Source organism: Argopecten irradians, chromosome 2, assembly GCF_041381155.1.
Source record: "Argopecten irradians isolate NY chromosome 2, Ai_NY, whole genome shotgun sequence".
NCBI classification, from domain to species: domain Eukaryota; kingdom Metazoa; phylum Mollusca; class Bivalvia; order Pectinida; family Pectinidae; genus Argopecten; species Argopecten irradians.
In genome coordinates, this window is record NC_091135.1 from 65355532 (window position 1) to 65427620 (window position 72089).

At 36.5% G+C, this 72089-nt stretch overlaps 3 protein-coding genes and 1 pseudogene across 5 annotated transcripts; 2 read left to right on the forward strand and 2 right to left on the reverse strand.

The window, feature by feature from the left end:
- The first annotated feature begins 19431 nt into the window (after positions 1 to 19431).
- LOC138316234 (aquaporin AQPAe.a-like) lies at positions 19432 to 29312 on the forward strand. Its single transcript, XM_069257835.1, has 4 exons — positions 19432 to 20430; positions 22610 to 22690; positions 26772 to 27011; positions 27939 to 29312. The coding sequence occupies exons 1-4, from the start codon at positions 19849 to 19851 to the stop codon at positions 27972 to 27974; spliced, it is 939 nt and encodes a 312-aa protein (XP_069113936.1). The 5' UTR covers positions 19432 to 19848; the 3' UTR covers positions 27975 to 29312.
- Positions 29313 to 31559: 2247 nt separating this feature from the next.
- Positions 31560 to 40722, reverse strand: LOC138317063 (uncharacterized). Its single transcript, XM_069258684.1, has 5 exons — positions 40609 to 40722; positions 33662 to 33776; positions 33323 to 33549; positions 32483 to 32625; positions 31560 to 31700 (listed from the first exon to the last, which is right to left on the reverse strand). The coding sequence occupies exons 1-5, from the start codon at positions 40667 to 40669 to the stop codon at positions 31683 to 31685; spliced, it is 564 nt and encodes a 187-aa protein (XP_069114785.1). The 5' UTR covers positions 40670 to 40722; the 3' UTR covers positions 31560 to 31682.
- Positions 40723 to 50830: 10108 nt separating this feature from the next.
- Positions 50831 to 60296, forward strand: LOC138316795 (aquaporin AQPAe.a-like; annotated as a pseudogene). The gene is made up of 4 exons (XR_011207661.1): positions 50831 to 51410; positions 53583 to 53663; positions 57755 to 57994; positions 58923 to 60296. The product of XR_011207661.1 is annotated as an aquaporin AQPAe.a-like (transcript).
- A 2246-nt stretch (positions 60297 to 62542) lies between these two features.
- On the reverse strand, positions 62543 to 68162 carry LOC138317064 (uncharacterized). Of its 2 annotated transcripts, none has more exons than XM_069258686.1 (5): positions 67930 to 68162; positions 64594 to 64714; positions 64255 to 64481; positions 63415 to 63557; positions 62543 to 62683 (listed from the first exon to the last, which is right to left on the reverse strand). In XM_069258686.1, the coding sequence occupies exons 1-5, from the start codon at positions 67994 to 67996 to the stop codon at positions 62666 to 62668; spliced, it is 576 nt and encodes a 191-aa protein (XP_069114787.1). In that variant the 5' UTR covers positions 67997 to 68162; the 3' UTR covers positions 62543 to 62665. The 2 variants fall into 2 exon arrangements, with proteins under 2 accessions (XP_069114787.1, XP_069114788.1); XM_069258687.1 differs by lacking the exon at positions 67930 to 68162 and adding an exon at positions 66042 to 66183 and having other exon boundaries at positions 63359 to 63557.
- Positions 68163 to 72089: the final 3927 nt, after the last annotated feature.

A 72089-nucleotide genomic window follows, 5' to 3' on the forward strand; every position in this document is an offset into this window, starting at 1 on the left:
ACTTTAGGCAAATAGTAGAGTTAAAATGTCAACTGCTAATACCAGAAATTGGTCGTGGTATCAATATCACCCTGTCGCCAGTAACTCCATGCTTTGGTGTTACCGCCTACATTAACTCTGAACGCATGTAACGGGATCATGGAAAATGGGGTACGACTCGGTAAATGTCACTTTATCTGTTTTATTTTCATTTGCAGCATCAGTAAATTGCTGTGGCGTTGGTCAGTGAATATTATAACATTATATACAAAATAAAATGGGAATGGAAAATAGATAACAAAATTTCCTGCAAGTATAGGGCGTTAGGATTATAAAAGGTGACAAAATTTGAATATTCTTCCTAACGTCTCTTTTGACAAGACTCCTGTTTGGTCATAAAATTAGTGCTCGCCCCTGTGGGTTCTATCTCCTGGTAAAGATACCCCGCACTGCTGGCGGCATACTTCAATGAGATATCACTATTACTATTTATTTACAAGGACAAAATCATTCACACACGCAACGCATTGCATGCAGAAGAGGACGTCCTTAAATGACCTTAACTGGTAATAGGACGTTAAGTGTAGTCAGACAACCAACATACACAATATGACATTTAATCTCCACGTTTCAGTAGATTGATTTGATGATTTCCTAACGTCTTATCAACAGCGTTTTCACATTCAAAACAAGGCCTCCATGGATGAGGGTGAATGCATACATATCAAGTTTGAGAATGTTGCTGTACATGACACCCCGCTCATTATACTGACAATGGTTCTGTTTTTGTGAGAAGAACGGGAAGTCAGGTATGCCTGCCATTGGCCAAAGTCTTCCGAAAAGAGAATACTAAAGCTTTGTGTTCCAGAAGTATTTCGTCTGCTTCAACTACGAAACCAGTTTTAATGCACAATAAAATGTAAAACTAATAGGGTATACTTCTATAGGAACAAACTTTGTTAGGTGGTTCTATAATAGCTACTAATGAGGTATAAGCTAATGTTTAAAAGAATCGAACATTCGTATATTGCAGTGATGCTTTATAGTAGCGTATATGTTGCAAATCAATCTAAGAAATGGATTACTGTTTGTTGTATTAAATGAAATAGCATAACCAAAGACGTTTCATTTAAGGTAAAAGCATATTCGAGTTGGTGTGTAAACGACAGTGCAAACAGATAATACAAAAAAAGTTGAATCCACTTTATGCTGTATGCCGGCAGCGTGGAAAGAGATAGGTTGACTAAACTAATTATGCAAGAATATGTTTTATTGTATATCATGCATCTTGCATCTTCTGTAGTGTCTCCACAAGATAAATATCTGCTTGGTACTTCATTGAGGATACAGGTATATAACAACGCGATGCAGATGATAATTCGTTCTTTATCATATGCATAAATCTGCATCGGTGTGCCATATTACGTAAATCAGCTGTGACGTGCATAAGGACTAGAGACATAGCCTGCCAGCTTGTCTCGGGAGTGCGGGCCTAACAGGCTTAACATAGCATACATACCTGTCATACACGTACCGGTCTGCCCTGTAAACGTAACAATGGAATTTACTCGTAACCATGAAATTTACACGAAGAATAGATTATGGAAGAAAGGTGTTATCTGGTATCTTTCGTTGGCGTCAAAGTAAAAACAGAATTTACGAGAAAAGCAGAAATCTAGGTTGTTATGTTCCGTACTTTTTCAGATGAATTACTGGTAAAATCATTGCTCCCTAAAATAAAAAATATACCATAATTGTAAAACATTATGTCACATCTGAGATAATTGACAGGTTCGTCATGGTGAACGTATTTAAAAGCTGCAGTGGTAAACGATATTCTTGTGATCCTGATAATGACAATCCAAAGCATTGTTTAATAGTATCGACACATTATCCACACGTCAACATTCTTAGCAATGTTTGGTGATGAAGCTAGATTTAAGTAATAAATTTAATAACTTTTTATCAACATGTGTATGCATTTTTATAAACATAAAAATGTTTCTTTTTGTGGAATGTTAGAGTAGAACGACTGTTGTTTTACTCTCGAATCCAAAGTTCAAACAACAGGGTAAAACATAAAACATTTGTATGATGCTTTCATGAAGAAAATATCTTTTGATAATTTTTTTCATTTATAAAATTACAAGTTTTCCTGCATGTGATATTAATTTCATAAATGGATCTTTCTTTTAATGTTTGAGATGAGGAGCCTTCTTCAACGAGGAGAAAAGGTACCCAAAAAGAGAACCAGTTAATAATCATAAAAAAACTGAGAAGTAATTCTTAGAATATCAATAATCTATAGAAAACATTTTATTTTATATGCTGATCTATTTTCATGATTTTGCTATTACGATATCAAACGCAGTCAAGTTTCCTTACGCTACTTTCAATTTAGACACAAGAAACATGACTACATTGATCGCTGTATGATATTTAAGGTGCAATTAACTTATAAAAACAATTTGTCTTCCTTGTATGTCCCTTTTTGCTACCTCATTGGTACTTTGCTGTGAGCGATTGCTGACACAACACCCTGACGCACATGGTCACTGAAATGCTACATAACGCTCCGCAATATAAGGAGAAATACCGACAAGAAAAAATAACAGGTTATATCCGCTCTCATCTGACTCACTCATTATCTAGACTACAACAATTTAGAAATCTTTATATTGGCGAATAAGCATTCACTGGATTTTTGTATTGTTTGTTTCAATAAGAAAAACTTGCTGTTTTAATGACTGCCATGTTACCTGTTTATTCTGGGATAATTTCGTTCAAACGACTTCTGAAACCAGATACTTGTCAAGAGAAAAAACATCAAATCTCATATAGGACAAAGATTAAAGCTTACTTTTTGCACATTAGTAATTTATGGAATTGTAGACAAAGAGGTAAACGTAAAAATAAGACGAAGTTATCAGTTTATATGAGCAAATTTTTGTTATTTAAACTGTCCGTATTAAGAATTAGTTGGTCAATGAAATTCTATGCGTCACTTGACCAACTTTAAAACAGAAACGTTATCGGGGGCGTCGTCACCACTTGTGCTGTACAAGTGTTTCTCCGATACATGCGATCTTCATCTGTAAGTGTGCCACTCGACAATAACACTGATCTAATGCGATCTGAACTAAAATATTTCCTTTCCTCCTTTTAGGTACGTGTCCTCAAATGAAAACAAGTGGATAACACCCGATGCGGGTTACATAATGGCGTTCACTTATAACGAGCCACTACAATCGCACAGGTGTTCGCTTGAGCCGGGTCACAATGATATAGACAGTTATGATGTATCTTTGAGCTCATGGGAACAACGTAAATTATGTCAAATGTGTAGCAAGAATGTTGAATTAAAGCACGTACCATCACCGACCCAGAATGCCGCGCATGTCTGTGACTCAAGTATTCCCGAGAGTCATCCTTATATTGTTCTAATGATGACTTAGCTGTAGATGATGTGAGAAAACACATGTTGTACTTCATCGGTCATTTTGTATAACTATTTACAAGAGTAGCGTCTGAAACCCTCAAGGTCATCGATGTAAATAGTTACATGATATAATGTAAATGACTGTTACTGCTGTTTCACACACTTGTGACACGGTTGTAAAAATCTAATAAAGTCATAAGAATTGTGAAATTGATTTATCCTCTAAAACTAAAGCGCAAAGTTGTGATTCATTCAATCTAGTCTATTAGGGTGCTGCATCTCATCACAGCATATCCCTCATTTACAAAAGCATTGTGTTATTTAGTGATGGCACAAGTTCTAACATTCTTAGTTTCGTTTGATGGTTAAATATTACTCAATATGGTCTAAAATTGAGATGATTTACTGCTGATACTTCTCCACACATGAGTGTTCTACAATAGTTTGGTTGGCGTTATTGGAGGGGGATTTTGCTCATGGTCAGAAGTGATGATATGTTAATCATATCATAGTTCATTTTTATGTTATAAATAAAAATATTATCGTTTGAAAAAACAATTAACTTCATTGATTAAGTTTCATCTTCGCCGTGTGTCTATTTTATAATGAGAATTTAAATCTATAAACTAATGACAACATGACTCGCATCCCTTTCAGTTTATTTGTTTATAAAGTGTTTCTGATATACAACTTTTATAGTATTGCCCTAAGTAAGTTGCTTGCATTGTTCACTAATAGAATTTAAGTAACTTATCTGTGATAGATCAGACATAAAAAGTCTTCCGCATCCTAACGCGATTACCAACAGTCGATAGCAATCACGTTTTTACGACAATACGAAGTTTAGTTTGAATCAAGATGCGCTTGCGCAGAAGAGGTTACCACAGATTAGCGTCTGTGATACCGGGATGAACTAAGCGCCGATATGATCGGGCATGCGTGCCGCGTGGTTTGATATGTAGCCTTCACCGCTTGGACAGATGTCGTCCTTTCACATCTTTATTCCAGCTGGACAAAACTAGTGTAAAATATGGCCTACTTCGGGTTAGATTTTAAAATCATATGTACAGCAATCGGAAACAAATCTTGTAAAAAACGGACCGTTTTTATTTAAAAAGTAAAAGCTATTTCTTCGTGAATTATGATTAAGCTGGTTATGTCGGTATCAATACTATTACACAACGCGGAAGTTGATCAGTTGTGACCTTTAAGCTGTTAATATTTGTTTGTTTGTTTGATTAATTAAAGTGAATAGTCGGGCAAAGAAAACCAGTCTAAATGCGTTCATTGGCCTTCCAAAAGTTCTCACATATTAATACGACGGTCAAGTTCTGCTTAGTTTCCCAGTTCTGACCATTAAAGTAAAGAAAAGTTGAAAGCATTGAAAGCGAGGCTGCGTGGAAATGTAACCACGGACATAGTGAGCCGGGAGGACGTTTTAGAATTTCCATACTTTGAATTAATTTCTTCGTACGCAGACAGATTTTGACGAGAGATTTTATTTTTCCATTTCATAAGAAATTATACTGGATACATTCACACCATTTTTACCGACTTTAGCCATCCTTGCCCGACTGTTCACTTTAACGTCCTATTAACAGCCAAGGTCATGTAAGGACGGCCTCCCATGTATGCGATGTGTTGCGTATATGTGTACGAGGTGCGTGATTTGGGAGACTGTGGTATATTCGTGTTGTGTCTTCTTGTATAGTGGGACTGTTGCCCTTTTGATAGTGCTATATCACGCATGCCGCCGAAGACACCAAGCAACACACCTCACCCGGTCACATTATACTGACAACGGGCGAACCAGTCGTCCCACTCCCGTTATGCTGAGCGCTAAGCAGGAGCAGAAACTACCACTTTTATAGACTTTAGTGTGTCTCGGCCAGGGGACTGAACCCAGAGGCTACCTCACAGAAGACGTTAGGAAAAACAAAGTTAGTTAGGAAGGAGAGAAAAGATAAGATCCTAAATTAAGGCGTCTTTTACGATCATGCAATAGGGGCAACAGGTACAATTTAACGCCCTACAAGCTGTTAATAAGGCGTTTAACCATGAATATAGTAACAAAAGTTTGGGTGTATGTAGTAACCAATGTTTGGGTGTGTTATCATATCGAAATTTCGTAAATTCATTGTTCTTTCACAATTGTTTGTAATTTATATATACCTGTACATGCGTTGAAAGATCTACCATATGTTCTTATATATCGTTTAATTCTTCACGTATCAATCAAAGTGCTTATACAGTCGATATCTACCTGAGGCGATCGTGTCATCCATAGGCTTGGGAAGTTGTCTTGTCAAGTCTTTAATTTGTAATATGAAATTTATCTCACATCCAGATTTACCTGTCAAACTAACAATGATCACTTTTGTCATATAATCGCGTTTTGATATTTTGGAGCCAATTGGATCCCAACGACCAAACAGGCACGACGGTTCACCATCGGACATTCATTATATATTTCAAGATTGGATTTCCAAGTAGAGAACATGTGAAACTGTGGACTTGTTGATGGATAGCCATTTACCAACATATATATATTGTCTATATTGAATTACCAATACCAGTGAACTTAAATTTACTTTCTAACCAATGTGCCACCATTTTGTTTATTTATGATATGAAAACCAATTCAAATTAACAATACAAGAAATGAGAACAAGCCAATCAAACTCTTTGTTTTGTGTCCTGCTAATTGAAACCAATATAAACAGTCCAAAAACAGTCAACCAAACACAGCACAAATATTCGTATGAAAGTATATAGAAGCCAATGTTTGGGTGGTTGCCGTGGTATTCGGACTATTCCCGGGCATTACCGTTAAATATGTAGTCTTTATAAATACAGCAATGGTATAAATGGACCCAGGTGTTAGCGGTTCATGCCATCTGTTACAGCTTGCCGGACGCTGGGTAGAGCCCCACTGTCAGGCCCCTCCACTCCCGAGCTGACAGAAACTGTTTTCAGCACGTGTACGTTGTATCAACATAGATCATACCTTCGCTTCCGCTTGTCGTGGTTGAGCAAAGAACTCCGTGACGTACATCGTATGTCGTTTGTTGAGAGTATATATTATATGGCGTCTCCCTCACCACTCGGCCGTCTGTCCCTCCACGACCCCACGCTTCAGTTCAACGGCCATATGGGCATGTTTGGAACCTGAAATTGATACAAGACTTGACGTACAAGGACCGGCATGTGTGTTCCTGTGATTAGGTTTCAGAATGTTTAAATCATTTGTACAATCATATAAAGTATTTATCTATATTTTATAAATCCATCGTTTGGGTTTAGATTACAGCGATGTCATTTTTGTATAATAAAAGCGAGATATTATCTTGGAATTAATTTTCGGTTATATGTCTCTTTGACAATGCTTCACATATTAGTTTGTGATAAGAGTATTTATGCTGATGTTATCTTACTGAATATCATTATTATGCACCACGGTATGTTTTTTCCGCATGACGATATGAGCATATTTGAAAGTTATCGGAAATCAATGTATGGCTTCATAAAAGAAGTCTGTCTGTATTTCCCTAAACATGGTAGTGAACATTTTATCATATATCATTCAATTCACATCAATACTTTGGTTTATAATATTTAGCCTTTATGACATTTCTCCAACACTTTTACAAAATCATGTGTGTCATATGATATCAACCAAATAAAATTATGAACAATACCAAAAAGCCTAATTCTTCAAAAGGTTTTCATTTCTTTGAGTGTTTCAAGCGTTTAAAATAAAGATTTTTATATTACCGAGTAAAATATTATACATCTGCGAGAGTTGCAGATCAGGACTAACTTCCTCTTGTAGATGAGAGTAATATAACGTTGATCAGTTCTGAGTAAACCAGGAGAAACAGCTATTTTAACCCCGACATAACCTAGCCTCCTTTTTCCTAGCCCTTTGATTTCATTTCATTCTAAAGCACAAGTCAACATAAAACTCATAATAGGGAGTGGTACGACTGGTTTACCCGTATAATGAGACCTGACAGAGTGTGCTGTTCGGTACTTTGGCGGCATGTTTCAGCGAGATAACAATATAAAAAGAACAATAGTCCCACTATTACAAAGAGACAACACAAATATACCGCAGCCTCGTAGAACATACATTCACATAGGCAACATGTTGCATGCAGGAGAGGCCGTCCTAAATGACATTGCACGCAGGAGAGGCCGTCTTAAATGACCTTGCACGCAGGAGAGGCCGTCTTAAATGACCTTGCACGCAGGAGAGGCCGTCTTAAATCACCTTGCACGCAGGAGAGGCCGTCCTAAATGACCTTAAACACAAGAGAGGACGTCCTTAATGACCTTGGCTGTTGATAGGACGTTAACGTAATAAACTAAACCAATGAGAAACAGTACAGAGTACCATGTCCAGGGGCCGTTCCATTGTGTAAGATGCTAATCATTTTTGCCGCAGTTTACAACCTAAACAGAACTATGGTGTTGAGTACCATATAAATCAAACTTCAAAGCTGCAAAATCATTCAAGATTATTGTGGTAAGCCATCAACTCGAACTGCACGAGCTGTTACAATAGACTCTCGGCGAGACATTACGTCATCTAATGCATATCCTCTTGTTTGTTCTTATCATGATGATAAATCAGATTGATGGACTTAACAGGAATGTGTGGATCTGATACTTTAAAACAGATTAAAGAATACACGAAATTTCAGAGAGCGAGAATTAAACGCAATGAGAATCAATACATTAAAGTAGTATTGCCGATATGAATTTTGTTATTTATCTAAATATCGCGGAACTGAAGCATACGACAATGGTTTGCCCTCGTCAGAATTCCCTTTAGATACAGGCTTTGTTTTGCTCATTAGTTGTTACGTCCTACTACCAGGGTCATAAAAGGACGGCCTGCATCGTGTGCAAGGTGTTGTGGTATGTGGATGTCGGTGATTTTCGGTGGCTGCGATATATTCGTTTTGTGTTTTCCTAGCACTATAAAAAGGGCGAAAGTTCCGCCCGTCTCACTGAAGCATGCCACTGAAGACAATCTTAAAAGGCGACTAAATTAGGATATGATCTTTTCTCTTCTTCCTAATTTACTTTCTGTTTCCTAACGTCTCCCTTAACACCACTTGACGTTTGACCTTCTTTTGAGCGCTCGCTCCTGTTAGGTAAGCTCTGGGTTCTGTCCCAGAACACCCTACCTACGAGACACATTATACAGAAACTACGGAAATGTCCCTTTGGTTGGTTGTCTTTCCTTAAATGAGACATCAGCTTCATTGGCTTGAAATTACATGAGCATTCAATATTTCAAGTGTGTGGATGGTTCTGTTTTGCTGTGTAAATAAACAAAATGGTAAACAAAATAAACATTATAAATAAAGATTATCACATCCCTGTATCTTATCCTCAAAATAAATATTGCCATAAACTTTAAAAAATGTCATTTTTCATCTCATTTAACACTGTATAGTGCGATTGTTTCCATGTATTAATGAAAGAATCTAAAAAAACCATGTTGGAAAATCACAACACTGCTATTGTTAAAGCTTATCATTTAACCCACATACGGACGATATCTGTATAATGGGGATATGACAGTTACCCCATTCATTGACAGACAGACAGCCGTGTTAGTTTAGGGGCTTATCCTCTGTTAGAGATCAAGCTTATTAAGTCCTATTTCACATATCATCGAGCAATGTTAGAATACAGTTATTGTAAAAGTCAGGGATGCTCTGAGAGGTCTGGCCGATACATAAATAGAATTGCATCAAATGTCACTGGAGATAGTTATCAATAGTTATCCTGTTTGTTTGAAATGTTAAACGTCAAACTATAGACACATCACCGCCGGGTATAAATTAGATCACGTCATAACTAAATCTCACATAAGTAGGCATACTACACGCCATAGCTTATCGTTTCGAGATCTACAAAATCATAGTTTGATGTTCTAGGTACAACAAAACGGTGATTTACTAAGCGGCACATAGTGATCAAAATAAATCTATTGCACAATACTTAGATAATTCCTCATTATATATCATCTATAAGCATGATAATTCCATTTTCTTCGTCAATATTGTGTTTATATTGATGATGTAGATTCCCAACACTGCCGGGATCATTTAAGGATGACCTCCCCTGTGTATTCGTTTTGTGTCTCCTTGTAATAGGTAGACTCTTACCATTTTGATAGTGCTATCTCACTTAAGTATGCTACCAAAGACAACAAACAGCATACCCCACATGTACACATTATACTGACTGACAACTGGCAAACCAGTCGTCCCACTTCATTATGGTAAGCGCTAATCAGGAATTGAACTACCATTTAAGGTCACATGTGCTAGCGCTCAACTGAAGGCCAAAATAAGGTACTGCCAAGGTGGATTTTATGAAGAAGAAAGTAAGTTAGTGAAAAGAGAAAAGGTCAAAATCCTAATTTAGTCGCCTTTTACAATTAAAATACTATAGTGCAGCCTGTACAATTTTTATGCCCTACCTGCAGAGCAGTAAGGAAGATATATAGCTGAAAAGTAAAACCTCTTGTCCTAAGGTTTCACGTTGCTATATATATATATTGTTTCCAGTGCATGGGATGATAAGAATGAGAAGATGGTGTGACACTGATCCTTTGTATCATTTCTTTATTGAGTTACCCGCACTAATCATACTTGTTTCCCCACAAGTTATACTTCAGTTTAAAACGTTTGTTTCAAATCTTTTAAATAAAACAAAGTCTCTGTAAAATATTTTTTTTCACTAAAGTCTTTTACCTTCCTAGGGGTAGCCATCGCAATAACATAAGTCATTGTTAGGTCACCTGTTCTAATCGCCTTTTGTCCGTCGTCGTTCGTCGTCGTCCGTCGTATGACTGTAAACAATTTACATTTTCGAATTCTCCAAACGTGCGGAAGCAATTGCAATGAAATTTTGCATAAACCTTCTTAGGCATAAGGCCAATAAAAACTGATAATTTTATGATCACCACCCACAGGGGACTGTTGGAGGGGCCAAAAGGGGTAAAATTAACTACGATTTCAAAAATCTTCTCCAGTCACAGATGTGGTAAAATCAAATACTCTTTATTGATAGAAAGGTCTTAAGGTCCTTTACAAAAGTTGTGAATTATATGACCCTGGGGTCTCTCGTATTCCGCCAGGAAGGGGTTCAAGTTTCCTATAGTTTATATAAGGAAAACATATTTTTGAGCATTATTTGGTCATTTACAATAGGAAATGAGTCAAATGTTGTTAGAATTATCAGCACGAGATGACCATTTGATCCTATTAAACTGTCCATGACTGGCCTAATGACCTCAGGGGCGGGGTCAAATAGGCTAAAACTTCAAAAATCTTCTAAAATTCTGGAAATGGTAGAATCAAATACTTTTTATAGATGAAAAGGTCTTAAGGTCCTTTACGAAAATTGTGAATTATATGACCCTGGGGTCTCACGTTTCCCCCTGGGGAGGGGGTCAAGTTTACTTTAGTTAATATAGGAAAAACACAATTATGAACATTATTTGCTCAATGTTCATACTAATATAGACAATGCCTGTTGTTTGATCCTTTTTCGTTATTCGAAATAAAATTTGTTGAAATTGAAAATAGGAATGAGTCAAACTTGATTAGAATTATTACCCTGAGATATAGGATTTTAGCACCCATGCCGGTCCTCGCTTACCTCCTGGGGAACCAGAGGGGCGGGGCCAAACAGGGGCAAAATTACTAAAATTTCAAAATTCATCTTCCGCGGTTTGCTGGAAGCAAATACTCTTCATAGATTAAAAAAGTTAACTTCATAAAATTACTGACCGACTTCAAGGGCCAGTATATAGTGTTTATATGTCTTTGTTTCATTCTATATCCTCATCCGAAGTCAGGTGACCGTTAAGGCCCATGGGTCTCTTGTTTAATATTTTGGTACTACCTTGTCTGTTTGTGTAATAAGATGTTTAAAGCAATACACTTATTGACTATCCGTCTGCGTTTTCCCCTTCCACTGTAAAGTTAGTGTTTCTAGACCTAGTGAAGACAACCTATCATTGAGGTTTAATGATCTTAAATATTTTTTGATCTCTGCGTTTTGTTTGTCTGACGGCTGCTTTCAATCTATTTGCTAGTGTTTTATCACAATCCAATTGTAATTAACTTGGTCCTGCTGGTAGAGCGTTAGAATTGTACCTGCTGCCCCTATTGCATAATCGTAAAAGGCGACTAAATTTAGGATCTTATCTTTTCTCTTCTTCCTAACTGACTTTATCCTTCCTAATGCCTCCCTTGGCACCGCCTCACTTTTGGCTTTGAGTTGAGCTTTCACCCCTGTGAGGAAGGCTCTGGGTTCTCTCCCCTGGCCGAGACACACCCAAGTCTATAAAAGTGGTAGTTTCTGATTCTGCTTAGCGCTCAGCATACAGGGAGTGGGACGACTGGTTCGCTTGTTGTCTTCGGCGGCATGGCTCAGTGATATAGCACTATAAAAAAGAGACACAACACGAACATACCACAGTCTCCCAAAACACGCAATTCGCACAACATACACGCAACACACAGTCTACATGAGAGGCCGTCCTTACATGACCATAGCTATCAATAGGACGTTAATTAATCAAACAAACAAACATAAACTTGGTAAAATTGTTCTTCTCTGTGTCTTGTTCAATGATCCGGTCAGTGATTCAGGTCAGTCACTATCAGTTAATATTTTTGTCATACAAAACATTGCCATGCCATTGTCTTTGTCGAAACGCATACATTGGCGAATCCGTATAGCATACGGCTCGTTCCAAACTTAATCATAAAATAAATGGCTATCATCAGATATGAAACCATGTAATTAACGGAAATCAGTTGACCAGTGGTCATCTGGTAGTTATTACACTCCAGCAGATGGTCAAGTGTGAAAGCTGTGTTGGTCAATGAGCCTGATGACACGGGATTTAATATGACTTTCATTGTTGTCTGATAACGAGGCAGACCAAATCAGTAAACAGAAGCTTGTCTTATAAGTGCAATTAATGTAATAAATAAACCTTTTTATAACCCAGTGAAGCAATTGTTACGAGATTTGTATAATGCAAGTTTGTGGTTTTACCATGGAGAGTACCATTTGTCTTCGACTCTATAATATCTCGAAACTGTTCTGTAGAAACCCGCCACAATAAGGCACCGGAAAAGTTGGTTTACAGTAAATAGAATAGGGACTTATTATTACCCGTATATGAATAGAAGCTCGATGATTGTTCTGGTAGATATAGATTATCATATGCATGAACAAAAATGCAATATATTTTCATAGATTTTTTCTATTTTTTTTTATCATTTATCGAGCTCCCGGTATCCAATGAAGTCTAATCGTTTAGAGCGATTTGATGGAGTATTTCGATATTGGCATATCGTGGTTTATCATATGACATTGAAATCTGGGTTCTTTCCATATGCCTTCCATGCAGTTTATAAACAGGCAGGCGTGTAACGTGTTTAGCAATGTCAGTATGTCAAATCCTGAGAACTGAACATTAACCCTGCCCTATATATAACCAATACCAAATGTGATAAGGAACTATTGGGATTAAGGAAGGAAGATATTGTTTAAATGGCGAGAAAAAAACTAGATACACTTTTAGTCGAATCTTGAAATGAGTGTAGCAACGTTTTATTATTTCTTGGAACATGCTACAAATAATATCAATAACCAATTACTATGATTATAGTATAGATGAATTTCGCTTGGATGGTTTCTAGCATTGCTGGCTTTAATGCAATATTCATTTGTGAAATGGTTTAATTAATTGTATTAAAACATAACGCACTTAATGTTTGTAACTACGATATTTTACGTTAAGTCTCATCCAATTTCTATAACATTCCAAACTATTTTAAGATATATTTGTAATGAGAGATGGTGAGGACCACTCGTCCAGATGTTCAATGTTAAGGGTTTCTGGTCAATCAAAAGGGCCCATCACAAGTGGCCGAATTCCCCTTGGACTACGTCGAATTGGATTGTTTAGAACAGCAAACCGCCATGTCAGCCTTCAACATTATTTATAGTGCAAACACGCCTCTCTTTACTTATATTACTGCGACCCGGAGTTCACACATGTACATTATAAGATATACATAGTATTTATCAGCGCTGATGTAGATATGATAGATATAGAGAAATGTCTATGCCTGTGTGCTGTCACTTCCTCCGCTAATACTTCAGGGTGTGCTTGATTAGGCAAAGCGTCCAGGTAAAACAAACCAGATGTGTAGATAAAAAATAACAAAATAAATCAAATGTTATGGAACACGAGAATCAGACAACTCGACAAAGTTATCAAACATTGTCGTAAAACGCTAGTATGAAGATATAATATGATATTTATTAGATTTTCAAACACTAGAAATACTTGTACTTCACCAAAATGCAGAAGTTATCTAAGCCACGTATGAGCGTTATAAGAAAAGATAAGTTTCAGCAGTTATTCTATTGATTGTTTGTTTGTTTGATTAAATTAACGTCCTGTTAACAACCAGGGTCATGTAAGGACGGCCTCCCATGTATGCGGTGTGTTGTGTGTATGTAGTGTGCGGTGCGTGTTTTTGGAGGCTGCGGTATATTCGTGTTGTATCTTCTTCTAGAACTCCTACCCTTTTTATAATGCTATATCACTGAAGCATGTCTTCGAAGACACTAAGCAACACATTATACTGACAACGGGCGAACCAGTCATCCCACTTCCTTAATGCTTGAACGCTAAACAGGAGCAGAAACAACCACTTTTATAGACTTTGGTGTGTCTCGGCCAGGGGACAGAACCCAGAGCCTACCTCACAGGGGCGAGCGCTCAACAGAAGGCAAAAAACGAGGCGGTGTCAAGGGGAACGTTAGGAAGAATAAAGACAGTTAGGAAGAAAGCAAAGATAATTTCATAAATTAAGTCGCTTTTCGCTTTTTACGATCATGCAATAAGGGCAGCAGATCCAATTCTTACGTCCTACTTGCAGGACCATATTCTAATATTAAGATACTCCGTTCAAACGTAGTGCATTATCTAAAATCTCATACCTTTTGGTAGGTTTTTACTATGTATGAATGATAACTTATGGCAGATTCTCTAGAATTGACGATAGCTGCCATTCCTATACGATGACAAGGTCTGATGAGCATGTTATTGAAATGTTAAGTGTCCTATGAAGTGGTACATTACGCATAATTCTCATGTCGTCAAACTGATTATCTCAGTCCATAAACATGAATACCTTGTACTGCGCTAACTATGTTGCAATTTTTACATTATAACACGCAGCTAATTACCCAATATAGTAATGACAAGGCTATCTGGATAGTACAGAATTGTTACCAGATTTATCTCGTCAATAAATCAGTTGGCGGTGTGAAACAAGTGGTAAAGGATTATGTACGAGCGTGTTTTAAAGATCTAATTCTCTAATGTCACATTCTTAATAGAGGACAAAACAAAAGCTCGACACACATCCTAAAAATAGGTTTGTACATAATGTGTATGTTTAAGAGAAAGAACCGCTAATCAAACTGCAGTATTGACACGAGTCCTCAAATGCTTAGCTTAAGGGAATTGTAAGAGGCAGAAAGTACACTAGTGATAAGTAAATTTCAATAAAGTTCATTTGGCCGTAGAAGGAATTGCGGAAATATATTGGGAGAAGGCTACATGTCATGGAAATGGTTATTCAACACGTGTTTTGGGGATCAAGAGATACGGTTTCTTTCTATCTTGGTGGCAATGCGGTGTACACAGCGTCTCAATCTGGTAACATTATCAAAGCTCATGCTGAACCTAAGGCCACTGTTTTAATTGAAAACATTCTAAGCCTAAAGTGTGGAGAATTTTACTCCCCTCTCTCCCCCTCTGTGCCACACGTGTAAAACCGCTACCACAAACACGACTTATACTACCATATTATGCATTCCACCTTACAAGTGTGCTACCATATGGAGCTCGGCCTGATGTGAACAAATCATACACTGATCGTAATTCATTTCCCAAAATCTTGATAGTTCTCAATACGTATTTAAATAATTTCTTATTTTGTAAATGGCACTTACTATGATCTGCGTTTACGTGATTAAGTATGTGTAGGAGATCGTGAAATCTTTTTAAAACCACATGACCGTACAACCATATAACGCGAAAAACAACTCTTGTTGACTAAAACCGAATAGAAATATGATATAAAATTCATTTAGCATTGAATCTTATAAAGCCATCAAATTTCAGAATTTCATATTTATTTGATACACATGTTCACGAAACAGAGAAGTACATGTTTTACTGATAAAATACATTCAAGATGGTGTATGTCAGTAACGGCGGTCAACACACAATGTCCGATAAAATGCCGGATTCGCCCTTATCATTTGGTTCTGTCCGTTATCTTTGAAAAGCACGTGCAAGTGTTTTCTTTGAAGAGTTCTGAAATCAGAAAAGCGGAAAGAAAGGGCGTGATAGCTTTGCCGACCCCAGGTCATGAAGGTGGGATTCCCGTACTCCTCATATCTTAATCCGCTTCTGCAGTGAAATTTAATTGTAAACAGACAGTGTATACAATGTTCGTGCAATTTGGCACATGCGCATGTGTGAATTCCCATTCATCTGTATAATACTACACAAAATAATTGTTTTTTTTTTGTGATTATGATGCATCTGCCGTCTTAATAACTAGATACCAAATATAAATGTCGGCATTTGATAGATGGTGCCTCAACTTCTATTTGTTTGCAAAATACTAATTATCATTATTTGTATGTAAAGAATAGAAATCATTAATCACTTAAAAGACATTACATTGGAGATTTCGAAAACGTATAGAAAATTATTCCAAGAGTGACTGTCTTTTGCTTAAACAGTGACGTTTGTACCAAATATGGGTAAAATTAGACCTGTAATCTATAAAATTACAGAAAGTAAAATTAGACCTGAAATTACAAAATTACAGAAAGTAAAATTAGACATGTAATCTATAAAATTACAGAAAGTAAAATTAGACCTGTAATCTATAAAATTACAGAAAGTAAAATTAGACCTGAAATTACAAAATTACAGAAAGTAAAATTAGACATGTAATCTATAAAATTACAGAAAGTAAAATTAGACCTGAAATTATAAAATTACAGAAAGTAAAATGAGACATGTAATCTATAAAATTACAGAAAGTAAAATTAGACATGTAATCTATAAAATTACAGACTCAAAAAAAACCTAAAGGGCCCCAAATTGGTTGTATTATCACGTTCAGCATCCATACACATTAGGAAAATAAAAATCATAAACATTTATGATGACTTATGCTTAAACAATTGAAAAAATAGAAACTTGCTCAAAAACTTTAACATGGAAATATGACAAATAAACAGACTCAAAAACCCCCTAAAGGGCCCCAAATTGGTTGTATTATCATGTTCAGCATCCATACACATTAGGAAAATAAAAATCATAAACATTTATGATGACTTAAGCTTAAACAATAGACAAAATAGAAACTTGCTCAAAAACTTTAACATGGAAATATGACAAAATAACAGACTCAAAAAAAACTAAAGGGTCCCAAATTGGTTGTATTATCACGTTCAGCATCCATACACATTAGGAAAATAAAATCATAAACATTTATGATGACTTAAGCTTAAACAATTGACGAAACAGAAACTTGCTCAAAAACTTTAACGTGAAATCGGACGCCGACGCTGACGCCGACGCCGACGCCGGGGTGGCAACATTAGCTCCCCCTATTCTTCGAATAGGCGAGCTAAAAATTAGACCTGTAATCTATAAAATTACAGAAAGTAAAATTAGACATGTAATCTATAAAATTACAGAAAGTAAGACAATCATCAGCAAAATACTGGTGACATCGATGCTGTTCGGTAATCAAACAAAGTGTCATGGATCTGAAATGAAACACTTTGTTTTAGTATCTGCATTATCCATCTTGTTAATTCTAATGTTAAACTTATACATCATCGATACACTAATTTGCTGCACTTTTGAAGTTGTTCATTCGGTTATGAATATTGATAAGAGGAACATCAGCTATCGATGGATAGTTTATGGTGCGCTTCATAATAAATTGGCCAATCGCTAATGAATTATTTTTGTTTCGTCTGTTTTAAGGACAATATTTAAAGGTGAAAAGGAAATCACCTCATCAGAAAAGGGAGATAACCTAACAGTATTTCGCTGCTGTTTTGGTTCTGATGCATATGGCTAAATCAAACCAAAGACAGAATGAACGTAACCTTGATATAAAGAGAACAGATGTAAATACGGATACACGGATACAGAACTGTCAAAAAACCTAGAAATGTGTAACCTATATAATTTGGAGGTGTCGTTTGGCCAGGGGATAAACAATGATATGTTGATGACCCCTTTAGAATGATACACCTCTGTATTATCGTTGCAATGAGGGCTACGATTCATGTTCTGTCATTCGGAGATGGAGATATTAACATTCTTCAAATACCGAGCTTCACATATGTGCCCCATTTAGAGGGATAAATTGAGGCGATTCTGGCATTATTTTATTGGTATCTGGACGATAGTAACCCCATTTCTACCGGTATTTATCATTATGAGATACAAAGTATGTGAGACAGAGAGATACCAGTTATCTTGTCTAGTTATTCATTGTGATATTAATTCCCACAATGACGTATTTAATGTATTCACGCGTAAGCAACATTAGCATATAATCAGCATTTGTAAATATTTTTGTTTTTGCGGTCAACTCTCTGTACGATGTATAGGAGTGTGTCGCCATAATAGTCCTAGCGTTGCATATCTGACACTCATCACAACACATCTTGATGCTCCCTGGCAGATTGATTTAATTAACAAGGTGTTACAACATTAACAAACCAAGTGTATTACATCACAGCGGCGGTCTCATCGACGTCTTGTGATGGTAACATGCCATCTAATGATTGATTTGGAGATGTTTTGTGAGATACAACACAAAAATCACACTGCTCTTTAAATAAATAAATTACGATACGTCTTAACAAGAATTGTAGTACTAGGATTGAATAGACAGTTTTAGAACATTCTTCAAAACCTTCAACATATTTAGTAATATTCATGATGCATATTCTCCCTGACAGTCTTTACTCATTAACAAACACTCTGCACCAGTGTTGTTAACAAGAACTGTGCACCAAGATTAACGTTGCTGGCATAACTAAATTACACCTTACCTTTTCTTATATCAATACAAAATGATGATATCTCACACGGGATCAAGGATGACCTGTAAAAAGACGTGTTTAGAACCATTTAATGCATGTCATAAACCTTGTAGCCAACTCCGTATTTTCAGCTGTTTTTGTATCATAAATGATAATGACATTTACTGTAGTGCGCAATAAGTAAGGAACCTTTCGTTTGACGACATCTGTAAAACGTTTTATTTTAGCATGCTTTGAAGCTCGAACGCGAATTCAAATATTTCGCGATTATTTTTTTAAACGTATATAGGAATGCACGATTGTCAGTAAGAGCCGCGAATATATGTATTCCTAGGAAATAACGAAGACGGGAAATAATGTACACGCGATAAATCAATCGGTGTACAGTAGTAATAACTATTGTCTCTTATTCAGTGGTATTTGTAATAATATCAGTTTGTGGAAAGTTTCTTACAAAGTTTCAAGCTTATCTTACAATAGTGATATCGTTTAAGTCTTATTTCTAGTTCAGTACTGTGTGTATCCGCACATGCATTTCGCGTGTCAATCATTCCAGCTGTGAACGCCTAACAAACAAGTAAGGTCACAAGATTAAGTGTTAAAACCATTGTAAAATATCAAACGAAAACATCTCAACCTTTACCAAGTAAACATATTTAAAATTCGTCGTCATTACGGTATTTATGTTATCATGCGTAATATGTTAATTTATTTGTGCATGTCAGATTAATGTACGTGGTTAGGCGGTGTTTGATAGGATTGTATCAGAACTAGGGTCAGTAGTTTTGATATTTCCGCTGCTTACGGCCCGGCCCACCATATAAATTCAGCAGATGTGATGAAGGCTTACTATCTGTGTATGTTAGCCAAGAGAGCTGTATCGCTAATCGTCTATCTATTGTGTGGAGTAGCGACTAAGCTGTAACATTCGAATTTTACGCGAGACAAGTTGGTAGTGTTTGACTAGGATTTTGTTTCTGTCAGCGTTACCAAACGGACCGAATTCTTTCTGTAGTAAATGGGCGTGGTTTACCGCGGTTGTTTTGAACAGGAGACCTCTCAGACCAATACCAGTGCCAAAGCGTTTGTCAAAACGCATGCGTAGTGAACGTGCAGAGAAAATTAAATTTCCAAACTATAAGAAGTTGTAGCGGGAGCCGCGTGGTCGCAGTAGCAACACAAAGCTAGTATCATAAGGATTTTGGTTCCGGACCATGTGGAAAATCATGCAGGAGAATTTGGAGGATCTTACTAGCCCCAATCTATGGCGCTCCGTGGCTGCCGAGTTGGTGGGAACTATGTTCCTGGTGTTTTTCGGGTGTGGCGCTGCCCTACCCCAGCAGGCCACAGGGGGTGTCTCGGGTACAGACATTTTAGCATTACCCCCTTCCACTGTACAGATCTCCTTAACCTTCGGTTTAATAGTTGGAACAATGGTTTGGGCCATTGGTCACATTAGCGGGGGACATATCAACCCCGCTGTCACACTTGGAGCCCTTGTCACGCGAAGGGTCAGCATTGTACGTGGACTTATGTACATTGTGGCCCAAATCCTGGGGGCGATGGTAGGAGCCGGAATTCTTTACGGCCTCACCCCCATGTCCACTCAGGGATCACTTGGAGTAAACGCCCTAAAAGGCGAAGTCACAGATGCCCAGGGTTTCGGTGTGGAGCTTATGATTACATTCGTTTTGGTTTTCACTGTATTAGCTTCCATTGACAGTGATAGGAACGATTTGAACGGATCAGCCCCCTTGACCATTGGTCTTGCAGTTGTAGCTGGACATTTGGTAGCCGTAAGTGTTTTTTTCTCTCACATTTTTCACTTTTTTTATAAACACTATAACCTCTTGAAAACTGATGTTTCATTTTCATAATGCAACCTACAAATAGATGACATTTAATTTCATTGAATAACTGATTCTTTACTCGTTATTCTCAAAGCTCGTGGACGATGTAACGTAAACATTAGGTCAAAACAAGTTGGAATTAATTATCTTGATTGGATTACATTAATAACGGTTTCTTTTATATGAATGAATTAATTGAATTACCAATGCAAATTTTGCGACGTTATGTCATTACGAAACCATAAAAACTACATAACAACGAAATGAAAGTGAAAGTAATGATGAGACGGTAAAATGATAAGTTGTTAGTAGTCATACTTTACATATATATTAGGACAGAAAATATTAGTCAATATACGGAGTAACGTGGTATTATAATGACATACTTTCTTTATCATAAGTATAGTAACTCAATGTTAAGTTTCCATAACAGTGGTTAAGTATACAGTAACTCTATATTAGCGCTATTTATGTCGATAATTTCTCCCTTCCAAACGTTAGACCCAGTCCTGTACAATACGAATTTTTCTTTGTTATTGGCGAACTTGTTTGATTTCACTCTCGTCATCTATTTATTATGATAATTTAATGATTTCTTGACATGCGTTTTGTCCGATACTCTCCCGCCAAACGACGCTATTGTCAATTCTCTCTTCATTGATGTTAAGAGGAGAACTTGGAAGCCAGAAGCCATGAGCGTGTAAATTAAAATGCCACACATTTAAACTGTGGCGGTTAGACTTAGGGCTAAGCGAGGACCCCGCGAGGTTAATTAACATAATTACAGATAACGCGCTCAGTGGACAATGGCTTCTGTGCAACTGCCAACATCCGTAGTTGCCACTAGATATTTGTAACGCGCAATCTGATTGGCTGGTTTGGATTGTGAAAGCGCCACACCCCAGGACGCTAATATTTCTTCTGCTCTTCCGGCGTCCTATTCAAACTGATGTTTACGATTTCATCCCCTTTCCCACCTCACAATAACACTCGGCCTTTGTATGGTATCTATTATTGTATTATACGATACCCAAATCACTTAAATCAAATTGCTGCTCAACGCAAGCTGTTGCAGTCATGTGAAGCATAAAGGACTTATGAAACTTTTTCGAATCCTTTTTATCAATGGTTATCAATTGTAAAGTATTAAAAGTTTATGAAGGAAATTGATAAAGGACGATAACGTTATATAAGCGCACGAATTAAGCAGAATAAAGTTGAAAAGGTTTGTACATTTATTAGGATGAGGCTTTACAACCAAATCTTCATTAGTTTAATATATTTGTTTATATATTATACACACTTCATGACAAAATGAGGTCTGGACCGTACCTGGTGTGAATTTTAATCATATTAAAACATAATTTAAACAAATGTTATTCTAGTTAGATAGATTGTTTTACTTGTCGTAACTAGACATATACTTTGATAAATAGGCTCTGTAGTAAAGTGTGTCCGAATATAAAACATGATAGCGGAATTTTAATCATTGACAACACCATTTCATACCAAACAGAATTAGCCTGCCATTATCAATTACCAGTCCAAACCACTCACCGAAATCACGGCATGGGGAACACAGTTTTTTAAAAGCATTTTAAGACAAATAACTGAAAAAAATAAAAGTGATAGTTTTCATTCCCTTCATTCATTTCAAAGTCTTCATTCTCTTCATTCATTTCAATTTAAGATAACATACAGCGTATATTTGTGTTCTGTAAAAATTGACAATAAATATCACCCGGAAGCTGAGTAACAGATGTAAAGTATACCGCAGCCTCCCACAACATAAACACTAGCAACATATTACATACAGGGAAGGCTGTCCTTTACTGACCTTAGCTCTTAAAAGCCAAATCAACCAACGAACCATCGGTTCTCCCTAGATAAAGAGAGTAATTTTCTGGTTTTCCATACCAAGAACTTGTCAAAATGGTAATATGTGATTAGTTAGAAAAGCATTGTTGTGAGTGATTATTAACCCCTCCCATTCGCCTTTAGATAATGTCATTTACCACATGTGTAATGTGTATTAACTAGACTAATATATCAAGACCTAATATGTTACGGATGATATTATAAAATGCATAAATAAGTCATTATTTCCAATTTTCTTCGCTTCCAGATCCAATATACCGGATGCAGTTTGAACCCCGCCAGAAGTTTCGGCCCGGCAGTCGTTACTGGTAAATGGGAAAACCACTGGGTAAGCTGAAATTAATATAAATATATATTAAAAATTATATATATATATATTATATATATTATACAATATATATTATAATGCTGTCCAATGAAAGACATCAATAAAATATGTGGCCCTTCACTGTCAGCATTGTCCTTAACCGCTATTGAACACTTTAGCTGAGCCTTGTTTGATATAGAATTACATTGAAATGGTCATTGATGAATCAATGAAAATAACTCAGGACGCTTACTCTACTAAGACATCTGGTCCAATCCTAAATGTTTGTAGGGAGAGTCGTCATACTTTTCCGTACAGGTTTAAGCGACATATGAACAGTTTTGATAGGTTACTGAACAGTCTGTTCACCAGAAGAAAGAATGATAAAGCAAACATTCCTATTTGTCCTGATTTATTTTAGTTACTTTGGGATTAAAGCTCTAAATAGATACATAAACCTAGGGCCGCGTTTCTATGTATACGTCGTTTAGTATCTTCCTAAGCGTCAACAATGATTTAGACAATCTCCTGGGTTAAGTGAATGTACGCAATCACCTCGACCATGTTGAATTAAACCCGAACGAATTCCACCGTGTAAAACATTCTTACGTGGCCTGCTTTTGTTGAATCAGATCCTCAAATTATCTCACTTGTTTTAGCCCTAACGTAACTCAAGCATGCAGTGCGAATCTAGGTCAAGTCAGAGAAGCACAACGAACGTTCGGATAGTTGCTTCCACTTAAACCAGAGGCTTGAGGGGACAAATTGTAATTGAATATGTATTTCTGGATTTTTTCATGATAGTTAAATGGATCGTCATAGAAAAAAACCAGCATGGGAAAACTCGAAATTTAAACTCATCTGCATAGTTAAAACAGGTGTCAGAGTGCGGAACACATTCGCCAAGCAGAGATAAAATACTTTTGACGTCTTTGTTTTTTAACGATTAAGAACATCTGTAAAGTTGAAAACCTGCATGAGGTCGAAATAGTTTTTGAAAGTAACGCCATCGTTTAAAAGAGCCAATCAGAAGAGCCGTAACATATTTTGAAATATCAGCTCGTGCTTCGCCAGCTGATTTGATGCAAGTCGCGGAATGCTAATAGACAAAAGACAACTACAACGTTAGTAGTGCTATTTAAAGCAGCCGCAGTTAAAAGGTCGAGGCGATATGGAGGAAAGCATTCACGCTTGATTATGAACATAAAATGTGGGCAACGTTTTAAAGTGATAAAAAAATCATCTAAAAGACAGTTTATCAAGATCTGAAGTCACCCCTATACCATTAACTGTTCTATGTATCTGAAGCTTGATATTTAGCGGATGTCGTGTGATAAGTGTTTATGTTATGTCGGAGTCTGTATTAATTGAAGTTTTTAAGAAACAGTAAGGTAGTTAACGGACAGCCTTACTGCACGCGTTGAAAGCGTGAAAAACTAAAGTCAAAGAAATATTACATTCGACCCGCAAGGAAACCAAAGGCCATCCCATCGGGTCTGAATTTACATAGAAAACATTAGAGACCAAAATATTTTTATGATGTTCAGTCAGCTTTCGCAACGTAGACGTTATCTTATTATATAGTATTGAAAAGCCCTTTATCTATATCAATAAAAATAAAATAAAAAGACAAGTGCTGCTTTATTTCTCAATAATATATTCATTTGAATTATTTTTTATGATTTTTTTTTACATTTTGACTGGTTATATATGCAGTTTGAAGATGACTAAGAAAAGACAGGTTTAGTGAAGCTGCCGACCCCCTTGCTGCAAGGGATTACCACTGTTAGGAACTAAGACAGAGGTCTCGGCCCCCTCCCGACATTCGGAAATTCTAATCAGTTTTTCTCAGTTAAGTGGCTGTCGTGATAAACTATTCCCCGCAGCCGCGGAGGTTGGGGTACAAGCCATTAGCTTTAATACTAGAATCAGGTCAAACCTGTAACAGAAGCTAAACACCCACTTGAAGTAGTACAGTAAAGGCGTTTCCCATTCTGAGTTTAAAAGTATTTTTACGTTATAAAACACTTAGGTGTCCGTCAACCAAGTATATGTTACGTAGGTCTTCGACGTAGCGTTATACTTTATTTCTTATAAGACATGTTCCCTAATTTGTATCACTATTCTGCTTGCTGTAATGAGATATTTATCATTAAAAACGATTCAGTTTGGTGAAATACAATATTCCATGCCCAAATCAACTTTGACGGACGTCAGCCAAATAGTATTTGTATGTTTTATGAGAATACAGTCATTGTCATTGCCATTCCCACGTCTGTGCTGGTTTTGGGGGTAAATTGTGGTAGGAGTAGTTAATTCGTACCCGTACTATAACAAGTATAGCATTACCATTAATCATGTACAGTACATGAGGATAAAGGATTTCCCAATTACAGAAACGTGGCGAACAGTCACTTTTTGTATCAATTTACATGGGCCTTTCCATCATTGGGAAAATACATAAAAACACAGAAAATGTCAACGCTTTATCTGTTTGATAGTAAGTGTAGAGAAATACCATAACACATATTACAAGTTCTGGCAATAGTACGGTTCTTCTCTAATTATTTCTACATTCATGAATATATCAAACTGTTTACAAAAATAACTGACTTAACCTTTCGCTCCATCGAAGGATAAACTGTTTATATACTTGATTTAATGATGATATCCTCATATTTACGATACTTTGCTGTAAATCGCTCCCAAAGATGCTGCTATCATTAGTGTACGAGTAGATTTGAGGTCCTTGACATGTAATGTTATATCGGTACAAAGATCTTGTAGTGGCACTTTAAAGGTCTAGGGGTTATATACACGTCTTCTAAAGAACCAGTGATAAATCTACGTGTGTATTCCCAGGACCTGTGTGCGTGAAGTTTCGAAATGATGCAATTTCTGGACATGTTTAAATTCAGTTCGTTTTCTAAACAGATGAAAGGGCATATGAAAACTGATTAGTGACTTTAGTTTATCAGACAGTGGTAAAACATGAATAGTGTCTATCGTTCGATAGCATTACGATATTTCTATCCTGCTAGCTAAGGTTACTTGATCGTTTAAAATATGTGGTTAATCGTGTACTGCTTTACTTATAAACAAATCTCTTATTTCAAAACATCTCGGGAACCGCTTGATGGATAGACCAAAAGTCAGTTATTTTTTGCCAATAATGGAATGATGTAAACACAAATAAAAGTACCGACTTGAAATGCTGCCAATATTGGAATTACTTCCTTCTTACCATATTTTGTATTTGTATTTTATTCCGTCGCAAAACAATGTATAACAAAGACAAGAGTTTAAGCCCAGGAGTGTAAAGCGAGTCTACGCCAATTTACATAACTTGAATGTCAACGAACACAAATAAATTAGAGAGTAATAAAGAACCACATTTGGAGTTCAACATGTCGCCGTCCCAGGCAAAATAACGAGATTTTATTTCAAAAGGAATAATTCGGTGTGGTCCGTGGTAAACTTTGGGGCCTTACTGTTGTTCTGGGTCAATGCCTTTGTAGCTTTGTGTGGTAAAGATAAGCTGCAATTTTATATTATTGGGGAATAAAGATGTAAAGAAGGCAACAAAGCGGAACAAAATAAACATATAATTACGGTGAGTGAAGAGACGGGGAGAGAGAGAGTGTGATAGCGGTCAACGCTATGATACGCGTGGGTACTAGTGCTCCTAGGACAGATGTGGTATTTAGTTGTGGAAACTCGGGCGTTAACCAGATCGTGTCATGAAATCGTAGTCATTAAGATATGCTACTAGTAGCATGTAGAGAATATGCCATTATTTAAACATGGAAATTACAGTAGTTGAAAACGCAGATAGCATTTAATTATAAAGTGATAAGACAGTATTCAAAGTGATATACTATCCTGTGTATGAGCTGTTTCTCAACCCAAGGAGATGCAATTTACCTTAGAAGTCACAAAGGATGTTTTTTCTGTTTCTTTTCTTTTACAGAACTTTTCCCGACCCGCCAGTATAAAATAAAATAAAATAAAAACGTTTGGTAGATGTTTAAATAGGAAGTGAGCCATTGTTAAGTAAGTATGACATCACTTCTTTATAATTTCTGATGTTTTGTCGTTTTAGGTATTCTGGATTGGACCCCTCGTCGGAGGATTCCTAGCCGCCGTCTTGTATGAATACCTCTTTTCCGCTGGTGCCACATTCACCCGAACAAGAAAGTTCCTAATCAGAAGCCGTAAACCAAAGGAGAAGCCAGCCTCTGATGAGAAGGTCGAGATTATCGAGATCGAGACAAAGAAAGAAGCAGAGCCAGAACCAGAAGCTGATGTGGAGGCTGCACAAGCTGAAGTCCAAGATGATGAGGTGAAACAGCCAAACGGAGCAGAATAAATACTGCTTTATTCTGATTTGTTGAAATCTAGAATTTATTAATAATCAATAGAGGGTGTCATTCTTTAAGGTACCATTTTGCTCTACTTCTGTAGTTGAGTTTTAAAAGATTTATCCGATTACATGAAATTTTAAACCAAATGTTATTTGAATGTAAGGATAGAGGATATTCAGGTGCAAATACACTGGATTGTCTAAAACTACCATAATTCCATTTGTGTTCGCTAGATTACGCTCATTAATACCAGTAGTCTTGTTCAGCCAGAAGCTTGATACATCGCATTAAAGAAACCGAAGTCGACAGAGTCTGATTGAACAGGACTTAAGCGAAGTCTGGCGGAGAGTTGGAAATCTACAGCTGGCAATCCAGTCTGTTTATACCTACAAATCCTCATCCCACATGTGTCTCTAGTCAAACGTAAAAACGTTGAGGGCAAAATGGCGTTTTAAAGAATGACGAAGCAAAGTTATGCTAATGATAATATTATACTAATTGTTTATGTAATGGTAAATGAATGCGTCACCTATATGTAATATAGGACGTGTGTCGTGGTGCAATGTTGTGGTGCAATGCTGCAAAAATGCAATGCTTATCATGGGGAATACTACCCTCCAGACATGTGACCGTTTCATTTATGCCTGAACAATAAACGTCAACATATATTTAACCAGATATTATATTAATAAATTTCCTTAGTATAGATAATTTACATGATTTTGTATTACGGGAAAACAATCTGAAAAAAAAAATCTCATGAAATAATTCCATCATAAATTATTGTAAATGATTTCAATTAGTTTCTAAAAATTTCTATGTGGTTGTTTCTCGGGAAATCGAGGAATAAGATTTTAAATGTTTTACGAATCCTCCACAACAATGAAGCGTCCTTTCTTCGGTAGCCCCTCATTGACGGCAAACCTGCTGCAACCGAGTAAGTGATCACAGATCAAGAGTCCACGAGCCCTAGATCAGCTCAACAAATGATCTGATTCAAGAATACTCTTAGTTCCAGACGGAGAATACTCATATGATGGTGAGGACGAAGGTATATATTTTTGTATACATCTCAATTAGGTGTTCATGAATCTTTTTTTAACAACAAAATGAGGTGTTCATATTTCCTTGCTGAATATGTAAGAAAATTGCTAATTGTGACAAATTGATTGAATGTAACAGCATCTTAAATATAATATCAATTATTCATGATAAACATTATTTGTTCAAATGATTTCAAAGACATTCGACAGGGTATCAAAGACATAAAAATGTATCAAAAGAAATAGTTCAATCTGTCTGGTGTTTTAATGTACATGTATAAAGCATTGTGAATTTTTAATTATCCAATATTTATCGTGTTTAATCTTTGTAATATTTTTGTAAATGGAACATATTTGAAAGCCAATTCGCTTTCCGAGCGGTTGGAATGGGAGTTATGTGTAATAAATATACAAGCCGACATTTTATACACAATGTACAAAAAATTGAAAACGTTTCTTATGTTCAAAAATGGCAAAATGTTTCCTGTTTTCATTATTTCAAACATTTTTTTATATTTTATGCGTTTTAAGTGGTCTTTCTTTGTGAAGTTATTTTAAAGGTGCTTACGGGGGAATGATTTAAGTGTTAACTTTACACGTATGAATTCAATCAGTTATTTTACAATGACTATTATAAGATATCTATGCATGTTATACGATGAACTTCATTTTACTCTCATATTGAATGAAAGATTTAAATTAATTCCTTTACTGTAATCTCACGACACATTGTACATCTTAAGGTAATGAGCGACATTATTTTGTATTTGTCGTTATTTAAAATAACAGCATTAACTTCATTACGCATGTATCTATAAATATTTGTATATGTATTTTATATCCAAATGTCTTTTGTCTTTTAGCAATCTGGTGCCAATTAATTTCCTATATGCCTTTCAAAGGCTCACTCCGATTGGTCAGTTCCTGTCTCATTCGGATCCAATAAAAATTGAAAGTATTATCACGTGATGAAATAGGTACACTTCGTGAACTTATCGCGTCAAAATCACGTTCTTTTTGCATAGAATCGTTCGAGTGAAATAAAAACTGACTTATATTTCGGAAGTGGGACATTGAAAATGGACGTTAGATATATATGTATCCCGTATATCGTATTACCTCAGTTTCATGTTAAATGGCCCAGATGTGCCCTAGAACATTTAGATTTTGTATTGTTTATCAAATTGCATTAAGTGTAAATTCATGATTCATTAAAGAAATACTAGTCTGTAGTAATATCATGTTTCATTTCTATATTTAATAACGTACCTATGAGTTTGGACTAATAGGCTATAGATGTGGTTGTCTGGTTTGCGTCCGCGTGCTGGACGGTCGCGTGTTCGTTATGTTTATCAATATAGTAAAACAAAGTTTGAAATTTTATTGGTTTAATTGGGGCCAACAATTTTCTCGATACAACAGGTCTTGTGGAATTAAACAACGACCTTGGATAAGTTTGCTGTTCTTTTAGTAGATCTAGTAACAAATTGGTGTTCTAACGATCTAATGATTCTACCGGTGTAACAAAGCAAATCCGACTTTCACGACGCAATTTAGTCTATTGTCAAGTTTGTCGTAAGGCAACAGTGCGACATGTTAGAACTGAACCTGCTGTCCCTATTAAATTTGTTATAAAGGCGACTAAACTTAGTATTATTATTCTGTTCTTCCAATTGTACCTGCTGCCCCTATTTCGTCTTTGCATATTACGTTGCGGGTAGGTATCCATTGTGACGTCATCATTTCGAGGGCGCTATTCCGAAAATATGCAAACGCATGACGTCACAATCAATAGCTACCTGCAAGGACAGATAACGATGTAATATGCAGTAAGAGGCGACTAAATTTAGGATCCAATCTTTTTTCATAACTTTCCTATGGCTCCTTTGGCACTGCCTCACTTTGGCCTTGATTGGAGCGCTCGCCCCTGTTAGGTAGGCTTTGGGTTTTGTCCCCTGGCCGAATCACACCAGAGAATATATGAGTGGTAGTTCGCCCCTGCTTATCGCTAAGCATCAGGTAAGGCGTTAGAACTGTACCTGCTGCCCCTATTGCATGAACGTAAAAGGCGACTAAATTTAGGATCTTATCTTTTCTCTTCTTCCTACCTGACTTTATCTTTCCTAATGCCTCCCTTGGCACCGCCTCACTTTTGGCCTTGAGTTGAGCGTTCGCCGCTGTGAGGAAGGCTCTGGATTCTGTTCCCTGGTCGAGACACACCAAAGTCTATAAAAGTGGTAGTTTCTGCTCCTGCTTAGCGCTCAGCATACATGGAGTGGGACGACTGGTTCGCCGGTTGTCAGTATAATGTGACCGGGTGGGTTGTGTCTTCGGCGACATACTTCAGTGATATAGCACTATAAAAAGGGCAACAGTTCCACTATACAAGACAAAACATGAATATACCGCAGTCTCTCAAAACATGCACCTCATACAACATACACGCAACACACCGCATACATGGGAGGCCGTCCTTACATGACCAAAGCTGTTATTAGGACGTTAATTAATCAAACAAACAAACTAAAATCGTTCAGCATAAAGGAAGTGGGACGACTGTTTCGCTCGTTATCAGAATAATGTGACCGATGGGGCGTGCTTGTTCGTCGTCTCACATTATTCGCCACAACACATTGCACGCATTGGAGGCCGTCCTTTCAAATATGATATCTAGAGGCTATCGATATTTCGACAAGATTGACCATGGTTTGGTTAAAATTATAAAACTTTTTTTATTTTTTTACATCGAATGAGAAACATGTTACACATTTTGTGTAAATCACTCTCGATGGCCCGGATGCCAGCGCGCGAAGTGTCTTAGTGTGAGAGGAAACCGAAGTGCCCGGAGAAAACCCACGTGATCGGGCAGGTGACTCCAAACCTTTTCACGCCCATAGCGGGGATTGTTAGCTTTACCGTCCTATTAACAGTTAGGGTTATTTAAGGAAGGAGTTACATATAGGACGTGTTCCCTATTGTACTTCCTTGTATGTTTGGGCCACTCCATTCGGACATATTATACTGACAGTGGTACGCAGAACCTACTATTTTTATAGAGTAAAGGTAATAGTATTCCGACCAGGAGACAGAATGGTACACTACATAAGGACATTAACATGTATGTAGAACAATCCATCGAGGATAGCAGGTACAATTCTATCATGACAGAATTTCTCGCCCAGGAAACAGAATCAAGAGGAACGAATCCAGAGCTTTCCTTACATAAAGATAATGTCCAAATTTAGTCGCCTTTTCAATGTGATATTTCTAACTCCTTGCCAGCAGGTCAGGAGTCCAACTCCATACGATGATAAATCACATGGTAATGTTTTTATAAATACATTATTAAGACGTCATAATTATAGAATGGGTGTCACAGGTTTGGAAGTGGATAAAAGTCAAAGTATCCGGAGAGAAAACACATCAACTTAAGGTCAGTAAATATGCGACGAAAGAATTACAATACAGACAACGACAAAAAGAAACAGTAAACATGTGTTCATTTAATAAACAACTCAAGGCAATAATTTCAATGGTAGTCAGAGATATCCTGACGGGGACGGGATGGGAGGACGGTACAGGGAAGCAGACGGAGACTGCTGGCTGTCACTCATGGTCAGCGACCTGGAAAACAAGAATATTGTCTGATTTATTGTTCTGGTACCTATTGTTCTGATTGTTTATTTTATCTAGTTTTTGTGTTTACATTAACTTTAAAGGCCCATTACGTTCCCGAAACAAACTTTTAGAGTTTTAATAATAACATCATGAAAATATTTATATCGAGAACGCTCAGGATGACGACTGGATTTTGTGGTAAGACGACCTGCGTTATGAAAATTAACATATTTATTTTAATCAAACATTTTAGACGGTGATTATAATTAGCGGGAATATAATAACTCTACAAAATTATCTTACTAGTTTTATAATCTCATTTTAAAAGCCGACTCGGTTTAGATGCAGTGTATGTACCTTTAAAATGGTGAAGAAATCCAAACGCCAAACATAACCATATGAATCACCGTAAGCCTTTTTATACCATGCATTTAAAGACATGAGATATAACTCTCATCTATGACTTGATAACATTTACTGTTTACTCCAGCAAGTACAAATACCTCTGCTTTTTCTAATCGTTTAAAATTCAAAAGTAATTGAACTACGTTTTGTTTGCCTTTGACCTTGGCATTGACATAACAGTAACGTACTTCATATCAGCTGGAGGGGGATCAAATTATACTACCAGGTTATTCTTTAACCGTTTAAAAGTTTAGTCTGCGCAAAAACTATAAGTTTTAGTTATACTGCAAAGTAGGCGAATAAAAGGAATACACAAAAAAATCATACCGTCATAACAATAAACTATGATCACTTCTGGTCTGTCAAGTATCAGTTTTACTTACACCCAGATAACCTTTGACCTGGTAATGATTGCCCATTGGTGGCATTCTAAGATCGTACATGTTCAGATGAAGAAGAGGCTCGAGGTTGCGGTATTGGTCTACGTTGTATCTCACTCCGGATAATTGGAAGGGATTGCTTGAGTCTGTAATAGAAGGCGATATTACTTAATAATTGCTAGTTTAATGGCATTTTTCACCCTCGGCGACAGTCGTTCTTCAATCTTCACATACTTAATTCCATATCTAAGACTATGGGAAATTCTATGACGTTGCATAATCCCAATGTCAATCTAAATTCACGAAGAAAGATAACCAAATATTTCGTTAAATAAATATTTCCAAAAATATCCAAACAATTTATGTTCCATGGGAGGTAACTCGAGTTAGTTTACATATAAATTGTGCATATAGAAAATTAATAAATAAAAATAGTACGATAGATTTTCATACTGAAATGGTGTATTGTCGATCAACAGTAGGCTCATTAGAAAATCATTTTGAAAATTGGAAATAAATGCCAAACGCCGGATCATATCCCAATGTCAATCTAAATTCACAAAGATAGATAACCAAACATTTCGTTAAAAAAATATCCAATATTTCCAAAATATACAAACACTGTGGAAGTCACCAGGGCTCCTCTGCCTCTGTTCTAGCACGTGTCTTTTCACGATAAAAGTCCGAAAGTGACAACATATTCGGTTCAAAATACAGCTAGTGGAACAGGTGGTTATAAATGTAATATAAAATTTACCATAAAATGCAGACCGGCAATGTATCTAACTGATGCAATTAACAATTGTTGCTGATGCTACGAACCAGATGATGTGAGACTTTTACCTGTAGTGATGATATCGCTCACAATGTACGGTTCGATTCCACTTTCACCGTGACGATAGAAAGCCATGCCAAGTCCATCACCAGGCAACATGATGTCTCGTGCTTCCGCCCTTTTGACCAGAATGTCCTTGCCACGGCCGTCCAATATCTGGCCAATAGTTGCCTTACTGAGACCTTCGGGGCCACTCTCCGACGGCACCAAGTGGCCGATTGTGTTCTTATAAGCACTGGAATAGTTAATATTAACAAGATATTCTTAGGAAACACTATCATATGTATTAAATATCAAAATGAATATCAACACTAGTCGATTTGAGCGGTATAGTACAGTTTACTCACGTAGTTGAGGAGTCTTCACCCAAAACAATCTCCTTGTCAACGTTGTCCATCTGTGGGTTACCATCAGTACGACTTCTTGTCGAGTCCTTGGGTGTCCATTTGGAGACTGTTGACACTGTGGTAGGGAACGTATCACAACTATGTATTGTTAGTAGATTAAACGGTATCAATTTGTGGGACTTTGGTGTAACTTTGAGTTAAGAGTATTCAAGTACTGACGGAGTGAACGAAGGGAAGTAACTCTGATAGATCAGACTATCTACAATGCATACCGTGTAGCCGGTAAATCTTTTTAAATTACAATATATGTGAAAGGGGAATTAAAGCAGTATTTCAATATATCCTATTCCTCTTTTAGTACATAGGGACTTAGCCCGAGATTATCTGGCCCTGACACCAGACTTAGACATTATCACAGATAGATGTAGACCTGGCGTAGGTCTGGTGTAGGGCCAGAGTATCTAGGCATAATAGAGACTTGACATGATTTTCAGTCCAAAACCTTTGTACTTATAGACCGTGTGTCGGAAACTAGTGTCGTGTCCCTGTGATCGTGGCTATAAAACATTCAATGTCTTGAAAAAGGTAAAATTAATCATATTCATATGTAAAAGAGACTGACTGCGCATGCTAAACGAGAGAAATATTTACACGTGTATGTTCTCTTTTCGGAACAAATTTATATTGTGTTCTGTAACATTCACAGGCGCTTGCAGATCATACATGTATATAAAGTTGCTGTAAAAAGTATAACTATACAGGTCTACTGGTGTGTTATAGAGTTTACCATGCAGTAGCCGTACATCGTCGGAGTCCCACGGGTTATCTCACTACGCTGCGTGGGTTTACGACGATGGTAGCCCTATATGGTTATACTTTTATAGCAACTTTATAGATCTGCAAGCGCCTGTGGTAACATCCCGCCTCTGTAAATGACTAGTGTCGCCGCGGGGCGGTTGTAGACCGAGTTTATAAAACTACCTGTGCAGCGCGACACTATCACAGGCACTCGCTACTTCAATTTTTTTTTCAATTTCAATTTCTTTTATTAGTTTAAGCTTTACAACTTATTACTGGTATAAAAAACACAATTCAGTTATCATATTATGTAATAGTGTAACATGTAAACGCTCATACAATAATACTACATTGCACATTCACACACACATACACACACCCATTTTAACACGTACGGACGTACGCACGCACACACGCACCCTCACACACACGCACACACGCACGCACGCACACACGCGCACCCTTACACGCCTTCTCATACATATACAGTCTCACACTCTCTCACTCATCCATATACAGCATCATGGCTTATTCTTTCTAGTTTCTAATTCTTAATTAATAATTAACAATGTACATGTCTGAATGAATTGTCTTCTACGAAAATCATTTAATTGGTAGGAGAGTGAAAAGGACTGTTCACTTAAACAATTATAACAGCAATCGCAAATTAAAGTTACAAACTTTAAGATAGTATTTAATCTAAACATTTTCCCGGCGCTTAAATGCTAAGTGTAAATATTTGCCAAGATTATGAAGTTCTTTGACATTATTCACGGATAATAATTGAACAAGTTTAAAAACACTAGATTTACGCAAGTAGTATGGTTTAATATATTTTTTCCGAATATCTGAATAAAATGGACATCTTAATATAAAATGAAACTCGTCTTCCACTTCGTTTTTGTTACAAAAAGTACATGTTCTATTTTCTCTCGGAGTGTTGATATATCTTCCGCTTTCAATTTTTTAGATTATGTGATGACATTCTTATTCTAGAAATACACTTCTTATATCGTTGTTCAATAGGTTTCTTAAGATAATACTGTAGATCAAAATTATCTACTAAATGCTGATATAAAAAGCCCCTAGAGGAATTACTGATATCACTTGTCAGGTCTTGAAAATATATAAGATAAAATTTGTTTTCAATCATCTTGTATATTGTTTTCCCATCTAAATAACTATTATAAAGGTATCCTAAGCCTAACCTATCTAATTCTGATTTTATATTTACAATCCAATTGTCGTTGCTAGACTGTCTATTTTCGTAACAGGCTTTCAGAATGCAGTTTTCGGTGTTTTTGACTTTAACCCAATATTTCAAAATTTTTAATTTTCTTTTATTTTGTAATGATAATCTTCCTAGTTCACAATACACCATATCGTGACAAGTCTTTTTACCTACACCTAAAATATTTTTGCAAAAGTTCGAGTGTACCCTCTCGACATCTTGTGCCTTGTGAAATCCCCATATTTCACTAGCATAGCCTAAAACACTGGCCACGTATGTATCAAAAACTGAGCATAATGTCTCTGCATTGAAATAATTATTTTTCATTTTATTCATAATTCTGAAATAAGCCTTCCTTCCCTTTTCGGCTACATGCTTTTGTGTTTTATTAAATTTACCATTGAAATTAAACAGCATTCCAAGGTAATTAAATTCATTTACAATTTCGATTTCGTTATTGTTGTAAAACCATTTCTCATTTTCTCTAACATGACCACCATTTCTAAAAATCATAATTTTCGTTTTTTGAATATTAAGTGTAAGCTTCCATTTATCATTGTACTTCTGCAATGCATCTAACAATGATTGCAGGGCACTTGGCGATTCGGCTAACAAAACAGAATCATCCGCGTACATTAGTAAAAATATAGTAATCATGCGTAATTCAATTGATGGACAATTTTCATTTATGAAGTTAATTTCACAATCATTTACAAAAAGACTGTACAAAATCGGTGACAATATTTCGCCTTGAAAGAGTCCGATTCTATTAGGGAAATAATCTGAAACATGACCTTCGTATCTAACACATGATTTGACATTATCATACAGCGATTTTATAATTTTTAGTAGTTTTCCTTGTATTCCCTGTTTAATTAATTTGCTCCAAAGGTGACTTCTATCAATCAAATCGAAAGCTTTTTTATAATCTACAAAACAGCAATACAGACGATTTTTATTTTTTAAAGCTCTATTAATTAATGATTGGAGAACAAAGATTGCATCCACTGTTGAACAACCTTCTTTAAAACCGAACTGTGCGTCAGTAATGACATTATTTTCTTTATCCCAATTTAAAAGTCGTCTATTTAAAATAGATGTAAATAGTTTACCCATACAGCTAACCAACGTGATACCTCTATAGTTACATGTTTTATTGACATCGCCATTTTTGTAAATAGGTATTATATTACCACGTGACCACATCTCTGGGAAAAATCCAGAGTCATATATTTTTGTGAATAGGTTTGTTATATGAGGAATGAGAATGTCCTCAAAGTCTAAGAAAAGTTCATTTAAAATACCATCTTCCCCACAGCTTTTATTCCGATTGATATTTCGAATAGCGATGTGGACTTCGTCTTCTGTAATCGGTTTATCCAATTCGTCGAAGACAGTGGATTCTACGTCATCGCCTAAGCGACCTTGGTTAACAATGCCATCGTTACCCCCTCCTAACATTTTAAAATGTTCCACAAAATCTTCCATATTGATATTTGACCGAGGTATTTGACTAGGCCCTTTTGAAAAATACTTATAAAAATGTTTCGGGTTAGATTTTCTTAAAGTTTCCATCATGTTACCTTCTTGAAGTTTGTATTTCCTTTTAAGTCTACATTCTAATTTCTTATATCGTTTTTTCTTATCGATAAGTGTTGAGTGATTTTCAATCGATTTACATTTATTATAATCTTTTAAAGCGTTTTTGTATTCGATGTAGTTCTTTTTACATTGATCTGAAAACCAGGGTTTGTCTTCTTTATCATTTCTGTATTTCCTTTGCCCATCATTTGGCAAAACTTTTACAGATTTTACGTCACAATTTGGCAAGACGACTTCACTAATCATACCAGAAAAGATGTCAATACAGTTATCAACATCCTCTTTAGAGTTAAAAGACATATTACAAACTTCATGTAAATTTGCTACTATATCTAACAAACCATCTGCTATAACGTGATTATTTTCAATGTTCCATTTGATATTTCTGAAAACTTTCCCAGAATAGGGTTTAACATTATCTTTTGCAACAGTATCTTTACCAACTGAAAGACTGCAATCAATCTTAAAAGAGATTGGAGAATGATCTGACAAAGTATTAAATTCACCTGAGGTAAACGATCGTATGGACGACATACATCCACAATCTACTAGTAGGTAATCAATTAGACTTGCTCCATTAGTGGTAAAAAATGTAAAATTTCCTTGTTTATCATCCTGATGGCGGCCATTTACAATGCGCATGCCCGCAGACTTACATAAGGCGATCAGTTTTCTACCAAATGAGTTTATAGTTTTGTCCATATTGTTACGCTCTTCTATATCATTATCATTATCGTAGTTCAAATTGTTTGTATTTTCTAACCTACCTAATCCGTCATTAACAATATAATCTGTTCGCAAACCCGTTCGGGCGTTAAGATCACCCATAACAAAAACGTTACCATTTGTTTTGTAACTCGCTATAGACTCTTCAAGTTGATGGAATAGATCTATTTCCCGATTCTGATAAAAAAACACTGTTTTCTGGAGGGAAGTAGCAAAAACATAGGTAAAATGGCTCAGGTAAGGCTTTGAATTTTAACCAAAAAATACAATCATTCAATTTTTCGACAATCTGTATGTTTGGACAATATTTGATTTTATAGAAAATAACCACACCGCCTCCTTTACCCGTGGTTCTTGGAAAAATATGAGAAAAATAACCAGGTAATGAGATGACATCATTGCTGGAAATCCAGCATTCAGATAAACAAATAATATCATGCTTATACACAATTTTAAGAAAATCATTATCTTTCAATTTGTAACTGAGTCCTTTACCAATGTTCCATGAAAGGATTGATAACTCATCACTCTCCTCTGGATCCTATCTGTTGTCTTGTTGTCCGTGTGTGTGACGCCGTTGGTGCCATGGCCTTTGGTTTCCTCTGTCAATGTTTTGCTCATGGTTATGATTCTGGTGACTATGCAATACTTTCCTAGGCGAAACATGGCCATTCTGTCTGTCCGATGCCACATGCCGATTGGTGGAGGGAGGGGGTTGGTTACTTCCATTTCCGGTGGAAGTAGTGGGCCTGTCGTTTCCAGATCTGTTTGTTGTTGTGTATGTCTTGTTAAGTTGTGAGTAATTGGTGCTGAGTCCTTCGTGGCCATTTTCGGGCGGATGATGTTCAATGTACTGTCTACCATTGATGTATAGTCTATCCCGGACTAGCTTTGCGTCGTTGCCGGCCTGCTTATTATGTTTGAGTACCGGGTACAATTTTTTCCTCCTTTCCTCAATTTCACCAGGATACTGTTCATGGATACCAAAACTCGTGCCTTTGAGCCGAAATGACTGGCTTTTCACATACTGTAGGTCCTGTTGGTATATGAACTTGGCCACTATTGGTCGCGGTTTCCCATTTGCACTTCTGCCAAATCTATGTACGTTAGCGAACTCGATTCTTTCCTGTATTCCAAGTTCAACGTAGATAAAGTCTCTGAGGAGAGACATAGTATTTTCATTACGAGATTCACCAGCTAACCCTGTAAATACTAGGTTGTATTTCATGGACCTACATTGAAGATCTAAAATGGTTTGCTTCATTTCATCCCGTTCCCTTTTGAATGCGTCCACGTCCTTACCAAGGTTATAAATGGTTGTCTCGTGATCTCTAATCGTTTCTAAGAGTTCAGTATTATCGCCTCCATTGGTGCTTATCTCCTCCAGCTTGCCTGACACGAAATTACATGTTGCTTCAAACTCATTGCACCTTTGCTCAGTGTCTCTTACTCTCTTTTCCACTTCAGTAACTCTAGTTGTCAAAAGAGAAAGATGTTGTTCTATTGCATCCAACTTATCTAACTTTTGAATTTTTTCAAGTATGAAGTCAAGTTTTCGACTTGTTTCTGCGTGTTGATTCTCGCTTAGAATGACATCCGCACTTTTTGTTTCAATGTCTTTCCCACATGCTGCCCTTGCTGGGTTAGGTGTTGACGTTACCGGGGTGTTCGTTGGTTTAGGCGGGCTTCCATATACTGCTTACTGTACTTGTCGAGTTATTACTACTCCCAGTAGAATCACCGTCGTCTGTATCTTTCTTCTTTCGCTTCTTACTTTTACTCTTTGTCATAGTTAGTCAGATACAATAACTCACTGTTTATCCACACAAAATAATCACCAAGTGGTTAGGTAAGGTGCGCGTCAATAGAGCGTGACGAATTCTCTGTCGTGACACGTGCGCAAAAACCTTGTGTCAGTACATGCGAGAATAAAGGTCATAGTTCAAATTTTAGACATACAATAGATATAGCTTCAATATTTGCTTCACTAATATCTACTAACGCGCATAATTATGTGGTCCAACTGGGATATTAAATCATCACAGAAACGTGTATCCATCATGTAGCGCAGCGATTTCATAAAATATCGTGTAGAAATACCTTAGCTAGACCTTCTGAAAATGAGCTCGTCCGAACGAGACATCATAGGGCGCAGCCATCTTGCCTTCAAGCATAACACTCGATGCTCAATAGATCGACCTGTAGAATATTTTTACCGCTCGCCGTTAAAAACTTTACGTTGTTATGTTTCTCATTTTTCACAATTTTGATCGCCAAAGATCATAACCATCAGTCCTCGGTGTTTCTACCTTTGTTACACACGCGATCACATGAAAAATCCACACAATCCGACTTATCTATAAGAGCTTCTACAATATGTGACCTATGGTCAGATCCTGCATCATTTTTACACTTGATATTTGTAATACTCCGTCATAGAACTCGTCGAATCCCTGTGTTCTACACTAACATTGTCGTTGGATTTATTGCTTAAACCAAGGACTTTTAAATCGATATAGGGCTACCATCGGTGGTGACAGAAAACCCTTAATCTTCATTAATCTATAACCATGACTGATGTCATACATACCACCGTGTTGTGGATCAAACGGATGTTTGAGGAATTGTTCTACCTGGGTGTACGTGTCCATGTCTGCTGAGTAAATGGTGCGAGCCGGTGTCCGTGAGTGGTGTTCACTATAAAGGGGAGATTACTCGTTTTTACTTAGAGGGTATTGCGCATTTTTACCCAGTGGATCAACTAGACTAAACGAGAATTTGGAAATGAATATATTAAATCAAATATTTGCAGGTCGGCCATTTAAGATTAATGCACGAAATATGACGTTTCACAGTCGATTAGCCGATTTCTCTTGATATATAGAAACGTATCACCTGTTCGCCAGCAGTCAATGCAATTAAACTGCTCGGGTACTGGGTGTACATGTACGTGTACATGTAACTGTTGTTTAAGGATTCAATTTTTCAAAGAATGACTTATTTCTGCTGCTGAGCCCTAAAATAATAATTCTAAATGGCATAAATTTTAGTGTTCAGAATAGGCATGCAATGTATCATTAGCTTGATCAGATAATTTGTTAAAAGTTTCTCTAAAGTGTCAATAAAATTAATTGAAATTTAACAAAGAATCGCCAAAAATATCTCAATATCAACACAATTTCAAAGAATAACTAATTTTGTTTTATATAGTTAAAAACTAGTTGTCATTTGGCGCACTCGTTTATGCGTGCTTTCTTCATTTATTCATAGATTGCTTTAAAGTCCACTACCACAGGGGCGTAGCCAGGGCTAAAACAATGTGGATATGCGATGACATAATTATGGTTTTTTCTTCGTGTCGAATAAGGACACGCCCTCCTTGCATGAATCCTATCTGCTGTAGCGATTTTCAGGTATTCAGAGATCGAAATTACGTTTTATTTGAAAATTAACTTAGTATGAAATTGGATATTTCCAAGTGAAAACGATTGGATTATTCTCGATGGAAACACCTCCATTTCCTGATAAATTTAATTGAACTCTGATGCATGATATGTATTTATCAATGAGAAAACGTTGCACAATTTTTAAAATGTTGTAATAGTGATTTTCAAAAATGGGCGCATACCCGGTATATCAATTACTAGTATGGACTTATACTTTGTTGAGGTTAATACTACCAGGTCAGTATAACACCATATTAACCGAATCAAAGGTCCCTAATTTACATTAGATATGGGATATCTTTTTTACATGTGCATATTACTTACAAGAAAAGAGATGGCCATAGGACCACACCTTGTTGAACTCAACAATTGGACAGTGAAATTCACAATAGTTCATAATTGTGTAATATTAACACGAAGTTTTTAAAACAGGCAACACAGAGTCGATATGCCGTATCTACCTCCAGATGACCATGTATTAGCCAATGAAAATAGTGGAAAATCAGAGCATATATAATATGGATGATAACTAGCATTTAAATATAGTTACATTCCCAACCATATACAAAATGTAATATCATAGTAACGCTGTGTTTGAATAATTTAATGAACTCAAGCTATGAATCTGATGGGAATTTTCATGGGAGACGTGTTGGTGATTGACGTACATCTTTTAGAGGATGTGTTAAATATGTTTATATACGATATCTGAATATTATTGTACAGTATAAGTTTAGTGATTAAACGTAATCAGTGTTAATTATAAAGTGAGCAGGGAAATAATGTGGATGCACGCGTACGGTAGTCTATGGTAGCTACGCGCCGGTCAAAACTTTTGATTATACGGTGACTCACTATCCCCGCTATTATTAACACCGCTACGTAACTTTCCTCGCTATATTTTACTTGAGGATCCTGAAAACCTTTAACACTCTTTTTCTCCTAGACTATATTTTAAAGACGTGATTATTTCTTCCCAAGCACTAGAGTCCAACGAAATATCCTGTGTGTATCCGTGGTACAATGTACATGCATAAATCGTGACACAGTCAGGGGCGGATTCAGGTTTTGAGGTTAGAGGGGGCGTGAGACAAAGCAAATCAGGCGAGGGGTCTGGGGGCCGCCTAGGCCCCCAGAAGCTCTCGAATAAATGGTGCAAAATCCTGCATTCTGAGGATTTCATGAACACAATTTCCAGAAAATAATTGAAGCCATTTAAGGATGTTTATTTATGGTTTTCGTGTCAAGTGACATATTTTTTTATTTGAAGTTTTGATTTAATTTGTTTTACTTACAGAATTGCAATATCAAAATCTTAATATTTATATGGACATAAAGCGAAGAAGGGCGGGGGTCTGGGGGCCGCCTAGGCCCCCAGAAGCCCTCGAATAAATATACACTTTTTCCAAAAAATAATTGAAGCCATGTAAAAATGTTCGTTTATTATTTTTGACGTCTAATGTCATATTTTGAATATAAAGTTACAGAATTGCACTGCCTAAAATCTGAATATCTATTCATAAAGGCACGAAGCAAGAAAGGGATGGTAGTCTGGGCGCCGCCTAGAACGAATATACGTACCCGGCCTACTATGCCTTTAGGCCGGGTACGAATTGGTCCCTAGGTATCGTAGTGGAGCACTGCCTCCGAAAATCACTCGGGCACAGTTTTTCATACTTTTTTGAAGGTTTCCGATTATTTTATGCATATAAATGCATTTACATATTATTTTTGTCCAAAACAAACATAAATACCATGCTTACTATCTACCGTACCGCTCACAAGACGTCAAAATCACATTTTGTGAACTTGCCGTATAAATTCCCTTCTGAAAGACCTTCATATGTATAACTTTAAAAAAAAATGCCCCGATGAAAATTTGATATTTTATGTGGTTCGGTTTTATTGCCTAGTCGGTAAGCTATATCAAACAAGTACGATAAAATGTAAAACAAACGTTTTATAAGGGTTTGCATAATCATCACTTTGCTCCATTAGCAGTAATAGGGAACAATTGTAGCTCTAAAGAAGACACCATTTTCAGTCTAAAAGTCTTTTGAGCTACAATATTGCAGCTAGGGGTCGCCTATTGAAGGTTTTTATAGGACTAATGAAAGTGTATGTGAACTTTTTTAACGATATAAGCTTTTACTTTTATACATTATCTGTCAGATTAGATCATTCATCTTCCCTAACTTACACAATCTTCATAATTCGTGTGTTGGACAATGAAAGAAAATAAGGCTAGTGGTCTTGTCTATGGCCATACGGTGCCAGGAATCATTGCTATCATCCTGTTTTCTAATAGGGAGCCTTTTGCCATTTGCATTGATTTTTTAACATCGTTTGTCCTATCTTATAACATTATCGTTAAGATATGTTTTTGTTGAAACAAAAAAGGAAGGCATCTGGCCATGGGGTGCACCCAAACCCTAGAAGCTCTCATTTTCTGTCGCATTTGGTTCTCCTTTTGGTTTGATTTTCCACTTTTTTCTTTACACACATTTTCTTAGGACAAATAAAAGGCTTCTAGAAGCATTCGACGTCAGTAGTGATCTTGTAACTGGCGTTTTGAAAGTACGCACAGATTTGTGAATTGATAGTCGGATTTAATACAGGACTTTAATGCTGATTCAAAAATGTGTATTATATCATTCACAAGCTGGAAAACGAAGGGCATGACATATAGTCAACCAGCGAAGACTCATGGCCAGCTACAATTCCTTCCACCCATCCCCTTCCCCTTTTCTTTTATTGCTAATGATATCGAGATATAACCTGTCAATATTGAATATTAATGACAATGAATTATCTAATATATTGGGATTTTATCGGTTTTTTTTTGAAAAAGTAAATACTTGAAGGGACATTGTACCTTTTAAGCGATGGAGATAAAACCTAACTTACACGAAAAAAATATATAATTATTCCATTGCGCCTGGATACAAGTATGTTCATGCATGTATGTACCACAAAGTCGAATACATTTAGATTTTAAAATGATAACATCAAACGGTAAAGGTAGGAAATGGAGCTTTCTGTCTAATTTTCACTCTTTAACTAATTCCTTATTTTTTCCCTTTTCCTTTCTCCCTCTTTTTTTCTTTCTTCCTTCTTTTCCTTCCTTCCCCTCTTTCTTTTTCCCTTCTTTTTCTTTTTTTCTTTTTTTTTCTCTCTCCTATTTTAGGGGGGGCGTACGCCGGGTCCGCCCCCCCTTGGATCCGCGCCTGACAGTTAACTCATCAACGTTAGTTAATGAAACGCAAGTCAATTGGTCAGGGCCTTGAGAGGATGATCTTGTTTAATATAAAAATGTTTGTATAGACAATAGATTGTCTTTATATATGTACTTCCCCTATTGGGTCATGCCCTTCCTGCTACTCCTTATATAAAATCGGTTCCTAATTTTAAACATTTGGTTAAAATCAATTGAGAACTATATATCTTAATTTCCCCTATTCGGCCTCGCCTCCTCCTTCCTCATGGGATCAAATAAATCCTCCTACAACAGGGGATCGGACTACGCAACCAATACAAAATTTCTTCTCATTTCCCAATGGATGATTCTTGTCAAATTTGTTTAGCCTACTTTAAAGGCCCACTACCTTTCCGAAACAGAAATGAAAAGTTTCTTGAAAACAATAATACTAACATCAGAAAATATATATTGATGGCCTAAGATTTAATAAGATTTAATAAGATATTTTATGGACGCAGGCAAGTAACATGCCTCTATGTCCATATCTCATACAATGAAATACAATGAAATAATATCAATGATGTACAATGAGTAATTAAGTGATATCAATTATTAAATGAAGTTAGTTAATTGGCACGTCCGTGTTCCATTTTATAGCTCCACAAGTGGTTGTATTTAAGTTCCAAATTAGCCCAGTGCTTGTCTAGACTTATCTCGAAGTCTCTTATTGTTGTTGAGTTTATGACATTTTCTGGCAAACTCTTCCATATATCGATAGTTCTAAATCCAAAGGAATATTTCCGTATATCTAACTTGCAATGTTTTTTCTTTAATTTTTGCGAATGACCTCTCGTCCGGGATGCGGTATCATGCTCAAATATTCCAATGGTAACCCTTTCGTCATGGAAATTGTTCATTATCTTGTATACATTTATGATGTCTCCCCTCAGTCTCCGGTAGGATAGTGAAGGTAAACCCAGACGCTTTAATCTCTCGCTGTAGGGTAGATCTCTAAGCCCTGGAATTAGTTTGGTTGCCCTCCGCTGTACTTTTTCTATAGATTCGATGTCCTTTGTCCTGTATGGATTCCAGACGCTTGCAGCGTATTCTAAATTGTGGTCTTACTAATGCGTTGAAAAGTTGTTTAAATGATATTTCATCTATGTATACAAAAGATCTTCTTATAAGTCCAAGAATACTATTGGCTTTATTGACTGCTTGTTGAATGTGTATAGAGAAATTTAGATCCTTGTCCACATACACTCCTATGTCTTTTTCCGATGATATGTTCTCAAGATAAATTTTATTACCTCCTGCATCTGTCATGTTGTACTTCCGACTTTCATGGCTTTTTCCTTTTATGGTTAGAACCTTACATTTCAGCGGGTGGAATTTCAGTAGGTAAGATGAGGTTTCAATATCAAACTAATGCTACATGTAGATTCCATGTGTACTGTAATCGAAATAATCCAACAGTTGTCCTGTCCATTTTGGTAATTTTGGGACGACATGTTTTTGTTTTTAAATAAGATATCTCCCATTACCCATGTACCAATACTTATGAATTATGGATATATATTGATTAATTTAGCCTAGTTTATATCAAATTGTGATTGAAAATGTATACAAAAAACTACGATATCGCCCGCCTAACACATAGTTTGGGAAACCCGGAAGTAAACGGAATTCCGACTCGAAAAACAACTCTTGTTGACTAAAACCGAATAGAAATATCTGATATAAAATTCATTTAGCATTGAATCTTATAAAGCCATCAAAATTTCAGAATTTCCATATTTATTTGATACACATGTTCACGAAACAGAGAAGTACATGTTTTACTGGATAAAATACATTCAAGATGGTGTATGTCAGTAACGGCGGTCAACACACAATGTCCGATAAAATGCCGGATTCGCCTTATCATTTGGTTCTGTCCGTTATCACCTTGTAAAAGCACGTGCAATGTATCTTTATTGAAAGAGTTCTTAAATCAGAAAAGTATGAAAGAGAAGGGCGTGATAGCTTTGCCTGACCCCAGGTCATGTAAGGTGGGCGGGATTTCCGTACTCCTCATATCTTAATCCGCTTCTGCAGTGAAATAGTAATTGTAAACAGACAGTGCTATACAATGTACTTGCCAATTTGGCACATGCGCAATGTGTGAATTCCCATTCATCTGTAAAAATACTACACAAAATAAATTGTTTTTTTTTCGTAGATTAATGATGCAGTCTGCGTCGTCTTAAAAAACTAGATACCAAATTCTAAAAGTTCGGGCATTTTGATAGATGTGTTGCCTCAACTTCTATTTGTTAGCAAAATACTAATAATTCATTATATGTATGTAAAGAACTAGAAATTCATTAATCACTTAAAATACATTTACATTGGAGGGGATTTTCGAAAAACCGTATAGAAAATTAAAAACCAAGAGTGACTGTCTTTTGCTTAAACAGTGGACGTTTGTCCCAAATATGGGTTATTAAAGTTTAGACCTGTAATCTATAAAATTACAGAAAGTAAAATTAGACCATGAAATTACAAAAATTACAGAAAGTAAACAATTATACGCACATGTAATCTATAAAATTTACAGAAAGTAAAATTAGACCTGTAATTATAATTACAGAAAGCTAAAATTAGACCTGAAATTACCAAAATTACCAGAAAGTAAAAATTGACATGTAATCTATAAAATTAAGAAAGTAAAATTAGGACCTGAAATTATAAAATTACAGAAAGTTAAATGAGAAGTGTATCTATTTAAAATTACAGAAAGGGTAAAATTAGACATGTAATCTATAAAATTACAGACTCAAAAAAAACCTAAAGGCCCCAAATTTGGTTGTCTTATCACGATTCCGCATCCATAACACATTAGGAAAATAAAAATCATAACCATTTTATGATGACTTATGCTTAAACAATTGAAAAAATAGACAACTTGCTCAAAAACTTTAACATGGAAAATATGACAATAAACAAGCACTCAAAAACCCCCTAAAAGGGCCCAAAATTGGTTGATTATCATGTTCAGCAATCCATACACATTAGGGGAAATAAAAATCTAAACATTTATGAAGACTTAAAGCTTAAACAATAGACAAAAATAGAACTTGCTCAAAACACTTTAACATGGAAATATGACAAAATAACAGACTCAAAAACCCCCTAGAAGGGTCCCAAAATTGGTTGTATTATCCGTTCAGCATCCATACACACTTTAGGAAAATAAAATCATAAACATTTATGATGACTAATAAGCTTAAACAATTGACGAAACAGAAACTTGCTCAAAAAACTTTAACGTGAAATCGGACGCCGACGCTGGACGCTGACGCCGACGCCGACGCCGGGGTGGCAAACATTAGCTCCCTATTCTTCGGAATAGGCGAGCTAAAAAAATTAGACCTGTAATCTATAAAATTACTAGAAAGTGAAAATTAGACATGTAATCTATAAAAATTACAGAAAGTTAAGACAATCATCAGCCAAAAAATACTGGTGACTTCGATGCTGTTCGGGTAAATCAAACAAAGTGTCATGGATCTGAAATGAAACACTTTGTTTTAGTATCTGCATTATCCATCTTTGTTTTAATTCTAATGTTTTAAACCTTATACATCATCGATACACTAATTTGCTGCACTTTTGAAGTTGTTCATTCGGTTTCGTTATGAATATTGATAAGAGGAACATCAAGCTATCGATGGATTAGTTTATGGTGCGCTTCATAACGCATAAATTGGCCAATCGCTAATGAATTATTTTTGTTTCGTCTGTTTTAAGGACAATATTTAAAGGTTGAAAAGGAAATCACCTCATCAGAAAAGGGAGATAACCTAACAGTATTTCGCTGCTGTTTTTGGTTCTGATGCATATGGCTAAATCAAACAAAGACAGAATCGAACGTAACCTTGATATAAATGAGAACAGATGTAAATACGGATACACGGATACAGAACTGTCATAAAAACCTAGAAATGTGTTAACCTATATAATTTGGAGGTGTCCGTTTGGCCAGGGGATAAACAATGATATTGTTGTGACCCTTTTAGAATGATACACTCTGTTATTATCGTTGCAATGAGGGCCTACGATTCATGTTCTGTCATTCGGAGATGGAGATAGATATTAACATCTCACTTCAAATACCGCGCTTACACATATGTGCCCCATTTAGAGGGATTAAATCGAGGCGATTCTGGCATTATATTATATGGTATATCTGGACGATAGTAACCCCATTTCTACCGGTATTTATCATTATGAGATACACAGTATGTGAGACAGAGATGATACCAGTTATCTTGTCTAGTTTTTCATTGTGATATTAATTCCCACCATGACGTATTTAATGTATTCACGCGTAAGCGCAACATTAGCATATATTGTCAGCATTGCGAAAATATTTTTGTTTTGTTTATGCGGTCAACTCTAGCCTGTTCGATGTATAGGAGGTGTGTCGCCATAAGTAGTCCTAGCGTTGCATATCTGACACTCATCACAAAACACATCTTGATGCTCCCCTGGCAGATTGATTTAATTAACAAGGTGTTACAACATTAACAAACCCAAGTGTATTACATCACAGCGGCGGTCTCATCGACGTCTTGTGATGGTACATGCCATCTAATGATTGATTTGGAGATGTTTTGTGAGATACAACACATAAAAATCACACTGCTCTTTAAATAATACATAAATTACGATACGTCTTAACAAGAATTGTAGTACTAGGATTGAATAGACAGTTTTAGAACATTCTTCAAAACCTTCAACATATTTAGTAATATTCATGATGCATATTCTCCCTGACAGTCTTTACTCATTAACAAACACTCTGCACCAGTGTTGTTAACAAGAACTGTGCACCAAGATTAACGTTGCTGGCATAACTAAATTACACCTTACCTTTTCTTATATCAATACAAAATGATGGATATCTCACACGGGATCAAGGATGACCTGTAAAAAGACGTGTTTAGAACCATTTAATGCATGTTATAAACCTTGTAGCCAACTCCGTATTTTCAGCTGTTTTTGTATCAATAAATGATAATGACATTTACTGTAGTGCGCAATAAGTAAGGAAAAACCTTTCGTTTGACGACATCTGTAAAACGTTTTATTTTTTAGCATGCTTTGAAGCTCGAACGCGAATTCAAATATTTCGCGATTATTTTTTTAAACGTATATAGGAAATGCACGATTGTCAGTAAGAGCCCGCGAATATATGTATTTTCCTAGGAAAATAACGAAGACGGGAAATAATGTACACGCGATAAATAAATCGGTGTACAGTTAGTAATAACTATTGTCTCTTATTCAGTGGTATTTGTAATAATATCAGTTTGTGGAAAAGTTTCTTACAAAGTTTTCAAGCTTATCTTACAATAGTGATATCGTTTAAGTCTTATTTCTAGTTCAGTAACTGTGTGTATCCGCACATGCATTTTCGCGTGTCAATCATTCCAGCTGTGAACGCCTAACAAACAAGTAATGTCACAAGATTAAGTGTTAAAACCATTGTAAAATATCAAACGAAAACATCTCAACCTTTACCAATGTAAACATATTTAAAATTCGTCGTCATTACGGTATTTATGTTATCATGCGTAATATGTTAATTTATTTGTGCATGTCAGATTAATGTACGTTGGTTAGGCGGTGTTTGATAGGATTGTATCAGAACTAGGGTCAGTAGTTTTGATATTTCCGCTGCTTACGGCCCGGCCCACACATATAAATTCAGCAGATGTGATGAAGGCTTACTATCTGTGTATGTTAGCCCAAAGAAGCTGTAATCCTAAACGTCTATCTATTGTGTGGAGTACGACTAAGCTGTAACATTCGAATTTTACGCGAGACAAGTTGGTAGTGTTTGACTAGGATTTTGTTTCTGTCAGCGTTTACCAAACGGACCGCATTCCTTATCTTTCTGTAGTAAATTGGGCGTGGATTTACCGCGGTTGTTTTGGGAAACAGGAGACCTCTCAGACCAATACCAGTGCCAAAAAGCGTGTTGTCAAAACGCGTTTAGCGTAGTGAACGTGCATGAGAAAATTAAATTTCCAAACTATAAGAAGTTGTAGCGGGAAGCCCGCGTGGTCGCAGTAGCAAACACAAATGCCTAGTATCATAAGGATTTTGGTTGCCGGACCATGTGGAAAATCATGCAGGAGAATTTGGAGGATCTTACTAGCCCCTAATCTATGGCGCTCCGTGGCTGCCGAGTTGGTGGGAACTAATGTTCCTGGTGTTTTTCGGGTGTGGCGCTGACCCTACCCCAGCTAGGCCACAGGGGGTGTCTCGGGTACAGACATTTTAGCATTACCCCCTTCCACTGTACAGATCTCCTCACCTTCGGTTTAATAGTTGGAACAATGGTTTGGGCCATTGGTCACATTAGCGGGGGACATATCTCAACCCCGCTGTCACACTTGAAGCCCTTGTCACGCGAAGGGTCAGCATTGTACGTGGACTTATGTACATTGTGGCCCAAATCCTGGGGGCGATGGTAGGAGCCGGAATTCTTTACGGCCTCACCCCCATGTCCACTCAGGGATCACTTGGAGTAAACGCCTAAAAGGCGAAGTCACAGATGCCCAGGGTTTCGGTGTGGAGCTTATGATTACATTCGTTTGGTTTTCACTGTATTACATTTGACAGTGATAGGAACGAGTTTGAACTCAGCCCCCTTGAAAACTTGCAGTTGTAGCTGGACATTTGGTAGCCATAAGTGTTTTTTTCTCAACCATTTTTCACTTTTTTTATAAAAATACCTCTTGAAAACTGATGTTTCATTTTCATTACAAATTTGACATTTAATTTCATTGAATAACTGATTCTTTACTCGTTATTCTCAAAGCTCGTGGACGATGTAACGTAAACATTAGGTCAAAACAAGTTGGAATTAATTATCTTGATTGGATTAGATTAATAACGGTTTCTTTTTATATGAATGAATTAATTGAATTACCAATGCAAATTTTGCGACGTTATGTCCTTCATTACGAAACCATAAAAACTACATAACAACGAAATGAAAGTGAAAGTAATGATGAGACGGTAAAATGATAAGTTGTTAGTAGTCATACTTTTACATATATATTAGGACAGAAAATATTAGTCAATATACGGAGAGTAACGTGGTATTATAATGACATACTTTCTTTATCATAAGTATAGTAACTCAATGTTAAGTTTCCATAACAGTGGTTAAGTATACAGTAACTCTATATTAGCGCTATTTATGTCGATAATTTCTCCCTTCCAAACGTTAGACCCAGTCCTGTACAATACGAATTTTTCTTTGTTATTGGCGAACTTGTTTGATTTCACTCTCGTCATCTATTTTATTATGATAATTTAATGATTTCTTGACATGCGTTTTGTCCGATACTCTCCCGCCAAACGACGCTATTGTCAATTCTCTCTTCATTGATGTTAAGAGGAGAACTTGGAAGCCAGAAGCCATGAGCGTGTAAATTAAAATGCCACACATTTAAACTGTGGCGGTTAGACTTAGGGCTAAGCGAGGACCCCGCGAGGTTAATTAACATAATTACAGATAACGCGCTCAGTGGACAATGGCTTCTGTGCAACTGCCAACATCCGTAGTTGCCACTAGATATTTGTAACGCGCAATCTGATTGGCTGGTTTGGATTGTGAAAGCGCCACACCCCAGGACGCTAATATTTCTTCTGCTCTTCCGGCGTCCTATTCAAACTGATGTTTACGATTTTCATCCCCTTTCCCACCTCACAATAACACTCGGCCTTTGTATGGTATCTATTATTGTATTATACGATACCCAAATCACTTAAATCAAATTGCTGCTCAACGCAAGCTGTTGCAGTCATGTGAAGCATAAAGGACTTATGAAACTTTTTCGAATCCTTTTTTATCAATGGTTATCAATTGTAAAGTATTAAAAGTTTATGAAGGAAATTGATAAAGGACGATAACGTTTATATAAGCGCACGAATTAAGCAGAATAAAGTTGAAAAGGTTTGTACATTTATTAGGATGAGGCTTTACAACCAAATCTTCATTAGTTTAATATATTTGTTTATATATTATACACACTTCATGACAAAATGAGGTCTGGACCGTACCTGGTGTGAATTTTAATCATATTAAAACATAATTTAAACAAATGTTATTCTAGTTAGATAGATTGTTTTACTTGTCGTAACTAGACATATACTTTGATAAATAGGCTCTGTAGTAAAGTGTGTCCGAATATAAAACATGATAGCGGAATTTTAATCATTGACAACACCATTTCATACCAAACAGAATTAGCCTGCCATTATCAATTACCAGTCCAAACCACTCACCGAAATCACGGCATGGGGAACACAGTTTTTTAAAAGCATTTTAAGACAAATAACTGAAAAAAATAAAAGTGATAGTTTTCATTCCCTTCATTCATTTCAAAGTCTTCATTCTCTTCATTCATTTCAATTTAAGATAACATACAGCGTATATTTGTGTTCTGTAAAAATTGACAATAAATATCACCCGGAAGCTGAGTAACAGATGTAAAGTATACCGCAGCCTCCCACAACATAAACACTAGCAACATATTACATACAGGGAAGGCTGTCCTTTACTGACCTTAGCTCTTAAAAGCCAAATCAACCAACGAACCATCGGTTCTCCCTAGATAAAGAGAGTAATTTTCTGGTTTTCCATACCAAGAAACTTGTCAAAATGGTAATATGTGATTAGTTAGAAAAGCATTGTTGTGAGTGATTATTAACCCCTCCCATTCGCCTTTAGATAATGTCATTTTACCACATGTGTAATGTGTATTAACTAGACTAATATATCAAGACCTAATATGTTACGGATGATATTATAAAATGCATAAATAAGTCATTATTTCCAATTTTCTTCGCTTCCAGATCCAATATACCGGATGCAGTTTGAACCCCGCCAGAAGTTTCGGCCCGGCAGTCGTTACTGGTAAATGGGAAAACCACTGGGTAAGCTGAAATTAATATAAATATATATTAAAAATTATATATATATATATTATATATATTATACAATATATATTATAATGCTGTCCAATGAAAGACATCAATAAAATATGTGGCCCTTCACTGTCAGCATTGTCCTCAACCGCTATTGAACACTTTAGCTGAGCCTTGTTTGATATAGAATTACATTGAAATGGTCATTGATGAATCAATGAAAATAACTCAGGACGCTTACTCTACTAAGACATCTGGTCCAATCCTAAATGTTTGTAGGGAGAGTCGTCATACTTTTCCGTACAGGTTTAAGCGACATATGAAACAGTTTTGATAGGTTACTGAACAGTCTGTTCACCAGAAGAAAGAATGATAAAGCAAACATTCCTATTTGTCCTGATTTATTTTAGTTACTTTGGGATTAAAGCTCTAAATAGATACATAAACCTAGGGCCGCGTTTCTATGTATACGTCGTTTAGTATCTTCCTAAGCGTCAACAATGATTTAGACAATCTCCTGGGTTAAGTGAATGTACGCAATCACCTCGACCATGTTGAATTAAACCCGAACGAATTCCACCGTGTAAAACATTCTTACGTGGCCTGTTTTTGTTGAATCAGATCCTCAAATTATCTCACTTGTTTTAGCCCTAACGTAACTCAAGCATGCAGTGCGAATCTAGGTCAAGTCAGAGAAGCACAACGAACGTTCGGATAGTTGCTTCCACTTAAACCAGAGGCTTGAGGGGACAAATTGTAATTGAATATGTATTTCTGGATTTTTCATGATAGTTAAATGGATCGTCATAGAAAAAAACCAGCATGGGAAAAACTCGAAATTTAAACTCATCTGCATAGTTAAAACAGGTGTCAGAGTGCGGAACACATTCGCCAAGCAGAGATAAAATACTTTTGACGTCTTTGTTTTTTAACGATTAAGAACATCTGTAAAGTTGAAAACCTGCATGAGGTCGAAATAGTTTTTGAAAGTAACGCCATCGTTTAAAAGAGCCAATCAGAAGAGCCGTAACATATTTTGAAATATCAGCTCGTGCTTCGCCAGCTGATTTGATGCAAGTCGCGGAATGCTAATAGACAAAAGACAACTACAACGTTAGTAGTGCTAGCTATTTAAAGCAGCCGCAGTTAAAAGGTCGAGGCGATATGGAGGAAAGCATTCACGCTTGATTATGAACATAAAATGTGGGCAACGTTTTTAAAGTGATAAAAAAAATCATCTAAAAGACAGTTTATCAAGATCTGAAGTCACCCCTATACCATTAACTGTTCTATGTATCTGAAGCTTGATATTTAGCGGATGTCGTGTGATAAGTGTTTATGTTATGTCGGAGTCTGTATTAATTGAAGTTTTTAAGAAACAGTAAGGTAGTTAACGGACAGCCTTACTGCACGCGTTGAAAGCGTGAAAAACTAAAGTCAAAGAAATATTACATTCGACCCGCAAGGAAACCAAAGGCCATCCCATCGGGTCTGAATTTACATAGAAAACATTAGAGACCAAAATATTTTTTATGATGTTCAGTCAGCTTTCGCAACGTAGACGTTATCTTATTATTATATAGTATTTGAAAAGCCCTTTATCTATATCAATAAAAATAAAATAAAAAGACAAGTGCTGCTTTATTTCTCAATAATATATTCATTTGAATTATTTTTTATGATTTTTTTTTTACATTTTGACTGGTTATATATGCAGTTTGAAGATGACTAAGAAAAGACAGGTTTAGTGAAGCTGCCGACCCCCTTGCTGCAAGGGATTACCACTGTTAGGAACTAAGACAGAGGTCTCGGCCCCCTCCCGACATTCGGAAATTCTAATCAGTTTTTCTCAGTTAAGTGGCTGTCGTGATAAACTATTCCCCGCAGCCGCGGAGGTTGGGGTACAAGCCATTAGCTTTAAAACTAGAATCAGGTCAAACCTGTAACAGAAGCTAAACACCCACTTGAAGTAGTACAGTAAAGGCGTTTCCCATTCTGAGTTTAAAAGTATTTTTACGTTATAAAACACTTAGGTGTCCGTCAACCAAGTATATGTTACGTAGGTCTTCGACGTAGCGTTATACTTTATTTCTTATAAGACATGTTCCCTAATTTGTATCACTATTCTGCTTGCTGTAATGAGATATTTATCATTAAAAACGATTCAGTTTGGTGAAATACAATATTCCATGCCCAAATCAACTTTGACGGACGTCAGCCAAATAGTATTTGTATGTTTTATGAGAATACAGTCATTGTCATTGCCATTCCCACGTCTGTGCTGGTTTTGGGGGTAAATTGTGGTAGGAGTAGTTAATTCGTACCCGTACTATAACAAGTATAGCATTACCATTAATCATGTACAGTACATGAGGATAAAGGATTTCCCAATTACAGAAACGTGGCGAACAGTCACTTTTTGTATCAATTTACATGGGCCTTTCCATCATTGGGAAAATACATAAAAACACAGAAAATGTCAACGCTTTATCTGTTTGATAGTAAGTGTAGAGAAATACCATAACACATATTACAAGTTCTGGCAATAGTACGGTTCTTCTCTAATTATTTCTACATTCATGAATATATCAAACTGTTTACAAAAATAACTGACTTAACCTTTCGCTCCATCGAAGGATAAACTGTTTATATACTTGATTTAATGATGATATCCTCATATTTACGATACTTTGCTGTAAATCGCTCCCAAAGATGCTGCTATCATTAGTGTACGAGTAGATTTGAGGTCCTTGACATGTAATGTTATATCGGTACAAAGATCTTGTAGTGGCACTTTAAAGGTCTAGGGGTTATATACACGTCTTCTAAAGAACCAGTGATAAATCTACGTGTGTATTCCCAGGACCTGTGTGCGTGAAGTTTCGAAATGATGCAATTTCTGGACATGTTTAAATTCAGTTCGTTTTCTAAACAGATGAAAGGGCATATGAAAACTGATTAGTGACTTTAGTTTATCAGACAGTGGTAAAACATGAATAGTGTCTATCGTTCGATAGCATTACGATATTTCTATCCTGCTAGCTAAGGTTACTTGATCGTTTAAAATATGTGGTTAATCGTGTGTACTGCTTTACTTATAAACAAATCTCTTATTTCAAAACATCTCGGGAACCGCTTGATGGATAGACCAAAAGTCAGTTATTTTTTGCCAATAATGGAATGATGTAAACACAAATAAAAGTACCGACTTGAAATGCTGCCAATATTGGAATTACTTCCTTCTTACCATATTTTGTATTTGTATTTTATTCCGTCGCAAAACAATGTATAACAAAGACAAGAGTTTAAGCCCAGGAGTGTAAAGCGAGTCTACGCCAATTTACATAACTTGAATGTCAACGAACACAAATAAATTAGAGAGTAATAAAGAACCACATTTGGAGTTCAACATGTCGCCGTCCCAGGCAAAATAACGAGATTTTATTTCAAAAGGAATAATTCGGTGTGGTCCGTGGTAAACTTTGGAGCCTTACTGTTGTTCTGGGTCAATGCCTTTGTAGCTTTGTGTGGTAAAGATAAGCTGCAATTTTATATTATTGGGGAATAAAGATGTAAAGAAGGCAACAAAGCGGAACAAAATAAACATATAATTACGGTGAGTGAAGAGACGGGGAGAGAGAGAGTGTGATAGCGGTCAACGCTATGATACGCGTGGGTACTAGTGCTCCTAGGACAGATGTGGTATTTAGTTGTGGAAACTCGGGCGTTAACCAGATCGTGTCATGAAATCGTAGTCATTAAGATATGCTACTAGTAGCATGTAGAGAATATGCCATTATTTAAACATGGAAATTACAGTAGTTGAAAACGCAGATAGCATTTAATTATAAAGTGATAAGACAGTATTCAAAGTGATATACTATCCTGTGTATGAGCTGTTTCTCAACCCAAGGAGATGCAATTTACCTTAGAAGTCACAAAGGATGTTTTTTCTGTTTCTTTTCTTTTACAGAACTTTTCCCGACCCGCCAGTATAAAATAAAATAAAAACGTTTGCTAGATGTTTAAATAGGAAGTGAGCCATTGTTAAGTAAGTATGATATCACTTCTTTATAATTTCTGATGTTTTGTCGTTTTAGGTATTCTGGATTGGACCCCTCGTCGGAGGATTCCTAGCCGCCGTCTTGTATGAATACCTCTTTTCCGCTGGTGCCACATTCACCCGAACAAGAAAGTTCCTAATCAGAAGCCGTAAACCAAAGGAGAAGCCAGCCTCTGATGAGAAGGTCGAGATTATCGAGATCGAGACAAAGAAAGAAGCAGAGCCAGAACCAGAAGCTGATGTGGAGGCTGCACAAGCTGAAGTCCAAGATGATGAGGTGAAACAGCCAAACGGAGCAGAATAAATACTGCTTTATTCTGATTTGTTGAAATCTAGAATTTATTAATAATCAATAGAGGGTGTCATTCTTTAAGGTACCATTTTGCTCTACTTCTGTAGTTGAGTTTTAAAAGATTTATCCGATTACATGAAATTTTAAACCAAATGTTATTTGAATGTAAGGATAGAGGATATTCAGGTGCAAATACACTGGATTGTCTAAAACTACCATAATTCCATTTGTGTTCGCTAGATTACGCTCATTAATACCAGTAGTCTTGTTCAGCCAGAAGCTTGATACATCGCATTAAAGAAACCGAAGTCGACAGAGTCTGATTGAACAGGACTTAAGCGAAGTCTGGCGGAGAGTTGGAAATCTACAGCTGGCAATCCAGTCTGTTTATACCTACAAATCCTCATCCCACATGTGTCTCTAGTCAAACGTAAAAACGTTGAGGGCAAAATGGCGTTTTAAAGAATGACGAAGCAAAGTTATGCTAATGATAATATTATACTAATTGTTTATGTAATGGTAAATGAATGCGTCACCTATATGTAATATAGGACGTGTGTCGTGGTGCAATGTTGTGGTGCAATGCTGCAAAAATGCAATGCTTATCATGGGGAATACTACCCTCCAGACATGTGACCGTTTCATTTATGCCTGAACAATAAACGTCAACATATATTTAACCAGATATTATATTAATAAATTTCCTTAGTATAGATAATTTACATGATTTTGTATTACGGGAAAACAATCTGAAAAAAAAACATCTCATGAAATAATTCCATCATAAATTATTGTAAATGATTTCAATTAGTTTCTAAAAATATCTATGTGGTTGTTTCTCGGGAAATCGAGGAATAAGATTTTAAATGTTTTACGAATCCTCCACAACAATGAAGCGTCCTTTCTTCGGTAGCCCCTCATTGACGGCAAACCTGCTGCAACCGAGTAAGTGATCACAGATCAAGAGTCCACGAGCCCTAGATCAGCTCAACAAATGATCTGATTCAAGAATACTCTTAGTTCCAGACGGAGAATACTCATATGATGGTGAGGACGAAGGTATATATTTTTGTATACATCTCAATTAGGTGTTCATGAATCTTTTTTTAACAACAAAATGAGGTGTTCATATTTCCTTGCTGAATATGTAAGAAAATTGCTAATTGTGACAAATTGATTGAATGTAACAGCATCTTAAATATAATATCAATTATTCATGATAAACATTATTTGTTCAAATGATTTCAAAGACATTCGACAGGGTATCAAAGACATAAAAATGTATCAAAAGAAATAGTTCAATCTGTCTGGTGTTTTAATGTACATGTATAAAGCATTGTGAATTTTTAATTATCCAATATTTATCGTGTTTAATCTTTGTAATATTTTTGTAAATGGAACATATTTGAAAGCCAATTCGCTTTCCGAGCGGTTGGAATGGGAGTTATGTGTAATAAATATACAAGCCGACATTTTATACACAATGTACAAAAAATTGAAAACGTTTCTTATGTTCAAAAATGGCAAAATGTTTCCTGTTTTCATTATTTCAAACATTTTTTTATATTTTATGCGTTTTAAGTGGTCTTTCTTTGTGAAGTTATTTTAAAGGTGCTTACGGGGGAATGATTTAAGTGTTAACTTTACACGTATGAATTCAATCAGTTATTTTACAATGACTATTATAAGATATCTATGCATGTTATACGATGAACTTCATTTTACTCTCATATTGAATGAAAGATTTAAATTAATTCCTTTACTGTAATCTCACGACACATTGTACATCTTAAGGTAATGAGCGACATTATTTTGTATTTGTCGTTATTTAAAATAACAGCATTAACTTCATTACGCATGTATCTATAAATATTTGTATATGTATTTTATATCCAAATGTCTTTTGTCTTTTAGCAATCTGGTGCCAATTAATTTCCTATATGCCTTTCAAAGGCTCACTCCGATTGGTCAGTTCCTGTCTCATTCGGATCCAATAAAAATTGAAAGTATTATCACGTGATGAAATAGGTACACTTCGTGAACTTATCGCGTCAAAATCACGTTCTTTTTGCATAGAATCGTTCGAGTGAAATAAAAACTGACTTATATTTCGGAAGTGGGACATTGAAAATGGACGTTAGATATATATGTATCCCGTATATCGTATTACCTCAGTTTCATGTTAAATGGCCCAGATGTGCCCTAGAACATTTAGATTTTGTATTGTTTATCAAATTGCATTAAGTGTAAATTCATGATTCATTAAAGAAATACTAGTCTGTAGTAATATCATGTTTCATTTCTATATTTAATAACGTACCTATGAGTTTGGACTAATAGGCTATAGATGTGGTTGTCTGGTTTGCGTCCGCGTGCTGGACGGTCGCGTGTTCGTTATGTTTATCAATATAGTAAAACAAAGTTTGAAATTTTATTGGTTTAATTGGGGCCAACAATTTTCTCGATACAACAGGTCTTGTGGAATTAAACAACGACCTTGGATAAGTTTGCTGTTCTTTTAGTAGATCTAGTAACAAATTGGTGTTCTAACGATCTAATGATTCTACCGGTGTAACAAAGCAAATCCGACTTTCACGACGCAATTTAGTCTATTGTCAAGTTTGTCGTAAGGCAACAGTGCGACATGTTAGAACTGAACCTGCTGTCCCTATTAAATTTGTTATAAAGGCGACTAAACTTAGTATTATTATTCTGTTCTTCCAATTGTACCTGCTGCCCCTATTTCGTCTTTGCATATTACGTTGCGGGTAGGTATCCATTGTGACGTCATCATTTCGAGGGCGCTATTCCGAAAATATGCAAACGCATGACGTCACAATCAATAGCTACCTGCAAGGACAGATAACGATGTAATATGCAGTAAGAGGCGACTAAATTTAGGATCCAATCTTTTTTCATAACTTTCCTATGGCTCCTTTGGCACTGCCTCACTTTGGCCTTGATTGGAGCGCTCGCCCCTGTTAGGTAGGCTTTGGGTTTTGTCCCCTGGCCGAATCACACCAGAGAATATATGAGTGGTAGTTCGCCCCTGCTTATCGCTAAGCATCAGGTAAGGCGTTAGAACTGTACCTGCTGCCCCTATTGCATGAACGTAAAAGGCGACTAAATTTAGGATCTTATCTTTTCTCTTCTTCCTACCTGACTTTATCTTTCCTAATGCCTCCCTTGGCACCGCCTCACTTTTGGCCTTGAGTTGAGCGTTCGCCGCTGTGAGGAAGGCTCTGGATTCTGTTCCCTGGTCGAGACACACCAAAGTCTATAAAAGTGGTAGTTTCTGCTCCTGCTTAGCGCTCAGCATACATGGAGTGGGACGACTGGTTCGCCGGTTGTCAGTATAATGTGACCGGGTGGGTTGTGTCTTCGGCGACATACTTCAGTGATATAGCACTATAAAAAGGGCAACAGTTCCACTATACAAGACAAAACATGAATATACCGCAGTCTCTCAAAACATGCACCTCATACAACATACACGCAACACACCGCATACATGGGAGGCCGTCCTTACATGACCAAAGCTGTTATTAGGACGTTAATTAATCAAACAAACAAACTAAAATCGTTCAGCATAAAGGAAGTGGGACGACTGTTTCGCTCGTTATCAGAATAATGTGACCGATGGGGCGTGCTTGTTCGTCGTCTCACATTATTCGCCACAACACATTGCACGCATTGGAGGCCGTCCTTTCAAATATGATATCTAGAGGCTATCGATATTTCGACAAGATTGACCATGGTTTGGTTAAAATTATAAAACTTTTTTATTTTTTTACATCGAATGAGAAACATGTTACACATTTTGTGTAAATCACTCTCGATGGCCCGGATGCCAGCGCGCGAAGTGTCTTAGTGTGAGAGGAAACCGAAGTGCCCGGAGAAAACCCACGTGATCGGGCAGGTGACTCCAAACCTTTTCACGCCCATAGCGGGGATTGTTAGCTTTACCGTCCTATTAACAGTTAGGGTTATTTAAGGAAGGAGTTACATATAGGACGTGTTCCCTATTGTACTTCCTTGTATGTTTGGGCCACTCCATTCGGACATATTATACTGACAGTGGTACGCAGAACCTACTATTTTTATAGAGTAAAGGTAATAGTATTCCGACCAGGAGACAGAATGGTACACTACATAAGGACATTAACATGTATGTAGAACAATCCATCGAGGATAGCAGGTACAATTCTATCATGACAGAATTTCTCGCCCAGGAAACAGAATCAAGAGGAACGAATCCAGAGCTTTCCTTACATAAAGATAATGTCCAAATTTAGTCGCCTTTTCAATGTGATATTTCTAACTCCTTGCCAGCAGGTCAGGAGTCCAACTCCATACGATGATAAATCACATGGTAATGTTTTTATAAATACATTATTAAGACGTCATAATTATAGAATGGGTGTCACAGGTTTGGAAGTGGATAAAAGTCAAAGTATCCGGAGAGAAAACACATCAACTTAAGGTCAGTAAATATGCGACGAAAGAATTACAATACAGACAACGACAAAAAGAAACAGTAAACATGTGTTCATTTAATAAACAACTCAAGGCAATAATTTCAATGGTAGTCAGAGATATCCTGACGGGGACGGGATGGGAGGACGGTACAGGGAAGCAGACGGAGACTGCTGGCTGTCACTCATGGTCAGCGACCTGGAAAACAAGAATATTGTCTGATTTATTGTTCTGGTACCTATTGTTCTGATTGTTTATTTTATCTAGTTTTTGTGTTTACATTAACTTTAAAGGCCCATTACGTTCCCGAAACAAACTTTTAGAGTTTTAATAATAACATCATGAAAATATTTATATCGAGAACGCTCAGGATGACGACTGGATTTTGTGGTAAGACGACCTGCGTTATGAAAATTAACATATTTATTTTAATCAAACATTTTAGACGGTGATTATAATTAGCGGGAATATAATAACTCTACAAAATTATCTTACTAGTTTTATAATCTCATTTTAAAAGCCGACTCGGTTTAGATGCAGTGTATGTACCTTTAAAATGGTGAAGAAATCCAAACGCCAAACATAACCATATGAATCACCGAAAGCCTTTTTATACCATGCATTTAAAGACATGAGATATAACTCTCATCTATGACTTGATAACATTTACTGTTTACTCCAGCAAATACAAATACCTCTGCTTTTTCTAATCGTTTAAAATTCAAAAGTAATTGAACTACGTTTTGTTTGCGTTTGACCTTGGCATTACCAGGTTATTCTTTAACCGTTTAAAAGTTTAGTCTGCGCAAAAACTATAAGTTTTAGTTATACTGCAAAGTAGGCGAATAAAAGGAATACACAAAAAAATCATACCGTCATAACAATAAACTATGATCACTTCTGGCCTGTCAAGTATCAGTTTTACTTACACCCAGATAACCTTTGACCTGGTAATGATTGCCCATTGGTGGCATTCTAAGATCGTACATGTTCAGATGAAGAAGAGGCTCGAGGTTGCGGTATTGGTCTACGTTGTATCTCACTCCGGATAATTGGAAGGGATTGCTTGAGTCTGTAATAGAAGGCGATATTACTTAATAATTGCTAGTTTAATGGCATTTTTCACCCTCGGCGACAGTCGTTCTTCAATCTTCACATACTTAATTCCATATCTAAGACTATGAGAAATTCTATGACGTTGCATAATCCCAATGTAAATCTAAATTCACGAAGAAAGATAACCAAATATTTCGTTAGATAAATATTTCCAAAAATATCCAAACAATTTATGTTCCATGGGAGGTAACTCGAGTTAGTTTACATATAAATTGTGCATATAGAAAATTAATAAATAAAAATAGTACGATAGATTTTCATACTGAAATGGTGTATTGTCGATCAACAGTAGGCTCATTAGAAAATCATTTTGAAAATTGGAAATAAATGCCAAACGCCGGATCATATCCCAATGTCAATCTAAATTCACAAAGATAGATAACCAAACATTTCGTTAAAAAAATATCCAATATTTCCAAAATATACAAACACTGTGGAAGTCACCAGGGCTCCTCTGCCTCTGTTCTAGCACGTGTCTTTTCACGATAAAAGTCCGAAAGTGACAACATATTCGGTTCAAAATACAGCTAGTGGAACAGGTGGTTATAAATGTAATATAAAATTTACCATAAAATGCAGTCCGGCAATGTATCTAACTGATGCAATTAACAATTGTTGCTGATGCTACGAACCAGATGATGTGAGACTTTTACCTCTAGTGATGATATCGCTCACAATGTACGGTTCGATTCCACTTTCACCGTGACGATAGAAAGCCATGCCAAGTCCATCACCAGGCAACATGATGTCTCGTGCTTCCGCCCTTTTGACCAGAATGTCCTTGCCACGGCCGTCCATTATCTGGCCAATAGTTGCCTTACTGAGACCTTCGGGGCCACTCTCCGACGGCACCAAGTGGCCGATTGTGTTCTTATAAGCACTGGAATAGTTAATATTAACAAGATATTCTTAGGAAACACTATCATATGTATTAAAAATCAAAATGAATACCAACACTAGTCGATTTGAGCGGTATAGTACAGTTTACTCACGTAGTTGAGAAGTAAAAGTCTTCACCCAAAACAATCTCCTTGTCAACGTTGTCCATCTGTGGGTTACCATCAGTACGACTTCTTGTCGAGTCCTTGGGTGTCCATTTGGAGACTGTTGACACTGTGGTAGGGAACGTATCACAACTATGTATTGTTAGTAGATTAAACGGTATCAATTTGTGGGACTTTGGTGTAACTTTGAGTTAAGAGTATTCAAGTACTGACGGAGTGAACGAAGGGAAGTAACTCTGATAGATCAGACTATCTACAATGCATACCGTGTAGCCGGTAAATCTTTTTGAATTACAATATACGTGAACGGGGAATTAAAGCAGTATTTCAATATATCCTATTCCTCTTTTAGTACATAGGGACTTAGCCCGAGATTATCTGGCCCTGACACCAGACTTAGACATTATCACAGATAGATGTAGACCTGGCGTAGGTCTGGTGTAGGGCCAGAGTATCTACGCATAATAGAGACTTGACATGATTTTCAGTCCAAAACCTTTGTACTTATAGACCGTGTGTCGGAAACTAGTGTCGTGTCCCTGTGATCGTGGCTATAAAACATTCAATGTCTTGAAAAAGGTAAAATTAATCATATTCATATGTAAAAGAGACTGACTGCGCATGCTAAACGAGAGAAATATTTACACGTGTATGTTCTCTTTTCGGAACAAATTTATATTGTGTTCTGTAACATTCACAGGCGCTTGCAGATCATACATGTATATAAAGTTGCTGTAAAAAGTATAACTATACAGGTCTACTGGTGTGTTATAGAGTTTACCATGCAGTAGCCGTACATCGTCGGAGTCCCACGGGTTATCTCACTACGCTGCGTGGGTTTACGACGATGGTAGCCCTATATGGTTATACTTTTATAGCAACTTTATAGATCTGCAAGCGCCTGTGGTAACATCCCGCCTCTGTAAATGACTAGTGTCGCCGCGGGGCGGTTGTAGACCGAGTTTATAAAACTACCTGTGCAGCGCGATACTATCACAGGCACTCGCTACTTCAATTACATAACACTCGATGCTCAATGGATCGACCTGTAGAATATTTTTACCGCTCGCCGTTAAAAACTTTACGTTGTTATGTTTCTCATTTTTCACAATTTTGATCGCCAAAGATCATAACCATCAGTCCTCGGTGTTTCTACCTTTGTTACACACGCGATCACATGAAAAATCCACACAATCCGACTTATCTATAAGAGCTTCTACAATATGTGACCTATGGTCAGATCCTGCATCATTTTTACACTTGATATTTGTAATACTCCGTCATAGAACTCGTCGAATCCCTGTGTTCTACACTAACATTGTCGTTGGATTTATTGCTTAAACCAAGGACTTTTAAATCGATATAGGGCTACCATCGGTGGTGACAGAAAACCTTAATCTTCATTAATCTATAACCATGACTGATGTCATACATACCACCGTGTTGTGGATCAAACGGATGTTTGAGGAATTGTTCTACCTGGGTGTACGTGTCCATGTCTGCTGAGTAAATGGTGCGAGCCGGTGTCCGTGAGTGGTGTTCACTATAAAGGGGAGATTACTCGTTTTTACTTAGAGGGTATTGCGCATTTTTACCCAGTGGATCAACTAGACTGAACGAGAATTTGGAAATGAATATATTAAATCAAATATTTGCAGGTCGGCCATTTAAGATTAATGCACGAAATATGACGTTTCACAGTCGATTAGCCGATTTCTCTTGATATATAGAAACGTATCACCTGTTCGCCAGCAGTCAATGCAATTAAACTGCTCGGGTACTGGGTGTACATATACATGTACGTGTACATGTAACTGTTGTTTAAGGATTCAATTTTTCAAAGAATGACTTATTTCTGCTGCTGAGCCCTAAAATAATAATTCTAAATGGCATAAATTTTAGTGTTCAGAATAGGCATGCAATGTATCATTAGCTTGATCAGATAATTTGTTAAAAGTTTCTCTAAAGTGTCAATAAAATTAATTGAAATTTAACAAAGAATCGCCAAAAATATCTCAATATCAACACAATTTCAAAGAATAACTAATTTTGTTTTATATAGTTAAAAACTAGTTGTCATTTGGCGCACTCGTTTATGCGTGCTTTCTTCATTTATTCATAGATTGCTTTAAAGTCCACTACCACAGGGGCGTAGCCAGGGCTAAAACAATGTGGATATGCGATGACATAATTATGGTTTTTTCTTCGTGTCGAATAAGGACACGCCCTCCTTGCATGAATCCTATCTGCTGTAGCGATTTTCAGGTATTCAGAGATCGAAATTACGTTTTATTTGAAAATTAACTTAGTATGAAATTGGATATTTCCAAGTGAAAACGATTGGATTATTCTCGATGGAAACACCTCCATTTCCTGATAAATTTAATTGAACTCTGATGCATGATATGTATTTATCAATGAGAAAACGTTGCACAATTTTTAAAATGTTGTAATAGTGATTTTCAAAAATGGGCGCATACCCGGTATATCAATTACTAGTATGGACTTATACTTTGTTGAGGTTAATACTACCAGGTCAGTATAACACCATATTAACCGAATCAAAGGTCCCTAATTTACATTAGATATGGGATATCTTTTTTACATGTGCATATTACTTACAAGAAAAGAGATGGCCATAGGACCACACCTTGTTGAACTCAACAATTGGACAGTGAAATTCACAATAGTTCATAATTGTGTAATATTAACACGAAGTTTTTAAAACAGGCAACACAGAGTCGATATGCCGTATCTACCTCCAGATGACCATGTATTAGCCAATGAAAATAGTGGAAAATCAGAGCATATATAATATGGATGATAACTAGCATTTAAATATAGTTACATTCCCAACCATATAATATCATAGTAACGCTCAACTTCGCTAGCCAAGGGTATTAAGTCCGATTCTCTTCCTACTGCCCTTGGCATATCTCACTTCAGAACAGGTGTTTTTGCTTTCAAATTCTGATTGGATGCGGCTAGGTTCAGGCGACCAATGAAAACGCAGATTTGATATGTCAACAAAACTGAACTGAAGCGATAGTATAGTGACCTACATATGTATAATGAGGCATCAGGCACGTCATGCCTGTCAACATCAACTCCTAGCGAAGTTATATTACTATCTATTTCATCAATTAGATGTTTTATACCAGCTAAATGAACGTCTTAAGACGTTTCTCTCCAAACAGATTGGAAAATACGTGCGTGGTTTATGTTTCACAAATTAAACAATTAAAAGATATACTGCGATCTCGTTACAAAATTGGACATTGCAGAACTTCTGCATGAAACACAAAAACTGGTGTCCGAACTTACTAATAAACAAATGACTCACACACATGTTCATCTTTGGTATTTTGAATCGGTCGCAAACAACACGCATGTTTCATAGGGCGCTGCCATTTTTTCAACCATACAACAATGATACGAGCTTTTTAATTGGTTGCTTATTACGTAAATGGAAGGGGCGCAACTGCGGTGATCCAGCAGGTGGCGCAGTGCGGGACCACCCGTTCTGAAGTGAGATATGCCAAGGGTAATAGAAAGAGAATCGGACTAATACTCTTGGCTAGCGAAGTTGAGTAACGCTGTGTTTGAATAATTTAATGAACTCACTCTATGAATCTGATGGGAATTTTCATGGGAGACGTGTTGGTGATCGACGTACATCTTTTAGAGGATGTGTTAAATATGTTTATATACGATATCTGAATATTATTGTACAGTATAAATTTAGTGATTAAACGTAATCAGTGTTAATTATAAAGTGAGCAGGGAAATAATGTGGATGCACGCGTACGGTAGTCTATGGTAGCTACGTACGCGCCGGTCAAAACTTTTGATCATACGGTGACTCACTATCCCCGCTATTATTAACACCGCTACATAACTTTCCTCGCTATATTTTACTTGAGGATCCTGAAAACCTTTAACACTCTTTTTCTCCTAGACTATATTTTAAAGACGTGATTATTTCTTCCCAAGCAGTAGAGTCCAACGAAATATCCTGTGTGTATCCGTGGTACAATGTACATGCATAAATCGTGACACAGTTAACTCATCAACGTTAGTTAATGAAACGCAAGTCAAATTGGTCAGGGCCTTGAGAGGATGATCTTGTTTAATATAAAAATGTTTGTATAGACAATAGATTGTCTTTATATATGTACTTCCCCTATTGGGTCATGCCCTTCCTGCTACTCCTTATATAAAATCGGTTCCTAATTTTAAACATTTGGTTAAAATCAATTGAGAACTATATATCTTAATTTCCCCTATTCGGCCTCGCCTCCTCCTTCCTCATGGGATCAAATAAATCCTCCTATAACAGGGGATCGGACTACGCAACCAATACAAAATTTCTTCTCATTTCCCAATGGATGATTCTTGTCAAATTTGTTTAGCCTACTTTAAAGGCCCATTACCTTTCCGGAGCAAAATATAAAGGTTTCTTAAAAAAAACATTAATAACATCAGAAAATGCGTACCGATGACCTAAAATAAGGTTACGACACCAAACATATGCAAGATTTCCTGCGTAACATATGAAAACAGTGGAGAGTCAATTCGCTGTTTTGCCGTCTGGCGCAGTGATAGTCAACTACCGCGTGGTATTTAGGATGACGGCGGGAAACATAATACGACCCGCGTTATGAAAATAAACATTTTATTTATTTCAATCAAATCGTTCCGAAGGTGAAAATAAATGTAGTATTAACGGTAAGTTAACAATTTTTGCGACTCTACAAAATTATCGATCTTGTTTTATATTCCCATTTTGAAAATTAAAAGCCGTTTCGGAAAGGTAGTGGGCCTTTAAAGGCCCACTACCTTTCCGAAACAGAAATGAAAAGTTTCTTGAAAACAATAATACTAACATCAGAAAATATATATTGATGGCCTAAGATTTAATAAGATTTAATAAGATATTTTATGGACGCAGGCAAGTAACATGCCTCTATGTCCATATCTCATACAATGAAATACAATGAAATAATATCCATGATTATAAGTGATATCAATTATTAAATGAAGTTAGTTAATTGGCACGTCCGTGTTCCATTTTATAGCTCCACAAGTGGTTGTATTTAAGTTCCAAATTAGCCCAGTGCTTGTCTAGACTTATCTCGAAGTCTCTTATTGTTGTTGAGTTTATGACATTTTCTGGCAAACTGTTCCATATATCGATAGTTCTAAATCCAAAGGAATATTTCCGTATATCTAACTTGCAATGTTTTTTCTTTAATTTTTGCGAATGACCTCTCGTCCGGGATGCGGTATCATGCTCAAATATTCCAATGGTAACCCTTTCGTCATGGAAATTGTTCATTATCTTGTATACATTTATGATGTCTCCCCTCAGTCTCCGGTAGGATAGTGAAGGTAAACCCAGACGCTTTAATCTCTCGCTGTAGGGTAGATCTCTAAGCCCTGGAATTAGTTTGGTTGCCCTCCGCTGTACTTTTTCTATAGATTCGATGTCCTTTGTCCTGTATGGATTCCAGACGCTTGCAGCGTATTAACATACGGAAACTTCCGCACGTTTTGTCAAGAAGTAAAGATGACGTAAAAAATGTTGAAGTTGAACTTTGGAATTTAATGATGATAACTTTGACTTGACGGATGGCTATTCTGGAGTGTCCAGAATGTAGCCGTTGTGTTCCGTACAAAGTCGGAGACCTAACTAACATGAAATAAAACATAACATGGTTAAATACATATACAGACAATGAAATTCTAGAATTGTGATTGACAGATGTCGCTTATCTATAGGTGTTAAATTAGACTGAGGCAATCTGAAGATGACCAGTGGACTAATATGATAATCCTATTACGTAATATAATGGACAGGTTAGCTGAGTTGTTATACCTATACGACAAAGAATTGATCAATGTTGACATGTACAGTAAAGCTGGACTTCCGGACTCTAATTATATACATTGTTAATATTAACAATAGGAATACTAGCTATTGTGATGTCTTAGAAATATATTTAACAAAGAGTCTTTTGAGTAAACGTATTTTCAGTTCAAAGTCAATTTTAGCACAATGCGTTTTATCACAAAATTTCCTTGTGATAGTATTCTAAATGTGGTCTTACTAATGCGTTGAAAAGTTGTTTAAATCAGGGGCGTAGGAAGCGGGGGGCAGGGGGGGGGGGCAACTGCCCCCCCCCGTTCCCCCGTTTCTCCCAGGGGGGGGGCAAACATGTCTTTTTGCCCCCCCATTTTCGCCGACTGAAATGTTCTAAAAATGCATATTTGAAAGAAAAAAGAGTCCTCCTGCACAATTTCCGTACTTCATTCTAAAAAAATTTCCGCTGCGCGGCGCATTTCCTAAAACGTTCAAGCACATAATGTTCAAACCTTTAATAGTAGTAATTCAATACACATGAACTACACTAAAAATGTCCATTAAGGGATTCTACGTACTGCATTTGTATTTCAAAAATGTCTCTTAAAAGATTACTTTGTTTATATGTCTTAGCAAGACAATTAATTCCATTATTATTTTGAGTTACAAAACAATGTGCCGATGGTGTGAAGCCAGTATTTTCAGATCGAGCAGGGCTGCACAATGATATGACGACACAATTATCACAATTATCATTTTTAAATGCAGGTTACTTTAAATCGAAAAATTACCATGGTAAGAACGCTTTAATATCATTAAATACATCGTTAAACATTCTAAAATCGTAATTTTTTTCCCGGGGGAGACCCCCGGACCCCCCAAACTCCAAAATCTCGCGCCTTCGGACGCTCGCAAATTCATCAAAATGCATTGTAAAACTCATCTTAGCCATTCTAAATCGTAATATTTTTTCCCGGGAAAGACCCCCGAACCCCCATAACACCAAAATCTCGCGCTTTCGGGCGCTCGCAAAATCATCAAAATACACTGTAAAATTCATCTCAGCCATTCTAAATCGTAATATTTTTCCCGGGGTCGACCCCCAGACCCCAAAATCTCGCGCCTAGTCGGCGCTCACACGCTAATTTGGCCAGTTTTCGTTAATTTCCTTTAAGCGACCCCACTGTCTATAAATGTGTACAAGGATTATATTTAATGATATATGAAAAAAGTATATAAAGTATATATGGTTGTGTGTTGAATTAATCTCCTCCTGTAGGTGCGGCGGGGGGGAGGGGGGGGGGGTGTTACAAAATATTGAGGACCTTTGCCCCCCCATTACGTTTCATCTTCCTACGCCACTGTAAATGATATTGCATCTATGTATACAAAAGATCTTCTTATAAGTCCAAGAATACTATTGGCTTTATTGACTGCTTGTTGAATGTGTATAGAGAAATTTAGATCCTTGTCCACATACACTCCTACAAATGTATGTCTTTTTCCGATGATATGTTCTCAAGATAAATTTTATTACCTCCTGCATCTGTCATGTTGTACTTCCGACTTTCATGGCTTTTTCCTTTTATGGTTAGAACCTTACATTTCAGCGGGTGGAATT

What these genes read in the sequence shown, in the direction of transcription:
- LOC138316234 (XM_069257835.1), top strand. Translation starts at nt 19,849, where the DNA reads ATGTGGAAAATCATGCAGGAGAATTTGGAGGATCTTACTAGCCCCAAT. An exon ending in GTAAATGGGAAAACCACTGG is followed by an intron (nt 22,691 to 26,771) that starts GTAAGCTGAAAT and finishes TTGTCGTTTTAG; the next exon opens with GTATTCTGGATTGGACCCCT. An exon ending in CTGAAGTCCAAGATGATGAG is followed by an intron (nt 27,012 to 27,938) that starts GTGAAACAGCCA and finishes TTTCTTCGGTAG; the next exon opens with CCCCTCATTGACGGCAAACC.
- LOC138317063 (XM_069258684.1), bottom strand. Translation starts at nt 40,669, where the DNA reads ATGGACACGTACACCCAGGTAGAACAATTCCTCAAACATCCGTTTGAT. An exon ending in GGTGAAGACTCCTCAACTAC is followed by an intron (nt 33,550 to 33,661) that starts GTGAGTAAACTG and finishes TAACTATTCCAG; the next exon opens with TGCTTATAAGAACACAATCG. An exon ending in GAGCGATATCATCACTACAG is followed by an intron (nt 32,626 to 33,322) that starts GTAAAAGTCTCA and finishes CTTCTATTACAG; the next exon opens with ACTCAAGCAATCCCTTCCAA.
- LOC138317064 (XM_069258686.1), bottom strand. Translation starts at nt 67,996, where the DNA reads ATGCGTGTTGTTTGCGACCGATTCAAAATACCAAAGATGAACATGTGT. An exon ending in TGTGAGTCATTTGTTTATTA is followed by an intron (nt 64,715 to 67,929) that starts GTAAGTTCGGAC and finishes TCCCTACCACAG; the next exon opens with TGTCAACAGTCTCCAAATGG. An exon ending in GACTTTTACTTCTCAACTAC is followed by an intron (nt 64,482 to 64,593) that starts GTGAGTAAACTG and finishes TAACTATTCCAG; the next exon opens with TGCTTATAAGAACACAATCG.